Source organism: Castanea sativa, chromosome 4 (assembly GCF_040712315.1).
Source record: "Castanea sativa cultivar Marrone di Chiusa Pesio chromosome 4, ASM4071231v1".
Taxonomy (NCBI): Eukaryota; Viridiplantae; Streptophyta; class Magnoliopsida; order Fagales; family Fagaceae; genus Castanea; species Castanea sativa.
Window position 1 is genome coordinate 38,656,038 of NC_134016.1, and position 71,080 is coordinate 38,727,117.

Here is a 71,080-nt window from a genome sequence, read left to right on the forward strand (position 1 = left end):
ACTCCGGGAGTACACAATAATTTCCCCCTTGATACAATTAGTTGCTAACCTTATATAGAGAATACAAAGGAGATGAAAAAAAAACATTAAATGCTACCACCTAAGAGTGAATGAAAAAAAAAATGATTGAGAAGTCCATGTTTGTTGGCTTTATTCAGGTACAAATTTGTTTGTATTTATTTATTATTTTAATGTATCTTTCTAGGACTTAATTGTGTTAGGGGTAGATATACTTGAGCCTCATCAGTTATTTTGGAAAATTGCATTCTCAGTGATCTCGTGACCTCAGGTGACTTGCATAGCCCGTGAGACACACATGGTAGGATGTCGGGATTAGAGTGATGACTGGGCAAGTCGCAACCATCTTGCGAGTTGCACGATCTTTGTACTCTGCTCTTTGTACACTTTCTAGCCAGTATATATGTGCTAATACACACACTCATAGTTGGTATGTGTGCCAAGGGCTTCTAATAAGAGTCTTAGCAAATCGTAGTTGATTATATACGCATCCAAGAAAGGCCATTCTATGTAAGAAAAGAGAGAGCTTTTGGTTTTTAAGAAAAATCAACTCCACAATCTTTTTTTTCATCTCTCTCAATCTTCAATTGAGATATTGTATTCCGTCATCTCAACCTAACACATAGACCTTGTGATTTGAGTGAAAGTTCATGGAAACTTGAGAAGCCACATTCAAAATCCAATTCTTTATGGTGGTGTTTTCATTGGTGTTTCATTGGAGGTTCTTTGATAAGCTAGAAAGAGAAAGGACTCAAAGTAGTCAGTTGCTAATTGGAGCTTAGAGGGTTCAAGTACATATAGACTTGTGGGCTTAGACGGTTTATAATGTTCTTGTGTATTGCAAATATCTTGTTTAGTGGAGATTTCCAGTGGATGGTCAGGTGAGAGGTTTTTTCGCCCGGTGTTACGGATTTTCCTTTTCTTAAACACTTCTTGGTATTCTGTTTGATTTTCTTGCTCTTCCCTTATTTCCATTGTGCTTTATATTTGTTATGCGTTGTTTAGTATAGCTTTTGTTCAATGAAAATTGGTTAATCATTTATACTTGGACTAAAATCATTAGTTCAGTTTAAAAGGTGATTAAGCCATAAAAAGCATGGTTTAGGGTTCTAAATACTTGTTAGGGTTGTTATAGCATCTTTCAATGATAGTATTTCTTACACACAAATTGTTACACACCCCATTTTTGAATTGAAACTGTGACTTGAAGTCATGATTTTAAATCGGGAACCATGACTTCTAGCCATGGTTTTAATTTTAAAATAAATTGTGTAAAATTATGTGTAACAAATTGTGTGCAACAAGTATTGCGCGCGCGCGCACACACACATTCTACATTAGTTCTACACTAGTTCTACATTCACACGTTGAAGCCAAATTGCCAAATTGGTTGATATTCAAACCTTTCAACTCACCTATTAAAGAAGGAAAAGTTTCCTTCTGACCTAAAGAAATGAAACACTTCTTTATCTTGAACTCTTCTTTACCTATTGTCACAAATGCAAAACATTGAAATTTTTTACTTCCGGCCTATCACTCTAGAGTCAGTGGTAACTCTACATTATTAGACTAATGAGCTGCAAAAATGTCCGCTTCCATTACTTAAATTCACCAATAAAAAATATACTTGCAAAAAAGAAGAAATCAATATATAATCTTGTTGCTTCTTGTGCTTCATTATTGTCTAATAGTTTTTACATCAACTATTTGAAGTATCAATTCCTCAGAAGGCTAATTATATTGCAGATGCAAAACGGTTGATTGGTAGGAGATTCAGTGATCCCTTGGTTCAAAGTGATATCAACCTTTGGTCATTCAAGGTCATTGAAGGTCCGGGTGATAAGCCTATGGTTATGGTCAATTATAAGGGCGAAGAGAAGCACTTTGCCCCCGAGGAAATCTCATCTATGGTCCTAAAAAAGATGAGTGAGATAGCCGAATCCTACCTGGGCACAACTGTGAAGAATGCGGTTGTTACTGTCCCTGCCTACTTCAATGATTCCCAGCGTAAGGCTACAAAAGGATGCTGGGGGCATTGCAGGCCTAAATGTCCTGCGTATAATTAATGAACCAACTGCTGCAGCCATTGCTTATGGCCTAAACAAGATTGAAGATAGCATTGGCAAGAAGAATGTGTTGATATTTGATTTGGGTGGTGGTACTGCTGATGTCTCACTACTTACTATTGAGAAAGGTGTCTTTGAAGTGAAGGCCGTTGCTGGAGACACTCACCTTGGAGGTGAGGACTTTGATAACAGAATGATAAAGCACTATGTTGAAATATTTAAGAAGCAACATAAGGTGGACATTAGTGTAAACTCCAAAGCTCTTAGGAGGTTAAGAACTGAGTGTGAGAAAGCAAAGAGGGTTCTTTCTTCTGCAAGTGTGACTGACATTGAAGTCGATTCTTTATATAATGGTATTGATTTCTATTCAACTATTACTCGTGCCAAATTTACGGAACTCAATATAGATTTGTTTAGGAAGTCTATTGATATTGTGGAGAAGTGCTTGACTGATGCTAACATGGACAAGAGTTGTGTCCATGATGTCATTCTTACGGGTGGTTCTTCCAGAATTCCTAAGGTACAGCAGTTGTTGCAGGACTTCTTTGATGGGAAGAAGCTTTATAAGAGCATTAATCCAGATGAGGCTGTGGCTTATGGAGCCGCTGTTCAAGCTGCTATCTTGACTGGTATGGGTAATAGGAAACTTCAAGATGTTGTGCTCTTAGATGTCACCCCTTTGTCTCTTGGTATATTAATTAATTCTACGGGAGATATGTCTGTTTTGATTCCAAGGAATACTGCCATTCCTGCCACAACGGAGAGCAACTACGTCACTATATATGACAACCAAACTACTATGGCCATCTCAGTGTATGAGGGTGAGAGAGCAAGAGCTAAGGATAACAACTACTTGGGGGAATTTGTGCTTCGTGGTATTCCTCCAGTACCCAGGGGTGAAGCTTGGGTCAAAGTTTGCTTTGATATTGATGCCAATGGTATCTTGAATGTGTCTGCTGAGGAGATTTCCACTGGTTTGATGATGAAGATGACTATCACTAATGATAAGGCAAGACTGTCCAGTGAAGAGATCAACAGGATGGTTAGAGATGCAGAGGCGTACAAGGCTGAAGATGATGAACACAGGAAGAAGGTTAAGGCTAGGGAAGCTTTGGAGAACTATACCTACAACATGAGGAATACTATCAATAATGAGAAGATTGGTTCCAAGCTTGCCCCTGCAGCGAAGAAAAATATTCTAGATGCTATTGAACATACAATTCAATGGATAGATGACCCCCAGCTCGTGGATTCAGAACTGTATCATGACAAGCTAAAATGGCTCGAGAACATTTGCAATCCCATCAGGATTTTGTAAAGCAATAATAAGTTTGATGCTGGTTATGAAGTCTTGTGGCAACCTATCATTTCAAAATGGATGTAATGGTTCAAACTTCAAACTATGTTACCACTTTCCAGTGCTACTATTTTGAGTGTGACTACAAATTATTATTATTATTATTATTGGTTCTATTGTTTTCTTGTTAGTTATTTGGCCTTCTAAGGCAACAGTTGGAAATTTTCAAGACATGTCCACTGATATGGATTTAGCTTCAAGCCTTCAACACATAGCTTGGTTGTTAAATTCAGTTTCAGTACAGTCACGCCATTGAATTTGTAAGGTGTAAAGCGTGAACAGGTAAAAATAAAATGAACTGGGAACCAAATAAAACACCAACAATTTTTGGGCCTTGTTCAGTAAGTAAAATCAAGGCATAATAAAACCCAAACAGAGTACGTAAAATCTTCCTGAATCTTGCCGAACCAACCAAAGAAAATTACGTGGATTTCATCTAGCACCAATTTGGTCATTTTAGAGGTTTTGAGGTATTTTGTATATTTTAGTAAATTCTCATCAGTAAAATAAATTTTTTTAGTATGGGCAATTGTCTTCAACAAATTATTACATCCTCGCCAATAAGTAATGTAAAAAGGTAATGTGATTAAGGTGATGTGATATATTTTGTAATCACAGATTACGGTAATGTTGAAAAAAATATCAAATGAACCAAACACATTTATGTCACATTAGAATAATGTGCATCATATTAAGGATACATTATGGCGAACCAAACGCCCCCAAAGTTGGCATATGACAGGTACTTTAGTCATCTTCTATTTTCTTATCTACTTAATCTCTTTTTGTTTCATACACGATAGGGGACATGATGGCTAAATCCTTGGATGAACCTATGGTAAAATAAAACTTACGAAAACTTCGGATGTCATGGATGTTCTTGGGCTTGGGCTAATCTACTGCCTTGACTTTCTGTGGGCTGGCTAACACACTCTTTGAGGATATTAAGAAACCTAAGAAAACGAATATATTTGTAAAGAACATTTTGCAAGGTTTCTGATGAGGAGAAAAATTACCTCGTCTTAAAAAAGAAAAGCCAGCATCGTCCATCAAGCCAGCATCGTCCTTCAAGCTAGCTTCGTCATTCGGACGAATGACAATGGCACGCACTAAATGAATCCTCCATTAATGACAAGTGTGACATTTAATACACTAGACAGGCAAAAGCGTAACCGAATGACCAACCGGCAGAAGACCATTGATGATGATAAACGCCTCTACATTCAATGCTATTAAGACCGTCATTGATAAAAGAAGATGTTACACATTTATTACGCTCATTAATGATAAAGAGTAATGGACGAAGCAACGGTAGCGAATGAGCTGTACACACCAGACATGATTTTATAACGTATTAGCTGTTGAGCATAAATGTAGGAATTCATTGTCCATTAACGCAGCAAACAACTATAAAAGGAGAAAGCACCAAAAACCTAAGGTACGCCGAATTACACACAAATACTTTACGAAAATCACTCTCTAGTATGTTCTCTCTAAAATCCTTTTCCCTTACTGACCTAAGCATCGGAGACGGTTTGGCTAACGCCACACCGGTGTGTTACTCTTCCACCCAGTTCATTTTGCAGGTTTTCCTCCAACAGAGACAACCCTATTCACAGCAACGTCCATCCGCTACGACCAGGAGCTCAACTGTTGATTTTTTGCATCATCAGTTTCCATATAAGCTCTCCCTTCTAAGGGCGGTTCAAACTTAAGTAATAGGGGTCTTAAGTCTTGCTTCCTTGATTTGCTATAAGGAAGTTGTCAAACTATAGCACCTGGCTACCGGCAATACTTTTTCCTTAAAAGGCTTCAATACCCACGTCATCACTCTTGTAAAAGTACTAGAAGCATTGGAAAATCCAATCCGTATGACCATCCATTCCATTCATACAAACCATTTTTCGTCTTAAAGACAATCTTCCATTTATTACCTGGATGAATCCTAATTTGATAGTGATGGACCAATAAATGCCATTGTCCAGACGAACCCGTCAGATACCATCGTCCACACAAACCTAGCATGGACGATGAAAAAGAAGCCGTAAAGGAGCACTCAATATCCTGGACGGTTACAAATTAGCAAGAAGACCGTTAGGATACCCATCAAAGTCCACATTGAATGAGCCCAAAAGCGTTACAAAAGAGGCACTTATTTCACCATAAATGGAATACAATGGTTAGGAGAAAAGCAAGTATGTATATATATATATATATATATATATATATATATATATATATATATATATAGGCAATTCGTAACTGAACAAGGTACACAAAAAATACCGATCCTTTTACCACTCATCTTTGCTCTCACAACCAAGCCCTCTCTGTAAATTCCATTCACTGACTGCATCATCGGAAACTTCGTGATCAGCACCACACCAGTGACCACTCAGAGATGACTCTATTTTTAACCCTATAGGTACGAAGGCGAGCCAGTGCTAACATGTCTGGACGAACCTAATCGACTGACGATCTTGGTATCATCAGTTTGGCGCCGTCTGTGGGGACAACAATTTCGTACTTAGATTCGAAAGTGTAGTTTTGTTCAACTCTAAAGTCCAAATGGAGTCCAGCATGCCCCAAGATTTTGCAACACTAGCCTTGCAGATCCAGACACTCACAGCCAGCATAGAGGAGCTTACAAGAATCGAGAGATGAGATTACAACTTGAGCAAGAGGAGAATCGCTCTGGGACTAACCGAAATGACGATGAAGATAGCCATAGAAGGAACGATCACAAACGACCAAACACCCCTGAGGAAGCGAACTCAGATCTCCTCAGGGAAATGAGGAAAGAAATGGATGAGCTAAGAAGTGTAATAAGGGAGAAAACAAATTGAAACTTGGACGGAATGGTCAGGAGGACGGACTCGCCTTTCATAACAAAGGTCCTGGAATGCCCCATGCTCCCAAAGTTTCGTCTTCCACAACTCAAATCATTTGATGGTTTGAAAGATCCACAGGATCACATTACCACCTTAAAAACGACTTTGAGTCTGCAACAACCCCCTGACAAGATATTATGTCGTTCCTTCCCTACCACTCTCAAGGGAGCAGCATGAGTATGGTTTAGCAAACTAGCAACATCGTCCATTGACAACTTTGAGCAATTGGGAAATTCTTTTGTATGCCATTTCATCGGTGGACAACACCCAAAAAGGCCGGCAGACCACCTGATCACCATCAAGCAAGGGGAGAAGGAGACCCTGAGGTCATATGTGAAGCATTTCACCAGAGAAATCCTAGAAATAGATGAAGCAGACGACAAAGTGCAACTAACGACCTTCAAGGTCGAATTGAAATCTAGAGAGTTCGTGGTTGCACTCGTGAAAAGCCCTCCATAAACAATAGCAGAAATGATGTTGAAAGCCAAGAAATACATGAACGTCGAAGACGCCCTAGCAGCAGTAGGGGACTAGGAGAAGCCCAAAGAAAGAGAGAGAAAAAGAGAAAACTGGAAGGGACGTAAAAGAGAAAGGGGAGACTGCCAGGGTACTGAAGGAAATAAGCGGAGAGACGGAAAAAGCTCCTTGGCCGGTAAAATTTACCCCTTTGGTTTTGCCCGTTGACAAAATTTTAATGCAGATTAAAGATGATCATTACCTCAAGTGGCCAAATCCACTGCATTCATCACCCAATGTGCATGACAAGAAGAAATATTGCCGCTTTCATAAAGACCACGGTCATTACACTGAAGATTGCAAAGACCTGAAGGAGCAGATAGAGGAACTCATTCGAAAGGGGAAGCTACAAAAGTTTATGAAGAAGGGGGAATCTAGCATATCTAGAAATGATAACAAGGAGAAACACGAAGTTGTTCCCAGAGACGAGGACAACACATTCAACCATCCACCAAGCACTATAGCAGAGATAAAGATGATCACAGGAGGGTCATCCATGAGTGGATACTTTACATCCCTCAAGAAGTCGCAATAGAGATAGGTAAATAGTGTCCACAGGATACCACCCCTTAAGTAGAAAAGAAAGACGAATAGGGACATCCTATTTTCAGAAGAAGATGCTAGAGGAATGAAGTAGCCACATGATGACCCCTTGGTTATCATGCTCATGATAGAAGGATTTAACACCAGGAGGATTCTTATAGACAATAATAGCTCTACAGACATTATCTACCTCTCCGCCTTTCAGCAGTTGGAAGTAGACCCAGAAAGGTTACGACCTTTTGAGTCCCCCCTCGTTAGCTTCAGTGGAGACCGGGTATACTCTAAAGGTATAGTGGCACTGACGGTCACAGTGGGGTCTCACCCCCAACAGTTAACTCGTCAGCTTAACTTCCTGATAGTAGATTGCCTCTCCTTGTACAACGTGATAATTGGAAGGCCCTACACTCAACCACTAGAAGGTAGCAACGTCCACCTATTGCCTAAAGGTAAAATTTCCAATGGAGAATAGCGTGGGAGGTAAAGGGAGATCAAGTGTTGGCCAGGGAATGCTACCAAGTGGTGTTAGCTACAAAGGAGAACTATACATGGATGATTGAAGAGAAGGAGGAAGAGAAAGTGGAAGCCTTAGAAATTGTGGAATTGGTAGACGGAGAACCAAAGAAGACCATGAGGATAGGGACGACTTTGAGCGATCAGATGAAGAGAAGGCTAGTCCAATTCCTTGAAGGCAATTTGGATGTTTTTGCGTGGAGCCATGAGGACATGCTAGGCATAGCGACTGAGGTCATCCAATACCACCTAAATGTAGATCCGGAGAGGAAGCCCGCCCAGCAAAGACGACAAGTCTTTTCCTCTGAATGAAATAAAGCAATTATAGGAATGGCAATGGGTCGGGTTTCTTTATACCCGAACTCGACTGGCGGGTATGTACCCGTTACCCTAACTCGGCCAGTTTAATAAATGGGTTTTTTTTTGCACCCAAACCCAGCCTGTCGAGCCCCGGCCCAAAATCATACACCCAGAAATCAGAACACTCCCAAAATCACAAATCACAGAATATACATGTAATTGTCTTGGAAATGACAGCATTTTCTTGCCATCCAAACAGATGCCTATCTAACAAACCAATTTGTACAAAAAAATCCAACAAATCCCAGAAATTTTGCAAACCTAGAAATAAACTTAGCAAATCTAAAAATCTCAGCAACGAAACACCAAAAAAACCCAACAAATTTGGCTCACAAAAAAAAAAAAAAAAAAAACCCAAACCTAGATTTTGCTCACAAAAACACGAAAAGAACCTTCGAATTAGGCCCTCCAATTCCCCCAATCACATAAAACTTCCCATCCATGAACACACCAAAACACATCTTCCTCAGCTTCTTCATCGGCAGCAGAGTCTCCCAAGACTTCGTCTTCGAATTGTACAACTCCGCCGAATCCAATATGTTCAATCGCTTGATCACTTAAGGGAGTGCTTGAGGCAGGGCAGTGACAGTGCCGGCGGTGAGATTAAGTTGAGAGTGGGAGAGGAGAGTGGTGGCTAGTGAGTATGTTATGAAATGAGAGAGGATTAGTTTTAGGGTTTATAAGTGTGTGTGTGTGTGTATAGTAGGGTTTTTTTGTAATTTCCTTAACTTGTAATCGGGTTGGGTCGGGTCCGGGTTCGGGCCGGGTTTTACAAAAAACTCGGACCCGCTTCGGGATTTTTTTTTAAAACCTAAACCCGACCCTATTCTTAATCGAGCCTGGTAAAATTCAACCCATTAGGGCCGGGCCGGTACCCACGGGTTAGGCTGCAATTTCCATCTCTAAGCAATTATGGATAAGGTAAAAAAATTGCTGGCAGCCAATTTTATCCGTGAAGTCTACTACTTGGATTGGCTGGCCAGCGTTGTCCTAGTGAAGAAAGCAAATTGGAAATGGAGGATGTGCCTGGACTTCACAAACCTGAATAAGGCCTGCCAAAAAGATAGCTTCCCCCTGCCAAGAATAGATCAGCTTGTGGACTCCATGATAGGACACAGGCTCCTCACATGCATGGACGTATTCTTAGGTTACAGCCAAATCAAGATGTCAAAAGAAGACCGGAGAAGACTGCCTTCATCACTAGCCAAGGGCTTTACTACTACAAGGTAATGCCCTTTGGACCGAAAAACACAAGAGCAACCTACCAGAGGTTAGTTAACAAAATGTTTAGTAAACAGATCAGGAGAAACATGGAGGTATACGTGGATGATATGCTCGTTAAGAGCAAGGAGGAAGCCGCACACCTGGATGACCTTGAGAAGACCTTCACTACCCTTAAACAGTACCAAATGAAGTTGAATCCTAGCAAGTGCGCCTTCGGGTTTGCATGAAGAAAGTTCTTAGGGCTCATGGTGTCCTAGAAGGGAATTGAAGCTAACCTAGAAAAAGTGCGAGCTATATTAGAGATGACATCGCCAAGAACGGTGTAGGAAGTTCAAAAATTAACTGGAAGGATTGTAGCCCTTAACAGGTTCGTTTCTAAAGCAACGAACAAGTGCCTACCCTTCTTCAAGACCTTGAAGCAAGCTTTCACTTGGACGGAGGAGTGTGAAAGGCCTTCTAGGAACTGAAGTGTTACCTACGCAACCCACCACTCCTAAGCCCGTCAAAGAAAGGAGAAGACCTGTTTCTATACTTAGCAGTGTCAGCCACTGCCGTAAGTGTAGCTCTGATTCGAAAGGAGAATAAAGTGCAGCTCTTGGTTTACTATGTCAGCTAAGCATTCCAGGGAGCTGAGGCAAAATATCCGCGGATTGAAAAAATCTCCTTTGCCTTAATTGTCGCCTCTCGTAAACTACATCCCTACTTCAAGGCAAACCCTATTTTGGTGATGACGGACTAGCCCATAAGGATATCAATGAACAAGCCTGAAGCTGCAGGAAGAATGATACAGTGGGCAGTTGAACTTAGCTAATTCAACATTGAATACCACCCCAGGACAACGATCAAGGCACAGGCTTTGGCAGACTTCGTCACAGAGTTCACAATTCCTGACAAAGAAGAAGTCCAAGACGACTTAGAAAGCTAGACAATATAAACTGATGGGTCGTCAACCTAAAAAAGAGGGGGAATAGGGGTCATCATCACTACCCCATAAGGGAATGTCCTTAGGTATGGGGTGCAACTTTAATTCCCCACCACCAACAATGAAGCAGAATATGAGGCCATACTGATAGGGCTTAGAGTCGAGAAAGCGTTGGGTGCCAGAAACCTACTCCTTCAAAGTGATTCCAAATTGGTGATCGGACAGATAAAGGGTGAATACAAAGCAAAGGAGGACAGGATGCAGGAATACCTTAGGTTGACGGAGCACTTGGCTCAAGAATTTGATCGGGTAGACTTCACGCAGGTCCCCAAGAACCAAAACTTGAAAGGAGACGAAGTAGCAAGGCAAGCATTGTCAAAAGATGGATCAATGCCCCCAGACTTAAGAGTAGAAGTCCAAAAGTATCCCAGCATTGAAGAATTCCACACTCTTGGGGTTCAAAGCCAAAACGGCTGGACGGCTCTAATCCTATCTTTTCTTAGAGACGAACGACTCCTAACAGACATTGATGAAGCCAGGAATATCAGAAAGAGAGCAGCAAGGTTCACGATCTTGAATGACGCCTTGTATAAAATAGGGTTCTCTATGCCCTACCTAAAGTGTGTTGAAGAAGACGAAGCTAAGTACATTCTCGAGGAAGTCCATGAAGGAATATGCGGCGACCACACAAGCCCGAGATCCTTGGTAAGCAAGATCATCAGAACAGGTTACTTCTGGCCTACCATGTAAAAGGACGTGAGGAAGTTCATTGAACGGTGCGATAAGTGCTAGAGATTCGGAAATATCCAGCACGTCCTAGGAGAAAAGATGACGACCATAACTTCCTTGTAGCCATTCACTCAATGGGGGATAGACATCGTAGGTCCACTTCCTCAAGGTAAGAGACAAGTAAAGTTTTTGTTAGTTGCCATTGACTACTTTACAAAATGGGTTGAAGCGAAAGCACTACCAACTATAACGGAGGCAAAGATCCAGAATTTTATATGGAGAAACATAGTGTGCAGGTTCGGGATACTTAGAACAATAATATCAGACAATGGATGCCAGTTCTACAGCCAAGACTTCAGAAACTTTTGCTCAGGACAAGGGATCAATAACCAGTTGCCATCTCTAGGACATCCACAGGCGAACGGACAGACGGAAGTGACAAACAGAACTTTGTTAAAGATCATCAAAGTTCAATTGGAAAAGGCAAAATGTGCATGGCCTGAAGAACTACCCAATGTCTTGTGGGCATACCGAACTACCGTGAGGACCCTGACAGGAGAGACGCCCTTCAGGCTTACCTATGGCACCAAGGCAGTGATACCAATCGAAGTAGGAGTCACCAGCATGAGAAGAGAGGCCTTCCATGAAAAAGGTAATGATGATCAATTGAAAGTCAACCTGAACTGCCTAGACGAAGTAAGAGAGGAAGCATCCTAGAAGATGGTGAGATATCAGCAGAAGATGATCGAGTATTACAACAAGAGAGTAAAGCTCAGAAGACTTAATATAGGAGACATTGTCCTACGCAAAGTCACACCGGCGACAAAGGATCCAACCCAAGGGAAGATTGGACTAACCTGGGAAGGACCCTACAAGGTCATCCATTACTCGAGACAAGGCAACTACCACCTAGAGTTAATGGACAGAAAGAAGTTACCGTGGCTGTGGAACATTGAGCATTTGAAAAATATCATCAATAGAAGTAAAATACCATTGTTTTCACGAAAGTAACATCTTCATTTGAAATAAAGCAATAAAAGTACTATTCAGCAAACATTCCAACGGATTGTGTGCAAGTACAAAGAATCTAAAAATGGCTAAGTGATAAAATTCCTTAAATGGATGTAAATCACTAACGAAACCAAGTGATAAAAATCCTTAAATAGACATAAATCACTCAAAAATGGCTAAGTGATAAAATTCCTTAAATGAATGTAAATCACTGATGAAGCCAAGTGATACAAATCCTTAAATGGATGAAAATCACTTAAGAACGACTAAGTGATAAAATTCCTTAAATGGATGTAAATCACTGACAAAGCTAAGCGATAACAATCCTTAAATGGATGAAAATCACTTAAAAAGGGCTAAGTGTTAAAATTTCTTAAATGAATGTAAATCACTGACGAAGCCAAGTGATTACATTCCTTAAATAAACATAGATCACTAACAAAGCCAAGTAAAATGGAAGTAAAATCAAACAAAAAAAAAAACAATTTGCTAAAACATTGACAAGTTCAAGTTTCTCCGCCAACAAAGGCCACCAAGTGACGACCATGGATAAAAGCTGAACAACCAATGAAGGTAAGGAAAAACAATTGAAAGCATAAACATATGATCATCAACAAGAACAGCTCACAGGTAGTATTTAAAACCCAAAAACTTGATGGGTATAAAGATTGTTTCAAGGACAATATGTAAAGCCCAAAAACGCATTGGGCACCCTTAAAAAAAAAAAAGGATTGCAAAAGATGATCTTTTGATAAGCAGGAAAACAACTAAGCGACAGCCTCATCACCACCAGCCGTGTTAGTAGGAGTGTTCTTAGGGGCATTCTCTTCGGCATTAGCGGCAAACTGGGAAGCCTCGTCCACCTCCATCTCTTTATCGACCTCCTTGAGATCCAAACCCCCCAAGTCCACACCAGAAGGGTGCTTGATGAGATACCGTCGAAGGAGTTCAAAACCCTTGTAATACCAACTAAAAAGAACAGTGTTGTACTCCTCAGTTTGTTGAAAAGCTTCAACAGCCTTGGCAGCAACGGTTTTGACCTTCTGGTTCACAGCTTGGAGTTGCTCGTCCTTCTCCACAGTTAGCTGCCTCTCAGCCCTCAAGTCGTCGACCAAAGCCTTAGCCTTCTCCTTGTTGGTATTAGCTTTATCCATGGCAAAGATGAGATCCCTCCTCAGTTTAGCATTTTTAGCCTTTAGAGACTCCACTTTGGACCCCGCTGACACTACCTTCACCTCATGGCTCAAATACTTAGACGTAATGTGGATCGTCTCTCCCAGCACCTAAAAATGAGATTATGTAAAACACGAAATCTTCACACACCAAATCGAAAAAGAAAAATGAGTGATACATGTACATCACCTGGACTATCTTGTGGATATGACGACCCACGATCTTGTTGGAGAGCATGCCCAAAAACACCTTAAGGTCCTCAGCGGTAAAAACTTCCTACGCCCTTTTCAAGGCAAGACTTGCATCATCCCAAATGCTAGACCATCAGAAACCCACTTTCTCCTTACCCTTGTTCGCAACACGTTGCCTTTTTGGACAGGGGGTAATTTCCTCCATCGAGGTAGAAGGAGAAGTGGCCCTCCTGGTTTCAGGGACGGAGGTAATAGGGGTGATCGAAGTTCCCTTCTCAACCACTCGTACCACTTTCTTCCCCAAGCTCGAGAGGGGCTCATTCTTCCTAGCCCGCATCTTAGTGTACAACTCTTGATTGAATTCGGTCGTCATCTTTGCGAAAAGATGACAAATTAAAAAAAAAAAAAAAAAAGGGAGAAGACTCATTCTTTTCTTCAATCTCGATGGCACGCAAGACAAAGGAAGAAGGCTTAGGACCAAGGCAGTGATGAGCTAACGTCCTCGGGTTAACAAGGTCATCAAAATCGTCTATCATCTTCGCATATTCAATAGCAGCCTGGATGCGTGCTTTGTACATGCTCTTCAGCTTGGGGCGCTTCTTAATTGAAAAACACAATAAGCAAAAATCAACGACGGGGTAAAAAGAGGAAGCAAAAGAACTAGCAAAAGATTAATTAGAAGGATGGTGCACCTAGACTCAGGGCCCTTCAACGACGAAGCAACCGAGGGACTTCACCCTAAAAATCGTCAGAAAGAGTCTCCCATCCGACCCCAAACACAAAAAAGAACCTTGATTTCCAATATCGGAAGGACGATGGAAGATCAGTAATGATCCTAGCCTTCCTGACCCAAGGCATAAGTTTGTAGTATCCGTACTCCTTTGACTCCTTCAAAAGATATAGGTAAACAAAATCATCCAACCTAATCATGTTCCCCTCAGTGACGACCATCCATATTTCCATACAGCTAACCACTATTCTCCACGAGTCCGGCATAAGTTGGCCAGGAGCAATATTGAAATGATTTAGGAGCTCCATGATGAAGTGGTGGACTAGAAACCTAAGGCCGCACTAGAAAGTAGCCTCATAAAAGCACACTTTCCCAGGTGAAAAATGATAAGCCCTTTCCTCTTTAGGGGGAAGACGAATCCTAACCCCCTCGGGAAATTGGAACCTGTCCCTGAACCTAAAGAGAGTATCAGCGTCCAGAGCGCACCCCTCTCTGAGGGCATGGAAAGTCCTAACCTCCCTTCGGCCAGAAGCAGAGGTATCCACCTCCGCCCTAACAGGGTTGCCACTAGACAACAACCTAGTCTCCAGTTCACTAGACCTTACTTCAGACATGACTCTCCGGTCACCTACCAACTCCTCAAACCAATTTACATACTGATGCAATAAAGGGAACATATCGGCCAACATCAAACCCAAATCGTTGCCCCTAAATACGAACCCTTCAATTAGGGGACAATGGGTATGGAAAGAACCTAAGGACGCCCCTCAACGCACAAAGAGAAACGAAACAGAAGGATATAGTTGCCTAATTTCAGAATTCTCAAGCATGGAAGCTAGAGAAAAGAGAAGGAACAGACTTCTATCTCTAAACAAAACGAGAAAAGGCAAGAGAATGTTGCTATAAAAAGAAAAAAGAAAAGGAGAGAAAATCGTACCTCAAAAACTTCAAAGCTCAAAAATTCAAGCTCAGAAAAAGGGAAACACCAAAAATTGAAAAGCTTAGAAAAAAATGAAAAAATGGCAAGAAGTGAGAAGGTGGAGAAGAAAGAGAAGAGCTCTATAAAAAAATCTGAGCCCAAAAAACTGAAAACCAACAGGAAACCAAAAGCCCCTTAAACCTGATGATGCAAAGAAGATCAGTAGGCTGGATGCTTCGGACTTGAAAGGACTACTGGTTCTCTCTGCGGCCTGAAAAAAGAAAGAAAAGCGAATCAAAGGTGACCGGGGCTGCCGGCCAAAAACCCTCCGATGGCAAAGTTAGTTTTTCTCTCTATGTTATCTGAGTTCCAACTTTTTTGGAGTAAAAAATGAACATACCTTGGCCTTGTCTGAAACAGCCTTTATATAGTGTTCTTATAGGCGGTTATCAAAGTTGGAACTTCTCCTGGATTCAAGGAGAGGTAGAAATCAAACGTAACTTGCATAACCGTTTAGAAGTTATGCTTTTGTCTCCACAACGGATAGTTGACAGTTATGCGTGGGATAAGGAATTACCGCATTATATTCGGAGATTTTTCTAAGTATGATACTCTCGTCCCAGAATTCCTTAGTCGAGTATGTTTTGGCACATGTGCAGAGGCTGCCTCGTCTAACAGTCACTCCTTCAGGACGAGGTTATCCGCGCTTTGGACGAGTGTCTATTTTCTGGTGGTGCCTACCTCGTCCAGAGCTCTTCCTATCTGGACGAGGTAGCTGCAAGTAGGTTACGAAGGGTGTTTACAATTCTAAACGGGACATGGACGACCTTTATGGACGACTTGGAGATAGGCAAAATCAGTACCCCATCAGTTGCCCCCTGTTTAAGGGTCATCCAAAGCTCTTCGGTTTTTGGACACGCTTCAACATATTATCCCACGTGCTTCAAGGTAGAGGGTGGGGCTTCAATGGCCACCAAATTGTGCCACGTGTCATCACTTACTTGGTTAACCGTCATGTCGATTTGAGTTTTTGAGGAAGTTGCCACGTGGTTCTCCCTGATTGGATATTTCGTTTCAGGCCTTACTTTTCAACGCCTATAAATAGTGGATTTCCTCCCATACCCTCTCCATTTTTCAAATTTCCTTATTTGACATCTCTCGTCCGTTGCCTCGTCTAAGAGTATTCCAACGTCCCTAGTTTCCGTCGTCTAGAGCTAGGTATTTTCTCTACGCTCGTCTTTAGGCTTCCCTTACATTTCCACAATGTCCGAGGTTTTTTTTTCGTCTAGCAATAGTGTTAATAGGGAGATAGATGAGTATCGCAACACAACTAGCTATAGTGGTTCTAGTAGTGATAGCAGTAGTAGCGGTGGTAATACTACGGATGAGTATGTTTCTGGGGTTCCTGGGGTCCCCTTAGAAGTTTTCCAGGAAGAGTTTAGGACGAGAGTGATGTCAGGGTCTAAGGCTGGCCCCTCTAGTGTGCCCTCGTCCACTAAGAAGGACGAGGTTGAGATTGTTTACAGCTGTGCTGTAAGGGTCCCGGCCAAGACGGACGAGAGAAAATTAGCATCTCTCCGAAGCTGGTACCAAATTCCAGACAAGCTAAATCCTAGATTGGCCGTCCGTGATGAGTGGTGTTGCCAACCTCATTTTGGCATTGGGGTTTACGAAGCCTATCTCCTAGGGGGTCTTAGGCTTCCTCTCAATGCTTTTGCTAGGGAGTTACTTCCTAGGTTAGGTATAGGTTTATGTCAGCTAAATCCTAATGCATGGAGACTAGTTGTTTCTATGCAAGTTTTGTGGAGAGAGGTTTTCGAAGGGGATTGTCCTCTTACCGTGGATGAATTCCTTTTTTGCTATAAACCCTCTAAAATTAGTCAATCTCGTGGCTTTTATCAATTCACGGCCAGGAGAAAAGACTGTAGGATAATAAAATCTTTGGTTACCTCAGATAGGAGTTGGAAGACGGAGTTCTTCTTCGTCTCAGGTTTTTGGGCAGGACGCCCTGTTGAGGTGAGTAGGGATTCATTTCCCCCATATACAGGGGAGTTAGGGAACCTTCGTCCTGAAGGTATGCTCACCACCACCGTAGCATCACCTTTATTACATATCTTTCTGGGCTAATCTCTTCGTCCTTGTTGCAGGTGTTAAAAGGCCATCGCTGAGCAAGTTCTATCTGGGACGCGTTCAGAAGGCTCGTCTTCACCTAGAGAGGGACTTCCATACCTTGGTCACTCTCCAGCGTCTTGCGACTTGGGGACTTGGCCCCGAGCCTTCTCCAGAAGCCTTAGCCCACGAAATTACAGTCCGTCGACGTGAGTTCTCGTCTTGCACTTCCTCTTTTTTTTTTACACTTATTACTATTATTTATTTTAGGGATGGCTACAATGAAGGAAAATAAAGGCAAGGGAGTCGCGGACGAGCGTCCTAAGCGAGACACCGAGACTAGGGCTCGTCCTGCTGCTGGCGACAAGAGGAGCCTATCAAAGGCCATCAATCTTGAAAACCTCCCAAGCCGGAGAGCCAAGCACAGGAGGTCGTCCAAGCCTGGGGTCGTCTCTCCTGCTGTCCCTGTTCCTCCACCTCAGTCGCCGTTCGTCCAGATTTTCGATGTGGAGTCGTCTGAGCCTGTTCACCCTCCTCCGTCCAAAACCAGCGTTCCTACCTCGTCCCAGCCTCCTGTTGACGTTGTGCCTAACCTTCTTGAGAGCGAAGGCTTGGCCTGGGAGAGGTTTCAACAAGCAGTGTCTGACGAGGATGTGGCTGCATGCTACAACATGTCCTTGAAAGATTTTGAACACTCAGGTGTCCACGATCTTTTCAAGGTAAGTGATATGTATTTATTCTCGTCTCTGGTTTTACTCATGATTGTTGACTTTGCTTAATACGAAAACTCTTATTTGTTTGTGCAGGCCATGTCCAAGTTTATAGCTGCGTCCAAGCAGGCTACTGAGCTGGACAGGACGAGGCTACTAATGGAGAGGAGGATCCAAGAGGTCAAAGACGATTGCAAGGACTGGGCTGAGACTGCTGCTAAGGCTAAGGACGAGGCCAAGGGTTTGCTCAACCTCGTCGAGGAGCTAAAGGCTGACATAGTGGGAAAAGACTCTCGTCTTGACCACTTTCAGAGGAAGATCGACGAGCTGAGCAACTCCCTTGTGGGGGCTAAGGACGAAGCTGTGGAGGAGTTTAAGGCTTCGAAGCAATTCACTGACCTTCTGGACGCCAACTATGCAGCTGGATTTGAAGATTTTCGCATGGAGGCGAAAGAAAAGTTTCCAGAAGTTGATTTCAGCCCCATCGTCCTTCAACTAGGAGGTGCTACCAGTTCTTTTCTTCAGACTAGCTCTGAAGATGTCAATGTTGAAGATGATGCCTCGACCAAGCCCGCTGAAGATGACCCTGATGCCTGATGCCTGTTATTTGAAGATTTTCATTATTTGTTCAAGTGTTTTCTTCCTGTCTCTTTTTTTTTTCTTTAAATGTATAAGTACATTTGTCTCGTCTGGAGTACTTTTGACGAGTTTATAAATAGTGCCTTTCAAGGCTTATTTCTTAAGGGTTTTTGGACGGTGGTCGTCCACCCTTTATTGTCTAATGAATGTTTATCTTCGCTTATCATTATTGTTGTTCCATGGACGAGTTTGTGTATTATTTTTTTATTCAATTGCCTTTTAAGCAATGTTCCCAAGTGTTGGGTGATTGTTTACATGATGCCCTTATGGACGACTAGCTTAGGACGATGATGATCATTTTGCCTGCTCTTTAGGCGATTACTAGTATTTTCGCGAGTTCACAATCGTCTTGACCATATGCTCATCGTTGGGATGTCATGTGTTAATGCCTACTTTCCTTCTTAGACGAGTAGGCCCTGGCTAAGGAAAGCTTGGACGAGCATGCCTTAGCATTTTTCTCTTTGCTTTATCCTTATTTAAAGGAAATCGTAGACGAGTTTGCCTTCGTCTAGAGATTTTACTTGTCTGAGGCTTTCGCCTCGTCCGTGGGTATTATCAGGGAAACTGGAATTCAAATACATAAGAAATCCAAACCATATTATTACATGAACATTGTTCACAAACTTGGCACATGCTTATAAGCTAGTGCCTTATTAAGATACTCAAGTACATAGCATCGTCTTTCATAAGCTAGTCTGTAAGTAGTGCAAAAGTTTAAGAACTAGTGCACTTTTATTCATAACACACCATAACAGTAGTAAAAGCAAAAGTAAATATAAGCAAACACGCAAATCACAACTGTAATTTTGCCACTGACTTCCCTCGTCCCTGCTCATCACTGATAGTACCTTCGCAGATGTTCCACGTTCCAAGGATGCTCTAACTTCCGCCCGTCCAGGGCTTCCAGGTAGTAGGACCCCTGCCTTTTGCGATTACCCCGTAGGGTCCTTCCCACCGGGTCCTGATTTTCCATGAGCTGGGTTCCTGGTTGCCAAGGAGACCCTTTTGAGGACAAGGTCCCCCACACCGAACCGTCTAGGTTTTACCATGGCATCATGCTATCTGGCCATGAGATTTTTATACCTTGCCGTCCTTTGCTCCGCATCCATTCTTACCTCATCAATAAGATCGAGGTCAAGGCGAAGTTGTTCCTCGTTGTCTTTCTCCTGGTACTCCATCACTCGGTGACTTGCCATATGGACCTTCGCTGGTATGACAGCTTCACTCCCATAGGCTAGTTTAAAAGGGGTCTCTCCTGTCGGAGTTCGTGCAGTCGTCCTATAGGCCCAAAGAACACCTGGTAGCTCGTCTGGCCATATCCCTTTTGCCCCCTCAAGCCGAGTCTTGATGATTTTCAGCAGGGATCGGTTTGCTACTTCTGCTTGCTCATTTGCCTGTGGATGGGAGGGTGAAGAATAGTGATTCTTGATCCCAAAATGATTGCAAAAGTCCTTGAAGGGTGCGTTGTCAAATTGATGTCCGTTGTCAGATACTAATACCCTGGGTACTCCGAACCTGCATAGGATATTCTTCCATACAAAATTTTTCACGTTCTACTGAGTGATTGCTACAAGAGGCTCGGCTTCTACCCACTTGGTAAAGTAATCTATTCCTACGACCAAAAACTTCATCTGCCGGATTCCTACGGGGAAAGGACCCAGGATATCCAGGCCCCACTGTGCGAAGGGCCATGGGGCCGTCATTGGGGTGCAGTATTCCCGACGGCCGTCTAGGCACATTGCTATAACGCCGGCATTGGTCACATACCTTGACATAGGCTTTAGCGTACGCACCGCATTGTTGGCCAATAGTAGCCGGCACGGACGATCTTATGGACAAGGGACCTTGCCCCTGAATGATTTCCACACGATCCTTCATGAACTTCCCTCAGAACATAGTTTGACTCGTCAGGAGCCAGGCATCTTAAGTAGGGTTGGAAAAAGCCTCGCTTGTACAACACCTCATTTATGAGGACATACTTGGCCGACCTGACCCTTAACTTTCTCGCTTCATCCTTGTCTTCTGGAAGCCTCCCATCTTTGAGGTAAATTATTATTGGACTCGTCCAATTCTCTCCTCCTCCTATCTGCTGTATGTCAGGGATGTCTATGCTCGGCATGTACTGGATGTCGCCGAACTCGTCTATGACTCCTGCCGAGGTGGCTTTCGCCAAGGCGTCTGCTTCTGCATTCTCCTCCCTGGGAAGTTGAATAAAGCTTATGGCTGAAAATTTCCGGGCAAGGCGTTTCACTTTGTTGAGGTACTTCTTCATTCGATCTTCCTTGACATCACACATCCCATTTACTTGGTTAATGACCAGTTGAGAGTCTCCTCTGATTGTTAACGACTCCGCCCCTAAGGACTTGGCCAATTCCAATCCCTTGAGTAAAGCCTCGTACTCAGCCTTGTTGTTGGTAGTTGGATACTGCAGATGGGTCGAATACTCCAGCTTGTCACCCTTAGGGGACTTCAGTACAATTCCAATCCCTCCTGCATACATTGTGGACGATCCGTCTACATTAACCACCCACATTTCATTTCCTTCGTCCTTGTTCAGGTCGTCCTGACTGGGGGTGAATTCTGCAATGAAATCTACCAACGCCTGCGCCTTTATCGTGCTCCTCGGGAGGTACCTGACATCAAAGTCGTTGAGCTCAACGGCCCACTGTACTAGCCGTCCCGCAGCTTCCAACTTACTCATCGCCTTTTTTATGGGATGGTCAGTTAGGATGTTGATGACGTGTGCCTGAAAATAATGTCTCAACTTCCTGGAAGCCGTGATTAATGCGAAGGCTAGTTTCTCCATCATCGGATATCGTCCTTCTGCCCCTCTCATCGCGTGGCTTGTGTAATAGACCGGCTTCTGGACTTTCCCCTCCTCTCTGACTAACGTTGAGCTTACTGCGTGTAGGGATACTGCCAAGTACAAGTACAACTCTTCCCTAGGTACAGACGGACTCAACAGTGGTGCCGTCATTAGATACATCTTCAAGTCCTGGAAGGCCTTTTGACACTCGTCCGTCCATTCAAAAGCCTTCCTAAGGACTTTAAAGAATGGTAAACATTTGTCAGTAGCTTTCGATATAAACCTGTTGAGGGCGGCGACTCGTCCAGTAAGAGACTGGACTTCCTTGATATTTTTCGGTGGTTCCATGTTCAGTATCGCCTGGATTTTATCCGGATTCGCCTCAATTCCCCTGTGCGATACCATAAATCCCAAGAACTTACCCGATGAAACCCCGAAAGCACACTTGCTCGGATTTAATTTCATGTGGTACCGTCGCAACGTATCAAAAGTCTCTTGAAGGTCGTCCAGATGTTTATCCTCGTCCTGGCTCTTCACCAGCATGTCGTCCACATAAACCTCCACATTTCGCCCGATTTGAGGACGGAACATATGGTTAACCAGCCTTTGGTAGGTCGCCCTCGCGTTCTTCAAACCGAAGGGCATTACCTCGTAGCAATACAACCCTTGGCTCGTGACGAATGAGGTCTTCTCCTGATCCGCTTCATTCATCTGAATCTGGTTATACCCTGAGAAAGCGTCCATGAAGCTAAGTATCTTGTGACTTGCCGTCGAGTCCACTAACTGGTCAATGCGCGGCAATGGGTAGCTATCCTTGGGGCAAGCTTTGTTTAGATCAGTGAAGTCCACGCACATCCGCCACTTGCCATTGGCTTTCTTGACCATGACTACGTTCGCCAACCAGTCTGGGTAATGAACTTCTCGAATGAACTTCGCGGCGACCAACTTCTGCACCTCTTCCTTAATGGCATTGTCTCGCTCGGGAGCAAAAACTCTTCTCTTCTTACGCACCGGTTTCGAATAGGGACACACGTTCAAGCTATGGGTAATGACGCTCGGATCAATGCCAGGGATGTCCTCATGACTTCATGCAAAGACATCGAGGTTTTTCTTCAGAAACCGAATCAAAGCGTACTTTGCCCCCTCTTCCATGCTCGCCCCAACTCTAGTAGACTTCTCGGGCTGGTTATCGTCCAAAGGGGCGTCCTCTAATGCTTCAGTGGGCTCGGCCACGACCCTTCTTCCGTCTATGCTCATTGCCTGCATGTGCTCATCCATGGCCAGCATAGCTAAGTAGCATTCTCTGGCGGCCAGTTGGTCTTCTTGTACCTGGCCTACTCCGTGCTCGGTTGGGAATTCGATGGACAGGTGGTAGGTAGAGGTTACCGCTTTTCAGCTATTCAGAGTTAGCCTTCCAATAATTGCATTATATGACGATGCACAATCAACAACGAGGAAATTTACCTCCTTGGTTATCTGCTGCGGATACGTTCCGACGACCACTGGCAACGTGATAGTGCCCACAGGTTGCACCTTCATTCCTCCGAATCCTACCAATAGCGAGTTCACTGGTCGAAGTTGATCTCGTCCTAGCCTCATTTGTTGGAATGCTGGGTAGTAGAGAATGTCTGCAGAGCTGTCATTGTCTATCAATACCCTCCTGGTTGTATAGTCAGAGATGAGTAGGGTGATCACTATTGCGTCATCATGTGGGTGGTGAACTCGTCCTGCCTCCTCATCCGTGAACGTAACAGCCTGTTGGTCTACCTCCCTCGTCCTAGGAAGTCGTCTAGACAGTTGGATGTTCTGCACCACCTTCAGGTATATCTTCCTTGACTTGGACGACTACGCCGTCGAGTTTCCTCCTACAATTACCCTTATCTCTCCTAGTAGGGGGCGTGATGATTCCTCCACCTTGGCCTTCATTTTCTCATCTCTCTGGTCTCGTCCAAGGAAGTTCCTCAATTTTCCCTGTCTAATGAGATTTTCTATCTGCTGCTTCAAGTCAAAGCACTCGTCCGTATCATGCCCATGGTCCCTGTGGAAACGGCAGTACTTGCTCCTATTGCGCTTGTTGGGGTCTCCCTTCATTTTGTCTGGCCACTTCAAGGACGGATCATCCTTGATTTGCATAAGAACCTGCTCTAGCGGCATAGTCAGGGGCGTGTATTGATGATTCCTCGCGGAGGAACTGGCCTTCTTACCATCCTTATCTTTCCTTTCGTCTGCCCGAGCTTTCTTTGGACGGGGCCCTTGATCCGAATAACGATGGTGACCTGCTTCTAAACGTTCTGCCCTTTTTTCTCTTCTTGGCTATGATAGCGTCCTCAGCATTCATAAAATTCTGGGCCGAATGGACGAGATCGGCCATGGTCTGCGGTTCCTGCTCGTAGAGCTTATGAATGAACAAGTCAAAATTGACCCCATTGTGGAAAGCGGCCAATAATAGCTTGTCATCCATCTCGTCCACCGTCAGGGCCTCCCTATTAAAACGGGTGATAAAGGATCGCAAACTCTCATTTTCCCCTTGTTCTATGGTCAGTAAGTTGGAGGAGGAACGCTTGTGACGCTGTCCTCTAATGAAGTTGTTGACAAACAACTTACTCAACTCTTCAAAGGATCCCACCGAGTTTGGGGGTATCTTACCGAAACACACTCGTGCCGGTCCCTTAAGTGTGGTGGGAAAAGCTCGGCACATAATCTCGTCAGGGACTCCTTGTAGGTGCATGGTCGTCTTGAAAGTTGCAATATGATCGCAAGGGTCGCGATTTCCATCATACGAATCCAAAGAAGGCATTTTGAACTTTGGAGGTAGGGGGTGACTGCTGATGGAAGCCGTGAAGGGGGAGTCCGTTCGATGAACCATATCATCCACTAGGTTCGCTCGCCTCTTGTTTTCCCTTATTTCATCCATGGCCTTTCTCATCTGGTCCATCTCTTTCTCCAAGTGCGGCACCCTTCTTGAAGCGGTACCCCTTGTTTGATCCTCGGACTCTACGTTTTCCCCTCCTCCTTCCTGACTTGGGGCCCTTCCCTCCATATGCCCTTCTTGACACTGCCTCCTGAGGTTGATCTCCCTATTCAACTCCTGGTTCTGACGTGTCAGCTCTGCCATAGCGGCAGCCATGGGTTGTATGTGCTGAATAGAAGGCGGTTGCATTACAGGTGCTGATCTGCGATCGCGAAGGGGATTGCTGGATGCATCCCTACTCTCTTAGTGGCTTGGGCTGGTAGCCCTTGATCTTGTTCGAACCATTCAGCCTTTTGTCTGGGATAGAACAACTTTTTACAACAAAACACGATTGAACCAAAAAGGACTGAGTAGTGTTTTTCCCACAGTCGGCGCCAATTGATGATGCAAAGAAGATCAGTAGGCTGGATGCTTCGGACTTGAAAGGACTACTGGTTCTCTCTGCGGCCTGAAAAAAGAAAGAAAAGCGAATCAAAGGTGACCGGGGCTGCCGGCCAAAAACCCTCCGATGGCAAAGTTAGTTTTTCTCTCTATGTTATCTGAGTTCCAACTTTTTTGGAGTAAAAAATGAACATACCTTGGCCTTGTCTGAAACAGCCTTTATATAGTGTTCTTATAGGCGGTTATCAAAGTTGGAACTTCTCCTGGATTCAAGGAGAGGTAGAAATCAAACGTAACTTGCATAACCGTTTAGAAGTTATGCTTTTGTCTCCACAACGGATACCTGACAGTTATGCGTGGGATAAAGAATTACCGCATTATATTTGGAGATTTTTCTAAGTATGATACTCTCGTCCCAGAATTCCTTAGTCGAGTATGTTTTGGCACATGCGCAGAAGCTGCCTCGTCTAACAGTCACTCCTTCAGGACGAGGTTATTCGCGCTTTGGACGAGTGTCTATTTTCTGGTGGTGCCTACCTCGTCCAGAGCTCTTCCTATCTGGACGAGGTAGCTGCAAGTAGGTTACGAAGGGTGTTTACAATTCTAAACGGGACACGGACGACCTTTATGGACGACTTGGAGATAGGCAAAATCAGTACCCCATCAAAACCAAACAAAGGCATCCACCACTAGGAGCACACCACGTGGCCACAACACGTATGGCGCCTTCACTACGCATTAAATACGAATAAAATGGAATCCTAAGGGTCACGTCTGAACAAAAAACCTTCCATATTCTTGTGGTTGGCATCACACGTAAGGATGACCACAGAATAGGGGGGCAGCTGATGGACCCAATAAATGCCATTGTCTAAACGAACTCATCAGATGCCATCGTCCACACAAACCCAGCATGGACGATGAAAGAGAAGCCATAAAGGAGCATTCAATATCTCAGACGATTACAAATCATCAAGAAGATTGTTGGAATGCCCATCAAAGTCCACATTGAATAAGCCCAAAAGCGTTACAAAAGAGGCACTTATTTCACCATATTTGGAATACAACGGCTAAGAGAAAAGCAGTTATATATATAGGCATTTCAAAATTGAACAAGGTACACAAAAAATACTGATCCTTTTACCACTCATCATTGCTCTCACAACCAAGTCCTCTCTGCAAATTTCATTCACTGACTTTATCATCGGAAACTTTGTGACTAACACCACAACGGTGACCACTCAGAGAGGAATCTATCCTTAACCCTGAAGGTATGAAGGCGAGCCAGTGCTGACTTATCTAGACAAACCTAATCGACTGACGATATTGGCATCATTAGATAGCATCCACTCTTCAACTCAAATTTTGAAAATATTTTTGCATTGGCCACCATATCTAGTGTGCGTTTCGCATTGCTTAAAAAACTAGTTTTTTTGCTATTTAGCTTATTTTTGCTACTATTCATAGGTCCCATTGTACTTTTTGGTACTATTTATAGGTCCCATTGTACTATTTCAACTACCTTTTAACTTCATTTACCGTACATTCAGTTTTAGCAAAAATTGTTCAGTTTCAGCTAAATAAGTTGTTCCTAAATAGACATCTATTATGTTATATATTATAGGGATTCAAAAACGATACTTCACAATGATCTTATTGATGGCATGACTATCAACACACATCCTCTAGGGACAAAATTTATAATGTATTAGATGTCACACATGGGTGGTAGTTGGTCTAGAAGATCATTAGGGAAAACATCTTGAAAGTCCTTGAGCACTGATTTGTATTTTTCTCAATTGGTCCTCATGAGCATCCAAATTAACCTCTTCGGCAACTAGAGCAACCATAATAAGCTCTTAATTTGCTACTTCTTCAAATACCTTTGATGATGTTCAAACCCTTCTCTTTGGCCAAGCCTTTCTTCTTGATCTTGTTAGTTGGTTTGGGTAATAGAGGATTGATCTTGAGCATGAATTCTAAGAACAATGGAGGATTCCAATAACACAAATTCTTTCTCATTTTCAAAAGGACAAGTGTCAATTCATTCTTAAAATTAATTATAGTATTTTCCTAAGGTCAACTCCTAAGTCCTAAGAAACCTAAAGATGATTATAAGTAATCAATTTTGAGACAAAAAAAAAAAAAATTCACAAAGATTTCAATAACTACCAAGGTGAAAAGCTGTTATAGATAGGTAAAAAAGTGATGTCGGTAGTGGGCCTGGATAATAAGCAGTAAAACTTTACCAACAAAACTATTGAGAAAAATGTTATATCTATAACATTACTCAATTAGAATACTACATATGCCTTCAAGGCAACAATATTGAACTGGTCACTATTATGAGCATTGTTATGGACATAATTTTCTTATTGATTATTTCAAGAGAACTAAAACCTCCAAATTAATAAATAGACTACTTCAAGGAAGTTCAGACTCCATGTTAGATTAGCTAACAATTTGGAACTCAGTAATTCATTACTACTCTTTATTCACTGTCAACATATGAATTTATACAAGACAAACTTTCAAATAGAGAAAGATAAATACTAACTTCATCAATCAATAAAACTAATCATAGCTCATCTTAATCCAAACTAATCTAACCATTCCTAATCCAAACTAATTTATTTGGATAAATAAAACATATCTATATCATCATTTTCCAATACTAATTAAATTAAACTAGACTCATAAGAGCATTACACACCAAACACCACTATTCAAGCCTCATGAGGCGTTCCAAATGTGTCAAAATTTTACAACATGCTACAGTATCATGATAACTTTGGCACAGTACGGAACAATATAGCATATGAGTTTATTATTATTTTTATTCAGCTCTCTCTCACTGACCAATATCTGCTCTCTCTCTCACTTCCTTGTTCAACCATTTCTTTGCTCTCTCTCCCTCTACTCCATGTCACTGCCTCCCTCTCCGACGAAACCCAGGCCGGAGTATCAAGTCAGGCCGATCTCTGTTTCTGTGGTTTTTTTTTTTTTTTTTTTTTAGTGATTTGATACCCGGTTTAGCAGTGGGTGGGTTAAGATGGTGATGGGCGGATCAGTGGTGGTGGGTGGGTCGGCTGGTGGTGGACAAATCGGTGATGGGCGAATTGGTGGCGGCGTCGATCTCTGTTCTAATTTGTTTTTGTTTTTCTGTTTTGGTGGTTGTGATTTGATGGTGGATTCGGCGGCGATTGTGGGTTGATTTTGGTGGTTGTGGTTTTTTTTTTTTCCTAATGATTGTGGCCGCAACAATTTTTTTGGTTGTTGTTGTTGTTGTTGTTGTTGTTGACGACAATGACGACGGGGGAGGAATTTAATATATTATTTTAATGTATTGTAAATATTATAGAATAAAACATCTGATAAATGAGATATTGTAAAATAATGTGGTAAAATAATAAAATAAGCTTTTGATGTGTCAAAATGACATTTTTTATAAGAGACCTGATAGTAATGCTCTAACATTCATCCCCTCTAAAATACCCTTGTCCTTAAGGGTCTTCAAAGGTCTTATTCTTCCTCTGCCACCAAGTACTTCTCATTAGTTTCTCACATTTCAATCTTTTGGATCTAATCGCCTTTCCTTTTTCGCATTCTTCAAGGTTTTGTAACTCTTTTGCTGTTCTAAGACCGTACTTGTCCACCATTTCAGACTTCTTTATTGCTTTTTAGTTCACGAACCTGCAATCCTTGCCAATATTTTGTAGGCCTCCATTGCCACTGAAACACGAAAAGAGTTTTGCTACCTTTGGAACGATAACACTGAAATCTTCGTCTCACCTCAGTTGCATGAGCTTTTTGCATGATTGCATTTTGGTTACCTTCAATCCGTTGCATCTCTTAGATTATTAATCAGCCGTCCTAAAGTTAAGGAAACTATGTTACTGACTTCACCTTCCAAAATCTCAATACCATGTTTTTCTATAACAAGCTTTGATACCAATTATTATGGACACAATTTTTTTAGTCGGTCCCTTCTAGGGAACCAAAATCTTTAAATTGGTAAGTGAACTACTTTGAAGAAGTCTAGGTTCCATTGTAGACTAGCAAACAACTTGTAACTTAATTATTCATGATTTATTCATTGTCAACGTATAAATTCACTCAAGATAGACTTCCAAATAAATATATCTGTCAATAAAACTAATCATAACTCATCCTAATCCAAACCAATTTATTTGAATAAAATAAAGCATATTTCCTACCATTATTTATCCAATACTAATTAATTTAAATTAGATTCATAGTGCTCGCTTGACTTTTTCTGTCTTTGTCTATGGACATTTGTCTAGTGTATCCAAAAAACAGGGCAAAAACTTGTTTTACACTATGTTTCAGTGATTTATAACTGAAAAAATGATCAAAGTCACTTTTTTTTTTTTATTATTTAGGTAATTAAAGTCACATTTTCAAGTTATAAAAAGACATAAAACACACGTCGTAAAATCAAACACTGCCCAAAAAAAAATTACGCCCAAAAAGAGAGGGCTTATAGAGAATGATGGGAAACCACCCAATCAAAGGTTTATTACTTAGCACTATTCATAGATAGAAAATATAAATGGCATGAATAATGAATTTTTTTTATAGATAAACTGGATGCACGGAATAATTTCTCGAGAGAGAACATATCACAAATTCACAATATTTCCGGAGAAATAAGTCCAGAAAATTTTTATTTACAAGCAGTTTGTGGCTTAGCGTGGAAAGTTGATGCTATTTTCAGAATTACTTTCTAAAGTAGCACATACCAAGTGTTTGAATTGAGAACAAAACATGTGGGCACTCATATTTCTCGCTAAACCAGATTTATTATTTAGATATATATCAGTGGTCAGGATCACAGAATAAATACTGAGGTCACCCTGTAGTTTGTGCAAACTGTAAACAACACAAGAATTGAGATTCTACATATCTTATTGCAATAGCCCAAGTGATTGAGACTCCAGGTATATCACCATGCCCTCTGATCTTTTCCTCATCTTTGTATTTCTTCTGCTTCTTCAATCTACTCATGGTCTCTTTTGATGGCCAATACAGTGATACAGATTAATGATAGAAGGAAATAGTTAAGTGCTAAATGATTTAATGCTGAAACCATTGTAACACGATGATGTAGGCATGATATTTGAAATGAAGAGATGGCTTTAGCTAGAGTACATTTCTAACTACATAATATATATCAGCAACCCATTCCTCACTCAAGGCAAAACCTTTAATGTGTCTCTCTATCATGGTAAATCTACTCATGCCATCTTATAGCATATTGAAATGCATGTAGAAATAAGCAAAGATGAAATCCAATTTGGACCTTTTTTTTTTTTTTACTATTACCTTGTGCATGTGCAGTCCCCCATTCTACACACACCGTATATTTACAAAAAGGAATGTGGCCCCAACATGCTGGCAAGAAGTTTCAAACCCAGGATTTCATGGATATCATGAGGCCTTAGGAACCACTAAGCCAACCCTTTAGAATTCAATTTGGACCATGTTACATATTGAAAGGAGGCATTAAGCAAAAATGCCTGTCATCACCATGACTCAATGGTCACTTCAGTTCCTAGCTTCATTGCATTGTAGCTTTGACTTCTTTTATCAACATGTCAAATTTATATACCTGTTACAATGTACATAATCATTGGATGTAATAGTCAACCGATATTTTAATTGAGAAAACCAACATCACATAACATATTGAAGTTATATATAGTAGTGTTTTATTAAAAAAGAAAAAAGGAGTTATACTAATATTCTATAAAAGAAGGCTTATTAGTGTTAGTAGGCATTTAAAAGTTTTCCTTGATGCTCCTTACATTCTAAATCTCACCAATTTTATGTTTTCAGAGGGAATTCAGTAACCAAAAGCTGTAACATTCCTTATTTTAAACATGGGAGAGACAGAGGATTCCAAAAAACACGAAGACAAAGGCGAAGTTGAAAAGAAGGATAAGAAAGAAAAGGAAGAGAAACACGGTGATGATGATGTAAAAGAAGATAAGGGAGAGGAGAAAAAGAAGGACAAGGACAAGAAAAAGAAAGACAAGGATGGTAAGGAGGGCAAAGAAGGTGGAAAGGAGAACAAGGATGATGATGCAAAAGAAGAGAAGGGAGAGGAGAAAAAAAAGGATAAGGATAAGAAAAAGAAAGACAAGGATGGTAAGGAGGACAAAGAAGGTGGAAAGGAGAAGAAGAAAAAGAATCCTGAAGATAAGAAAGACCCTGCAAAACTGAAGCAAAAGCTTGAAAAGATTGATTCCAAAATGCAGGCACTGGTGGCTAAGAAAGAAGAAATTTTGAAACTGCTTAAAGAAGTTGAACAAGGTGGCCCAAATGCAAGTGAAGCATCCGGCCCCCCCATCACCTCCTCTTGAGGCTAGTCTATGTCCCTTATGTGAAAAGTGCAAATGCTTCATTAGGAATTTTTAGTCTAATTTTTGTGAAAATGACAGTGTATCTTCTGCATAGGCAGTTGGCATTTAATTAAGAATGCTTGACTAATTTATGTCAATGCAAAATAATTTCATAAATGTATTAATTAAATTAAATACTCAAATAACAAATGGGAAGAGAAAATAATTCATGTAGCAAGAATAACCTGTTGTGAAAATTGGCACTAAAGATTGGATTTTGATTTGATAACTTATGTAAGGAATGAAGCTTGGTCCGGAAGCAATGCATATAGTAAGAACATCAAGTTGCATTGATCACGGACCAAACTTTATTCCAGACATTATAATTATCACTCCTTGATGATAATAGAACTTGATAGAAATATATTACTGAACATTCAACAATGCCTTGTGCTTTTAAGCCAAAAACACTGAAGAAAGGCTCTGGCATGGTTATATCCACTGGCTAATAGATTCATCTTATATTATTTGAGCTCTAAGAGACATCATTGCACTCCACTAGGTTTTTGCTCCCCTGTAGAGGTGCAAAAATTACACCAGGTCTGTGCAAATCAATGTCAGAGAAGCGCATACGCATTGGCCAATCACAAATTAAATGGTAAACCACTAATGTCACTTTTGTTTAAAAAAAGATGATTAAGGTCATGGATATTGGTTTTCACATGTGGTTTAGTGATTTAGCCATTCATTGACGCGGAGACAAGCTAAGAGAAATCATTTCTAATGCTTCCTCCAAAGAGCTAAATTCCACAAGGTGTAAGGCCAATAATGGCAACCATCTTTGCAACAAGGATCAGATTGCTTCAGTTTCATGGCGTGCAATCAGAATTTCGCAATATGATTGTTTTCTTGAAGATAATTTAATGGACGCTGCCTTTAAAATTCAATTTGAAAAACTTGTTCTTACAAATTACTACCATAGAATAAACAAAACACCTTTAAAAAGAAATGGAGACATGGTATGATTTTTTATGCCATTATATATACTGGCTACTATTCTACTTCCTGTAAGTTGAGTGGTTGAAGTTATTGTCTCCATCATAATTAGCAACCATGTTTAGATGAGAGAAACCAATAGTCTCAAAAACTGATATTGGAGAAATTACTTCGACCATTTCAAAATATTGTGGTGGAGAATAGGCAAAGACTTGGGATGGAGTTCTTGTAGGTATGCACTTCATTGGCTCTAGATTCAGAGATGCAAAGGAGCTAGTCTTTCTTATTAATAGCCAGAAAATTCCAAAAAACTTAGTTCAAATTATTGTGGTTGAATGCAGAATTATACTCCAAGATATCCCTCCAAGTTCTGTGGTGCACAGCCTAACTTTTGTGTGGCTGTCCTGCAAAGAGAGAGGATGTGATCAAGAAATATACATTTAAGCAATATATTAACAACTGAATGTGAATCACCATAAAGTATCTTTCAATCTGAACAATTTGGTCAGACAATCTTTGATCAAACAGTAATCCCATGTACAATGAACATGTTTCCCTATGTGAAACATTTTGCCTTCAGTCCCGCATTCACACTACACAATAGATGGCCTTGCAGCAACAAAACTCCTCCGATTCCTGCTGTTTCCCACAAACTTGAAAAGCCCCAGAGCCCTATCCTACTCCAATTATATCATCTGTAATTAAAATCCTTTCCATGTAAAAGTGGAACCCATTCTCACCACGAGTGCCACAAAGTCAATATCTCTAAGATGTTCATGGATGTAATATAATAGTATGTACAAGCATTTGGACTTGTGACCAATGCCTTGGAGAGATTCTTCAGCACTAGACTCTCGTCATGTATCGCTTCCTAGTATAAAATGCTTTTTATCAATCAAAACATCCTTGATTTGAGACAAGCCCTATTTCATGATCAAGCGTTGACACATGAAAAAGTAATCCCATTGTCTCTTTCTAGACAGTCAATGTGGTCATTGAACATTTCAAGAGCGCCCTGCCATTTATACGAAGCACAAGAGTCAATACTTTGTAAGCGAAAGCCAGCATCCATGAAGTGGAGTCATGGTCATTGGAAATGACTTTCAGCTAAAAATCAGTGCTAGAACTTTGATGCAACATGTTATGGAATAGACATTGTAACCTCTTTTAATTCATGGCTACCAACAGAAACCTGTAATTTCAACAACTAATGTTGGAGAAGCTACTTCCACAATTACGAAAATTTAAAATGGATTTGAACTACAATGGAAATTAATGTTTGGGAGTTGGGACTTTGGGGCTTGGATTCCATTTTATGCTCTATCAATACACACCAATGAAAATTTTATGTGCCACTTTGGTGTTCTATTTTATACTCCACACTGCGATTATGATTTTTTTAATAATTCTCTCATTTGCTCTCCATTTATAAGTTTGTAGCCATCAATGTAGCTTCATCAATGTTACCTACTAAATAAAAGGCTTGTTCAGGAAGACCATTTAATTCTCTGGAAATGATCAATTAACACCTTCTAATGGTTTTTGATACCTTGTAACTCAATTGGCACTTCCTCATTCTTTTCTTTTTTCTTTTTTTTTCTTTTTTGATTATTTTATAAGGAAAAATAAAGTGACATGTGAATTGTGATAGATTGTAATTGGTGGTGGAGCATTAAGTGGAATATTCAGAATGGTATGACATTTTTTTTTCTTTTTTTTTTTTCCCCTTACAAAGCAACCATAGTTTAAAATGTGGATGAAAACAAAATCAAAAAGAATAGTTGGTGGAGCATATTTTTATTAATACCTATGCTGCAGGTCGTTTGGCACAAAAAGAAATGTGTACTAGGAGATGTTTCAAATTTGCAATTACGTATAAGCTAAAAAGATAGGCGACAAGGCATATCTGGTTGTTTAACGCCATACGGGTACAAACGCTTTACGTGAAGTATATGTCAAGCCAACTCTTGGAATTTTCATTCTAACATAATAGGAATTTTCAAGATCCACAAGTGGGGAAAAGTCAAAATATGAAAAATAATGTTCACATGTATATCAAAATAAATAAATAAATGTTCACATATGAATCAGCGAAAAAAAAAATTGTTATGCATGCTTCAAAACTTAAAAAAGTTATATATCTTTGCGTTTAGTTGTTTGTTTTATTTCTAATTTTTCAATTCCTTGTAAAATTTTAAAATCTAAACGATGGCAATGCAACTTTTAAATACTCTGAAAGTTATTAAAAAAGCAAAGTGAAACTACTAGGCAAGGTGATTGGAGTAGTTATTGATAAATGAACAAGGTGTTTGATGAAGCAGTATCTCGTTGATTTACTTGGATTCGTCCAGACGGCTCCTGAAAGTACTCTGACGAACCTGTGGGAGCAGGAATTTACTCAAGTGGTCACCGGTGTGGTGCCTGCCACAACGCCTCCGATGATAAAGTCAGTATCGAAGAAGATAATAATTGAAATACCAGAAAAAATGATTCAGGTGGTGATGTTGTTTTTTTTTATGTACCTTGTATTGGTGTTGTGAAGGTTTTATATACCCTTGGGGATTGTAGCCGTTGGAGTGTTAATGACTCCCTGATAACGTCTCTGGTGGAGTTATGGACTTTAATGCGTTCCCGTCGGTTCGTCCAGCTGGTCTTGTAACGGTTGGAGCTTTATTGGCAGCATTGAATGGCATTAATTCTTTTTGATGACGCGGATACTGGTCATGTTCGTCCGTGAAGGCAACTTCGTCTATAATTATCCTCGTCAGTTACGTATTCGTCAGTACCATCAGAGTTCATTTGTTTTTTTTTTTGTTTTTTTTGGTGCAATCCTGCAAGGTAATAGCTTATAATGTGCATTGATCTTGAATAACACCTAATCATCATATAGCTTGAGCCTATTCATATGGTTTTGATATTTGTTGTAATAGTATTAACTAAATATTGTGGACGTAGGATTTGTTGTGAAATGTTGTGAATCTAACACTTTTTTTACTATTTAGGCCATTGTAAAGTTGCACAAATTCAACATCAGTGCACAATATTGATGGATTCAAAGGAAACACCGGGCTTTCCCAAGTTAATTTCTATTAATAGTGCCACCTTGATTAAGGAAGAAAGGGCCAAGACTCAAGAAGTACAAGAATGCAACATACTGAGCTGATTCATGTGTGATTTAGTACTGATGTACCATTCACTGGAGAAATCACACAAAGGAGGATAACTGGTAAGATTCCCAGTTTCCCACTAATAAAGAAAAGAAAATGGATTACTCCTTCCTTTTCTTTTGTGCTAATGCTAAATTCCAAAATAGGTAATCACCTCCTTCTCAAAAAAAAAGTAGGCAATCAACTATTGAAGCCTAGAGGAATCATCACTAGTTACAAATTACCTGGAATTTCTGCCCATTTGATATGAACAGAACAGAACATTAATGGCAAATTAATTCCACCAATTATTCAAGAAAGGAATGAAATATTACCACAAAAATTGTAACTGTAATAATAATAACCCAAGTCCCAAAAAAGAGAAAAAAAAAACTGCCATGCATTATACTTAAGTGCGTGCCAAGGTTTTGAAAGGTTTGATGAAACTGAAAGGTTGAAACCATTGAACCTCAATGACTCTTGGTGCATTTCAACAACTTTGGTGGAGATTTGGAAACCTATACATGTATTTATTGGACTGAATCTGAAATTGTAGAGGAACCAAATCAAAAGCAACCTATTCTCTTTAGAGCTACAGCACAAGTTTCAGGTAAGAGTAAGACCTCATCCAGCTGTTTTTGTTCTTTCTTGCTGTTCTAAGTCCACTCTAAACTGCACCTGTCTCAAAGATCATTGTATAACTATAGGTCTAATAGGCCGCTAAATTTTCTTCAAACGGGTTCTTGGAAATTTCTCTAACTAATTCTTCTGCTTGTCAGTACAATAGGAAACTTCCTCTTTGGCTGCTTCTTTCCAGTTCCAATAAATCTTCATGCCAACCAATGCAAACAGCTAAATACAAAAATTTTGATCTCCAATTTTTTTTTTAAGGTTTAACAACAAACCAGCATGTACTACCCTGGTTTATACTTTGATATTGGCAGAAAGGCCAGAGGTTATCTCGTCTGTTTGGTTTCTCAATTATTGTTAGAATAATTTCTAATTAGAATCTGGGTTCTTTATTCTAATATAATCATATTGATTTGTTTACTTCTATACTAGATCTTCTATACAATGGATATGTTCAGCGACCACCAAAGGACCTTCACTTCCAACGCTTTGACTGCAATCTTGATCTCTCCTGTCAATGTAATTGTCTCTTCAATGGTTAAAGCTACTGTTTCTTTTTTCTTTTTTAATTTCTTCTCATGTAATTTTTTTCTGTTAAAGAAGATTTTTATCTTTGTGTTAAAGAATTCAATTTCTCGGTTAATTATATGCGTATTTATTTCTTAGACTTTAAGATTGGAAATTCGTAGTGTTGCATATAAAATAAACAATCTAATATGTAGAATTAGGTTCCTATTTGAATTTTTTGCCTTAAAAATTTCCAAACCTTAAAGGTTTGGATATTTGATATTATCAAAACTGATTTATAGAATTAAAATCGTGTTTTTAAGTCACGATTTTTGTGCAACGTGAATACTATTGAATTTTTTTTTTAGAGATATCCAAACTTTGAATGTTTGGATGTTTGATATCCAAACCAATATGTAAAATTGAAATCATGTTTCTAAAACACTATTTTTGTATCACGTGAATACTATTAAATTTTTGCCTTAAAAACATCCAAACTGATGTCTGATATCAGAACTAATACGTAGAATTGAAATCGTGTTTCTAAGACATGATCATAAGGGGGAAAAAAGCAACCTGATCACTTCAGTACACATTTGCCATGTTATGCCTGCTATGCTTAGAGTTCAAAAATATAACAACTAAATAGACAGATGTTGCTTTAATATCAATATCCATTTTCCGTATTTCTTATTTCTTATTTGCTATGCATGGTTCATGGTAGTAATTTCAGATTCTGAACATGATAAATGTGGGTTTCCAAAACTGGTATTGGAATGAATATAAATATTCGAAGACTCAAAGAATGATTTAACTATTGGATTGGGTAACATTAAATATCTTGATAATTATATAAGGTAATATACGTATACGGTTATACCATCACAAGGAAAATTTAAAGTTTTGTCAGGATTTCGTTCGTTGAGATAATAATACGCTTGAAGAGGTCAATCATATAATACATTGATCACTAGTTCCCAGAATCTAAAAATGGACTACTGGTGGCATCTGTTCTTTGGTTTGGATCAGTCTCATTGCAGTCAAGAAGAATGATGTTTTCCCCTTTTAATAAATGTTATGGTATTGTGGTGACTTAGTTGTCATGCTATTCATTTCTTCGTGCTCCTAATGAAGCTGTTGTTTGCTGGCCAACAATAAGACAATTTAACACACTGATTATAATTTTGAGCTCAATATATAATGTTAACTCTGAGCTAAGTTACTTAAGAATTTGAAGCAAACCCCATAAGCAAGAATAGTAGTTCTGATTATAATTTTGAGCTCAATCATTTGTTTGCAAATAGTTAGAAATTGATCTCAAGTTCAATATGATACTTAGCTTGAACTTTTGGTTTTCCATGACTCTTACAGTTAGAGATATTGTGCCTGGACTGAGGACCCTTTTTAAACTTTCCATTCCTGATTCTGCCAAGGTAAGAATCTTCTGTCACTTTCTTGCCATCTTAAATCTGAACACTTCTTATATCAATATTTCTTTTTCTATCTCTTTTACTTTCGATTTCCTTGTTGAGCCTGTGGCATGTGATACATTACAGGAGATCCATTCTTAGCCAACAGTGATTGTGGTAACAGGTGGAACTGCAATACTTGCAAAAGTATGTTGGGATATCAGGAGGTCTTGGATTGATAGCAGACCCTCTTACGGGAATTAGCCCCCTCATAAACTTTTCAGGCGTGTTGGGAAGTGATTTTCTCTCCCTTGGAACTGACGTTGCCTTTGACATATCAACAGGAACATTGAACAAACTCAATGCTGGTTTGAGCATCAGCAGTGACTTTCTTATTGCTTCCTTGACCTTGTGAGTATTCCCATGAAAATTTGGAGGAAGAAATTTTTAGAAAAAATAATAAATAAATAAAGAAAAGAAATTGTTGACTGACTGTTAAACCATCTTTGTTTCATTCTGCTAAAAAAAAGGACTTACTTTTAAGAAATTGTTAAGACCATTTTTCCACCACTCTATGATTCTAAAGTAATTTCAACTGACTATGAACCTGAAACTCAAATGGTTGATGCTCTATGCTCCCCTCACAATGCAGGCATGACAAGCTTGACTCTTGGAAAGCATCTTGTTACTACGTGATGAACCCCCTGACCAACACTGCCATTGGAGCTGAGCTGAAGCATACCCTTTCAGACAGTGACAGTGCCATCACAGTTGGCGGCCAGCATGCATTGTTTCCTTCTACATTGATGAAGGCTCGAATAAACACATATGGCAGGGCAGGTGCTCTTATTCAGCAAGAGTTTTGGGAAAAGGTTGCTCTAACTCTTGCTGGAGAGGTGGATTTTATGGACATAAATGAAACTCCTAAGATTGGCCTGTCTATTGCTTTCAGGCTTTAGAACAAGTTAGTGGAGAAAGCTTCTCTATTCACACAATGGAGAACAACTTCAGGAGCATATGGTTTTCATCAAATAATTTGTGCATGTCATAGAAGACAATGGTCATCTTCCTTCCATTCAAGTTCGTCCAGCATTCAGATAATATTAAGGCAAATACTTTGTAAGTAACAGGTACTGTCCAAGTAAAAACTAGGTAAAAATAAAGGAGAAGTCGTGGTACAATGGTATCACTTCCACACAGCATTTATTTGTGAAAGTGAGGATATATGTATACAGTTTTTCAGAAAATAGTAATACTTAAAATAAATGGAAATTACCACCTTTTGGCTGTTTTGAGTGCCTAAAATAAGATCAAGGATGAGATGTTCTGAAAAAAAGTTTTTACCTTTTAGATAAGAAGGGTCGAGGTACAAAACCCTGAAAGTTGAAACTTCTTAAGTTGCAGCACAAAAGGCTTTAAGCTAAGCAATGAACTGAAGCTGATGAGAATTTATGGTTGTGAGGAAGAAATATTTAACAGAAGCAATTGTAGCTGTGTCGTATTCAAGTTTGAAGAACTGTACATACTTGAGACATCTTTAAGTCTCCTATTTACAATAATTATCATAATTCACAAACAGACATGACAGTTGCATCAAGATAGATTACGTAACACGCTGAAAAACTTGCAGAGAAACATCAACGTGCATAGACCTAGTTTCAACACACAAAAGGGGAAAAAATGGAAAAGTAACCCTAATGTTGAACAGAACCCTGAAGAAGTCCATCACGAATTTGAGATGCTACATCACGAACAGCACCAGGTCCATGAGGGATGAACACAGCAGAGGATTTTGAGGCAGCACCAATTTCCTTCATTGTGTCAAAATACTGGGTAACAAGAACCATGTCCATGACATCCTTCGGCGTGGTCCCTGGCACATTAACAGAGAAGCCCAACACACTATCTCTCAATCCATCAACAATTGCTTGACGTTGGCGAGCAATACCCAGCCCAGACAAATACTTCGACTCAGCCTCACCCTCAGCTCGCTTAATTTGCAAGATTTTCTCAGCCTCCGCCTTCTCATTGGCTGCCACCCTCATTCTTGCAGCTGATAAAATATAACAATTAAAAATTTAAGCTTATATAATAAAGGGAAACTAAAATACCATCTTTCCTAAACGAGTAAACTGACTTGAAAGTATTGCAGAAGGCATTAACAACCAACCAGTCAGCAGAAGAGTTTAATAAAATATTTTTTATTTGCATGTGTGGTCAAAATCTTGGAAATTCATAAATCTGAGCACTCTTACTTCCAGGACACAGCATCTTCTATAATCATTACTGATTTTACAAAAGAATTTAGAATATAACATAGTTACTCTATGTAAGTTATGCTGATTCCATTTCTTGGTAGTCATGGACATGGGGATGCAAGAATGACAACTTGATAGTTTACCACTCTGGCAATCTTCCAGTCCAACAACTTAAATACGATGAGAAACGTATCAGGCAATGCTGAGATTTAGCATCTCAACATAAACACTCAGATTACAGCAAAAGCAACAATCCACACATCCAGAGCAATTGAAGAAATCAGAAGCAAATTAATACTTAAATCAAATTGGTAATATAATATACCTGCATTGATTTCATTCATTGCTCGCTTGACATGGTCGTCAGGTTCTATATCAACAATGAGTGTTTGTACAATTTCATACCCATAAGCAGACATAGCCTGTAAACAGAATGGTGTCACAAGTTAAGCATACACCCTTTGATATTATGATACCGTTAATGAATCAGATAGTCTACCTTTTCAAGTTCATCTTCTACAGCTTTGGCAATGTCATTTTTCTGTTCAAAAGCAGCATCCAAGGTGAGCTTTGGGACACTTGCTCTGATTACTAGTTTAACGGACAAGGCAACACCAATTAGTTGATAATAATTATGATAAAAATAATTAAACTATTGGAAAAGATGAAATATATTTGCAAAATTAATTAATTACAAATATACTCATATGTTTATATATGTAAGATATTATATTATGCAATAAATACAGGAGGGTATTTGGATTATACCATCAAACACATAGGCCTGGATTTGGCTTCTTGTGTTGCTGAGTTTGTAAAAGGCATCACTTGCCTTGTCTGCCAGGGCACGGTATTGAATAGAGGCAACGACATTGACAAATACATTGTCCTGGAGAAAAAACCATCACAAAATCTAATCACCCTGCATACTAGTGCCCAGGCACAGGTTACAGGTAACAATAGGCTTGCCAAAATAACGTTCACTAAATTTATCATTTTCTTAATTCAAATATGTACTTCCTCCCTTAACTGCTCTAAACTCATAACTTAAACAAAACATAAAAAATAAAAAAAGAAAGAAACAAAGGTTAAAAAAAAGGGGTACAAGAGATGCTTTGATAAAAATAATAATAATTTGATCTGCATTAAAACAGCATGTTTAATGGTTCTGGAAAGTTCACTATATTCTTTGGTGAAGCTCATAATGAAAAATTTTCTTTTACTTTTTTTTTAAGGCTGACAACTTAAAGGGAGAGTTTTTCTTTTCTTTTTTCAATGAGTATATGGAAGAGTTATAAGTAAAGAATAGATGATATCATCTGTTGCCTCAATATGAATGCACCAAGGCAATACAGATGGATATTTAATAGAAATAAATAAATAAGCTACAAGGCAAAATTTAAGAAGTCGAGACAAAATTGCCTTTGCCAAATGACAAATGCAACAAACAAGCATCTGATGACCACAAAGAGGTTTACTCATCTAAATACTTATAAAAATTTACAAACCTTTGTCTTTGTCTCACATCGCACATCCAATTGCTGTAACCGAAGAGTGAGATGACCAGAAAGCTGACTTCCAAGGCACCAAGGCAAGAAATGGCATCCTGGCTCAAGAACTTCCTCAAACTTGCCAAATTTCTCCTTGATAGCCACGGTGGATTGGTCAACTTGTACACAACAAAGCAGATTACCCATCTTCTGTATACTGTGTTATTATATCTGAAAAACAAAGTGCAAATAATCAGCAACTTGTTGGAAATAGAGAAAAAAAGGAACAAGAATAGCCATGACTTTTTCTTGCCATCTCATTATAACTAATGATTTCTAGTCATCATTTTTCATTGATATACTTTCAAAGGGGGAAAGAAAAAAGGCTATATGATTGATCAAGTTACCTTTTACTAATTTAGTGGTATCAAAATGAATTCTAAAGCTTGATACATAGTTACCAAGGCACCCAAAGAGATCAAAACATATAAGCACAAGAGTTATGATATTCTACCTAAAACTTTTTCTACAACAGACTAGTGTAGACAGCAAATTGCAACCTATACACCCATAAAAGTTCCTAAGATGAAGCTCAAAGCTATATTTGGGAAAGGGTTAAACTTGCTGCGCACGTTTATTTTACAAAGTTTTATACATACAAAAAACAACTGAAATTGTGATATCACTAAATTAGTAATAAACACTGCTCTTTGGAAAAACTGGAACAAAAAATGCTAAACCAATACTATGCTGTTCATAGAAATCTCATAAACCAATCAAAAAAAGATACAATTTACCATAAATTGATATCTAAACTTTTCCTTTGAGAATTTCATTGTTCCAAAATTGTTGAAGAATTTACTTTATGCAGAAATTAAACGAAAATTTACGCAAAAAGTATTTACAGAAAAAATAAAATAAAATTTGCAATGAGTACACATACATCAAGAACATTTCATCCTCATAAGAGATAATTTAGAGCTTAGGATTAAAAAGTTTCACAGGAAAAATACAGTAACCACAAATTTCATTTACCTAGAACAGAAGAGAGACAAGAAAGACTTACGATTCAATAGTCAAACAAAAAGGCAGGTCAAGAGAAGAAAATGAGTGTGAACTAGATAGGATGACAAGCCTACAACTCAAACAAACCAAACTATGATCACTTTATAGACCTCAACAAGATGGATTAAGAGACTTTTATAACAAAGGTGGGTTAACGGTTGACTTACGGCATTTGTTAATGACCCATTTTAGAAAAAATTTAATACACCGAAAATATAAAAAAAAGCTGTCAAAATTTTTTTTTTCTTTTCCATAAAAATTTATAAAAATGGTCTATTAACCAATGGCCTGACGTCCGTTAACTTCCCCCTCTGTAACAGTAGCCAAAATCCATGTAATTGTAATAATATTTTATAAACCAATTTTAGTAAGGCAACAACAGAAAACTATTTTTAAAAAAAGACTTTTTATAAACCCTTATACTTCTCTGACATCAACAGCCATTAAAATTAAATAGTCTGAGCTGTACCCAATGATGCCAGGAAGACTCTAAGATGCTTATCATAATCAGAATTGTTAAAATATAAAGTTACAAATTATCATATATCATATAAGCACTTAAACATAGTATAAAATTTTTGTTTGGATTAACAGCTAAAAACTGCTAGGATAAACCTCAGAAAACTCGCCAATCGTTATCTAAAACTTTTGCAGCATCACATATAGTCTCCATCGTGATACAACCTAGAAAAGTAGAACTATTATCAAAGGAAATTAAGAAACTTTGTACCATGAAAGGCATCTTTTGCCGTCCTAGAAAACAAAGATTCCTTTTTATAATAAAATCATTCAGTGTTAGTCCATAAATTGTGATGAAGCAATTACAACATGAACATAAAAAAACAGAAGACAACCTGTAAAAACAGAACACAAGAGTGTAACTTTGCTACTTTTAAAGGACAAAGAATAATATTTGTGAAGGAAAAGAAAGGGTCATAGAAACCCAGTTGAGATATTGAATTGCAATGAAAGAGAGAGACAAAATTCTCACCAGGATTTTTCTTTTCAAGTAGATGAAGAGTAAGAGCTGTGTTTTTATGGTACCATAGCACCCAGAAAGAGGTGTGCGTTTCTTGGTGTATACTCAAACTGTTGGTTCACAAATCCCAAGCCAGCGGCTTGCCCCACAAAGTGGCCCCAACGCATGTGGTCAACTGTCAGTCCTATCTTTGAGCTTCTATTCGTTCTTTCGGATAAGAATGGCTTCGGCTGTCGCTTTTGTCTTTTGTTCCTTTCTTCTTTTTTTTTGGGTAAACTCGAATTTCGTTTTTATCCCTCATTTTATATTTTAATTTGTTCCTCTAACTTTTTAATTGTCTTAATTTTATCTTTAATTTTTTAGTGTCATATTAATTTGGTCTTTGTCATTTTTTTAGATGAAAATTGCTGATATAACAAATGGTCAAAATAAAATTTTAATTTATTTTCATATCAATGAAAGTTAATTTTTTATTTTGGCTATTATATACGTCATCAATTTGCATCTAAAAGATAAAGATAGAGACTAAATTGACAAAATAGTGAAAAGTTAAAGACCAAATGGACAAAATTGAAAAGTTAAAAATCAAATTGAAATATAATATATAGGATAGGGACCAAAAATGTGGTTTACCCTTTCTTTCTTTTTTGTATAGAAATTTTTTTTTTTTTTTTTTTGGATAATCGGGTAGAAATTGTTCTATCTATTTAATTCTTGCATACTAGAATTACATAGGGACGTAGAAGAACATAAAATTAGTGAAAAATAGGAATTTATAAATATCCTTGAGACAAGATATGAGTGCAACGAACTCACATAACATATGACTAAATGGGACCCAAAAAAAAAACCAAATTATATACTATAAGCCTCGTCACATACGCTCTGCGTGTGTGATGAGGCTTTTTTTTTTTTTTTTTTTCTAGTATCATAATTTCTTTATTTAAATTTTGGATAAGTTTGATTTGAAAACATAAATTAGTAGGAGAGTATCTTATTTTGTAGGCATTTTAAGTAGAATTGAAGATATATTTTACCGGGTTGTCCATAAGTTTTTTCTTTATTAAATGTAAGATTTAGAGATATTTCTAAACCACATAAAAATTCAGTCTAAAAAGAGGAATCCTCTTATAAATAGTATAGATATATATAATAAAATTAAGTCCTAAAAAAAATAGTTGCGATACTTGACTAATGATTACTGTAAGGACCAAAAATCCAATCAGGTTTTAAAGCCCACTTAAAACTGGAAGTGGATCCAATCACCCAATGCCCAAAACAAAGAATTTGTAAAGAGGGAACAAAACAACAACGGACAGCTGTATCCCGAGGATACCATTCAACATAAAAGGAGTAAGAAAACACCCTTCCACAGGCTTGCCTGAGGAGGAATCTATTACATTCAATTATCACTATTCATTCAATTCTTAGAGTCCTCCTTTCCTTTCCTACACTAGCCTCTTTCATCCCTATCTATACTCCTTCCTCATTGCATCTCCAACGTCAACCTCCCACCTAATCCCTTTCTCACGTTGACACTTGTCAAATTGCTTGCAGAAGGTGGTGGAAAGAAACTGCCTAACTGTGATTCGCACTGTTCAGGTCACCTTTACATCAATGCAGCTGATAAAGCTGTTGTTCCTCATTCAATATGGTTAGGAGACTAGGTGTAAAACATTCAATACGAAATCCACAGGCTGTCTACCCCCAAACCAAATATTTTCTCTCTGTGCCATATATCACCAGTCTACTCTTTGTACTTTTCCATGCAACATTGTCCTCAAGTCCTCGGCCCTCATCCCAACTAAGATCTCTTTTGACCATTGATCTTCATCCTCAGTCCTCGACCCCCCACAATAGCCCCTTAAACCGTGTGCTATTGATTCAGAATTAAAAGCCAAGTTTTAACTTTGCAAATTAACTATCCACGTGCCATTTGTTTTCCCATGTGGTAACATATTTTCGTTTCCTATGACACGTTCCTGACGCTTCGGAATCTACGATCGGTCATTTATGATGTCAGGCGGCTCCTCATCTCCCCACGTTCTACAACTCGATCAGAATTGTACGGTTCTAATTTTCCCCTAGTTATGAGTGGGAAATTATCGCGCATTTTCGCCCCTATATAAACAAGACATGGGGCTGGCTGAGGTTTATTTTGAGCATTTTGAAGAAAATGAACCTCCCGAGGACCAATTTTAGCGTTCATTCAAAGGTGTGTTGGTTTTCTCGTTGATTCTTTTTTGTTTTTTATTCTTTTTTCTTTATTCTTTCCATAAGACTTAATGGGTAGATACACTAGGTTAGTAGATACCACTGAGGCAAGGGCAGTTTTTAAGGCCCAATATAGAATCCCTGATGGTGTTGAAATTCAACACTGTGAAGAGGGGGAATGGTTGGTCCTACCAAGGCCTCCCGAGTCTGTAGTAATTCCAATGATCGCTTTTATTGAAGGTGGGACGGAACTTTCCATGGGGAGGGTAACCCGGGACTACCTCTTAAATTAGATTAACTCCAACCCAATGTTCCCCCAACATCTTTAGGATTTTAGGGTGTGTAGATGCCATAAATCGTAAGATGGGGACTAACCTTACTTGGCACGACGTAAACTAGGTGTACAACTGCCAGAAAGGAGAGAAAACTAAATACTACATGAAGTGTAAGGTTCCTGCAGTTAGACTAATCTCCTGCCTACCTGACTCGAGCAAGGGCATGGACGAGGATTTCCTCATTGTCTCGGGGAACTGGTACGACAGATTACATTGCCCTATCCAAGAAGGGGAGCCAAGTAGGGTTCCCGATGACCGGAGCAAGACTCGGGATTTTTAGTTAACTTCATTTATGTAGTGATTTTGCACTTAATAATTTTTACTAACGATATTCACCCTTTGTGGCAGACGAATATCACACCGCTCCAACCAGACATTTGGTAAACTTCCAAGACCTAAACAGAATCCTCAGGTCGGAGATAGTTTTACATAAGGATGGACAGCTCAGGTCGGCACACATTATTCTCAACTACAAGCCCTCTACTAAGCGTTTTCAAAGCCCAAAAAAGGTTATTAGAGCCAAGGATCTGCGTTTGGCTTTAATTGACGTAGTCGTACTGGGTTTCCTGTTGACCAAGCCTCCTCAAGAGGGGACCCAAGACGTCCAGCTTCCAACGCCCTTAGCAACTAGACTTATCTATTCCCAAGAACCCCCATCCCTTCTGAGGACGAGAGAGGGAGACTACACCCGAGCCCATCCATCCTAAGGTGACAAAAAAAGACTTCGAAGTCTTTTATCGCGAAGACACTCCTGGTACTTCCGCAACTCACTCTTCGAGAGACATGGGTTTTCAAGAGAAAGAACCCGATCTCCTCACCCTGCTAAAAGCCCATGTTGGGGACTCTTCCCCAGCTCTAGTGGTACCACCTCGACCTACCACTCCATCCGTGATGCGCACCTCGCCTGTTGAGGTCGTAAATAAGAAAAGGAAACATGGTCAGGTCGGAAAGAGCCCCGAGGAAACCGAAGAAGGAGAGGCTGCCGAGCCACCCACTAAAGAAACTCGAGTAGGAAAAGGGCAGTAAAAGAAGTCTGCACACACTGGGACTTCTAAAGAGACGAGCGGAGACCAATCTAGGAAAGCTTCGATCTGGAGACCCATCTTCACCTTGAGCTCAGGTAATCTAGTGCTTGATGATGCCAACCTGAGGGACCCCAAGAAGAGTAGCTCAAGTTTGGTGGCAGAATGCTTGGAGAAGACGTTATGCTTGCCTAAGGATATGGCTGAATTGAGGTCTTTCTGGAAAAGAAATGTCTTCCTATCTTTGAAACAAGATCTAGCCAAGGTACTACATCATGTCTTTGTACTAGCATAAATGGTTTCATCTCTATGTGTGTGACACTTACATTGTTGTTCCTTTTACTATCTCTATTTTTGGTAGGCTGTCCAAGCTGCCTTTATGGTCGAGGAGTGGGTAGACCACTCCTTGGACATGGCAAGAAAGGCCGAAAATGGTCAGGAGGCTACAGTAAAGGCTCAAATTGAAGCAGGGCAAAAACTAAAAGACACCCTCACCCAGCTATCTGAGGTTGAGAAGGCTCATAGGAATGCAGAGTCCGCACTCAAGAGCTATGAGAAACAAGCGGTTGATGCATTAAAAGCCCAAAAGAAGGCCCAGAATAGACTGGCTCTTACAGTGGTAAAGCTGAAACAAACGTAGAAACTACTAGAGGCTAAAGACAAGGAGAAAGCTGAGGCTAAGCAAGCAGCATATGATGCTAGCATGAAGAAGATAGCCGAGAGTCTTACTGCCCAGTTTCGGGATGTTGCTCGTGCTTTCTGCTTGGAGGTGTGGGGCCATGCCTTAGATGCTGCGGGGGTATCTACTGAGTCAGAGCTTCGGGCTCAAGACAAAGTATTCTACCCTTCTGCATTACAACTGGCACCTATTCCTCCAAAGCATCCAACTAACTCTAGCTCCATTCTCCCTTCTTCCACAGTTCCCCCAGACTAAAGTCCTTCCTCCACTTCTGCCAAAGGCAAAGAAAAAGGAGAAGACGTGCTACCAGCAGATGATGTGGTAGTCGTGGAGACTAAAGAGGATGTAATTGAGGTAGTGCAATCTAAAAGGAAGAAAAGAGACAAAGAGCAAGAGAAAAAAGAAACTAAGGAAAAAGAGCCAGCTGCTTGAACCTTTAGCTAGAGGAACTTAAAGACATTTTGTAATGGGCCATTGAACTAGCGATTCTCTGTTTTTACGTTGTACCTATCCTTATTTTTAATAACAAAAACAAAACGTTGAAATCATTCTTCATTATTTATTATTATAGGTAGTTTTGTACACATTCTTTTCTTCTTGTTGATTTCATTTTCGTTATTTCACATGTTTTGTTCCCATCTTTCTTGCCTGGTAATCACTTCGTGGGGCTTTACCATACTACCACAACTTCACTATTACATTAACTTATAAAATTTAAGCAAACTAGTACATAACATTTACTTTAAACTGGTCTTGGAACCTGCAGAATATGCTTTTTAGTTACGCTTCAGAATTATGACCCCAGAAATTGAACTAAGACCAGATTGCGCCTTATTCCCAGAATATTTCTACAATATGTCAATTTTCCCTAGGCATGTGACCCGAGGAGCCGAACTATGCCTAGATTCAGTTTAACACTCAAAAGCTTATGTCATTATGTTAATTTTTCCCTAGGCTTGTGACCCGAGGAGCCGAGCAAGGCCTAGGTTCAATTTAACACTTAGAAACTTGTGCCATTATGTTAATTTTCCCTAGGCTTGTGACCCGAGGAGCCGAATAAGGCCTAGGTTCATTTTAACACTTAGAAACTTGTGCCATTGTGTTAATTTTTCCTAGGCTTGTGACCCGAGGAGTTGAACAAGGCCTAGGTTTAGTTTAACACTTAGAAACTTTTGCCATTATGTTAATTTTCCCTAGGCTTGTGACCCGAGGAGCCAAACAAAGCCTAGGTTCAGTTTAACACTTAGAAGCTTTTGCCATCATGTTAATTGCTTCAATACATCTACAAATGATAGTAAAGTAAGACATAATCGAAACATATACAACAGAAAAGATAATCCATTATTAATAATAGTAACGTCGTAGATTGTTTACATTCCAGGGACGAGGGATTACATTTTCATCCAAGTCTTCCAAGTAATAAGTCTCAATATCTACTACAGACGTGATCCTATATGGCCCTTCCCAGTTGGGACCTAGTTTGCCCCATGCAGGATTTCTTGCCGTCCCCACTACTTTTCTTAGTACAAGGTCTCCTGGAACTAACGACCTCAATTTCACTCCATTGTCATATGCTTGTTTGAGCTTTTGTTGGTAACTAGCCATTTTCACACTTGCTACCTCTCTTCTTTCCTCAACGGTATCAAGATTATCAAGGAGCATGTGATTATTTCCTTCAACACTATACTGATTAGACTTCAAGGTTGGAAATCCTGACTCTAGAGGGATTACCGCTTCTACCCCGTATTTCATTGAGAAGGGTGTCTCACCTGTCGATTTACAGGGGGTAGTGTATAGGTCCATAACACATAAGGCAACTCTTCTACCCATTTTCCTTTAGCATCATCTGGCCTCTTCTTCAATTCAGCCAGGATAACCTTGTTAGTGGCCTTAGCTTGACCATTTCCTTAAGGATAAGTCAGTGTCGAATACCTATTCCTTATTCCCAAATCCCCATAGTATCTTTTGAAGGCTTTACTATCAAATTGAAGGTCATTATCTGAGATCAAAGTATGTGGGACTCCAAACCAAGTAACAATATTCTTCCAAATGAATCTCTTTGCATCTACATCTCTGATGTTAGCTAGTGGTTCGACCTCTATTCATTTAGTAAAATAATATGTGCCAACGAGGAGCTATCTTCGATTACCAATCACTTGAGGAAAGGGTTTGACGATGTCCAAGCCCCACCAAGCAAATGGCCATAGGCTGGATAATGGATTTAAGACTTCCCCTGGTTGATGGATATTTGGTGCATACCTTTGACACTAGTCACATTTTTTTGTGTAATCTTAAGAGGTTTTTTGCATATTTGGCCACTAATATCCTTGGGTTAGAGCCTTATGAGCTAGGGACCTACCACCAGTATGACTTCTGCATATGCCTTCGTGTAATTCTTCTAATATGGGCTCAACTGCCTCAGGATGTACACACAAAAGATACGGACTCAAATAAGAGCGCTTGTATAACTTCTGCTCCTCAGATAGCCAATAATAGGGAGCATTCTTGTGTACCTTTTCTACCTCAGTCTTGTCCTCAAGCAATATACCTTGCTTTAAAAAGATCACAATAGGATCCATCCAACTCGGTCCCACCTGAAAACTGTGAACCCCAATTGCCGGTATGTTAGCGAGACTGAAGCTTATCATATCCTCTACCAACGCCACCTGCGAAAGCTTCGATCCTAAGGAAGTAGCAAGCATAGCCAATGAATCAGCGTGAGCATTCTGTCCTCTAGGGATTCGCTTCAATACAAAACTCTTAAACCTGTTTAAAGCACACTTCACCCTACTGAGGTACCCTTGCATCCTTTCATCCCTAGCTTCAAACTCTCCATTGACTTGTCCAACGACTAACCTGGACTCACAATATAATTCTACCACTTCTCCTCCCAACTGCCTGACCATTAGGGCTCCTGCTAAAAAAGCCTCATACTCGGCCTCATTGTTAGTGGCTACGAAACCTAACCGTAATGATTTTTCCATGATCAACCTCTTAGGTGTAATCAACACAATTCCAATTCTTGCTCCTTTTCGGTTAGACACTCCATCTGTATAAACCTCTCACAGGGGAGCATTGATGGGTAAGGCAGCCATCACTGTAAAGATTGCCTCTTCTTTCTTGAGGTTATCCTCGGTGAACTCCGCCACAAAATCTGCGAAAACCTGTCCTTTGATGGCTGTTTGGGGCATATATTTGACATCATAAGCTCCAAGTCATGTTCCCCATTTTGCCACTCGGCCTGTGTAATCTGATTTCCTTAGAAGAGCTTGTAAAGGGAGTTGGGTGAGCGCTACTACCGTGTGGGCCTGAAAATAATGTGGAAGCTTTCTCATGGCGTGTACAATAGTTAACACTGCCTTTTCCAAGGGTAGGTAACACATTTCAACATCTTGTAGAGATTTGTTAACGTAGTAAATAGGCTTTTGGATTCCATCATCATTCCATACGAGGACGAGGCTGACAGCATAATTTGTGACTGCTAGATAGGCGTACAACACCTTCTCCTTCTCAAGTTTAGAAAGTATGGGTGGACTAGCTAAATATTACTTTAGATCTTTGAAGGCCAAAGCACATTTCTCAGTCTATTGAAAGTCTTTCCATTTGTGAAGGAGCTAATAGAAAGGATGACACCTGTCCGCAGATCGAAAGATGAACCTATTTAATGTGGCCACCATACCAGTCAACCTCTGGACCTCCTTGGGATTCCGAGGAGGGTGTAAGCCAACGATGGCCTTAATCTGGTCAAGATTGACTTCGATTCCTCGATGCCCTATCAAATAATCAAGAAACTTCCTTGAATAGACCCCAAAAGAGCACTTGGAGGCATTTAGATGCAACTTATGCTCTCTTAAGAACTGAGAATGTTTCTTCTAAGTCTGCCAAATGATCTTCTACCCTCTTGCTCTTAATCACCATATCATTAATATAAGCTTCCATATTCCGCCCTAACTGTGACTCAAACATTCGAGTCACCATTCTCTGATAAGTGGATCCTACATTCTTGAGACCGAAAGGCATTACCCGATAATGATAATTGCCATTGGGGGCACGAAAAGCTGTCTTCTCCTAATTAGATAACGATAAGGGTATCTGATGATAACCCTGGAAGGCATCCAAGAAGCTCATCCGAAAATGTCCCACAGTAGCATCCACCAACTGATCAATTCTAAGAATGGGAAATGGATCATTTGGGCACACTTTGTTCAGATCAGTAAAGTCTACACAAACTCTCCACTACCCATTCTTCTTTTTAACTACCACAGTGTTGGCTAGCCATTTAGGATAAAAGATCTCTTTAATAGCTCTAGCTTGTTTTAGCTTGTTTACCTCTACCTTTACAACTTTGGCGTAGTCCCGAGACGCACGCTGAGGAGGCTGTTTGCGTGGCACAGCCTCGGGATTGATATTTAACTGATGACAAATAAACTCAGGATCAACCCCCGGGACGTCATATGTCATCCAAGCAAAAATATCAATGTTGGGCTCCAAAAACTTTACCAAATTTATTTTCTCCAAAGCAGGCAAATGGGACCCCACCTGGAAATATCTTTCCTGATCTTCCTCTATTAACACCCTCTCTAGGTCCTCAGATGAATCTCCACATGTCTTGGCATCATGTCCCTGTGCAGGGCTTTTTAATTGCTATAGAGTTTTCAGACCTGCCCCTATCTCTAGACTCTCAGTCGACCTAATGATCGCAGATACTAAACACTGCCTGACCACTGCCTAACTGCCAAGTAACACTCCTACTCGTCTACAAGTGGGATATTTGACCTTTACATGCAAAGTCGATGAGACCACACCCATGGCATAAAGCCATGCCCTAGCCAAGATGGTCGTGTAAGGTGAATAGGTCTTTACAACTATGAAGTTAACTTGCACTTCCTCGTTCTCAACCTATACGGGCAATCTAATCATTCCTTGAGGAATCACCGGTTTTCCATCAAAGCCCACCAACGGTGAATCGTACCTTTCAAGGTCCTCAGCTCTCAAATTGAACCCATTAAACAAATCAGGATACATAATTTCCGCTCCACTTCCCTCATCAACTAGGACTCATTTCACATCATACCCCCCGATCTGAACAGTAACTACCAAAGCATCATCATGCAGTTGGCATGTTCCCTCCTTGTCCTCCTTAGAGAAACCCAGGGTAAGAATAACCAACAACTTAACCCTCTTAGCAATTTGATTACCAGTCTCCACGACCTCATCTCCAAGGCCTCCTCGCACAGACATGACCCTGGAAGATGTCCCAAGTTCTCCCCTCGGCTTTTCTAAAATTACATTAATGGTGCCCAACGCCGGTCGAGGAGTATTGCCCCGGTGCGATTCAACCCCAAAATGCTCAAATTGTCCTCCCAGTTGACATAAGAAATGGTTGAGCTTCCCCGCCCTTGCCAGCTGGCTCAAATGATCACGTAAAGTTGTACATTCCTCCGTGGTATGTTCCTTATCCTGATGATAGTGGCAATGAAGGCTTTGGTTTCTTAGGGATGCATCTCCACTCATCTTATTGGGCCACCTAAAATAAGGCTCATTTTGTATTTTCTCCAATATCTGATACACCAGCTCTTTGAACAATGAATTAATCAAATGAGTCCCTGCCGGCAGTGAATGACCTGGGAGCTCTCTCCTGGGGCAATTGCCTTGATAACCCCCTCCCCGTGGATCCCTTCTCTCTAGGAACATTTTTGTTTCTCCCTTACCCTAAATCTGATCCTCCTCAACTCGTTTATACTTATCTATGCGATCCATGAGTTGGCGCATATTTAAGGTAGTTTTCATTGTCAACAACTTTCTTAGATCATGCTCAGTTGGGAGCCCCACCTTAAAGGTCCTCACGGCGACATCCTCAACATCACCATCAATCTCATTATAGGTTTCCCAGTACCTATTTGAATAAGTTCTAAGAGTCTCTCCCTCCCTCATTGTCATAGATAATAACGAATCTAAAGGCTTAGGGACCCTGCTGCACATTATGAACCAAGCCTCGAATGCTCTTGTCAACTCCTCAAAAGATCCTAAAGATCCCTCCTCTAAAGCATCAAACCAGCGCATGGTTACTAGCCCAAGGCTAGAAGGAAAAACTTTACACATCAAAACTTCATTACTCGAATGAACTACTATCTTCTAGTTAAAATGGCTAACATGCTCCATAGGATCAATTCTGCTGATATAGACGGTAAACGTGGGTTGAGAGAAACGATGGGGAAGTTTTGCCTTGTTAATCCTCCTTACGAAAGGTGATTTAGAAATTTTTCTTAAGGCCTTACTCATAGCATCATTCCTCGTGCCTTGATGCGACCATCCCCCTATTCGTTTACCCCTTCCTTTCTTAAACTTATCCAAAGAAGTAGCAACAGAGTGGGATTCGCTAGGTGAAGTTTTGGACCTATGATGATCATCCTAACCCTTTCCATCTTCCGAGCTATCACTAGATGAGGAATGAGAACTCCTTCTATTAGTCCGCCTTCGTTTCAGCTTCCTATGCAAATGATCTATTTTTGGTAGCATCTTCTGCAACGCTAGATCATGAGAAACATGATCCCTAGTGTGTGACTGACTTCTCTTTGCACGATCATTGTGATACGACTCCACTACCACACTTGGGGTGCGATGTCTATCACCTCCCCGCTACATGCTTACAGATTGGTTCTCCCTCTGTGAACCAATTGACTCTTCCCTATCCTGGCTTGCACCAGCCATCTCTCCTCAAGACAGAACCACCCGCCTTATTGTCCCTACAGACGACGCCAATTGTAAGGACCAAAAATCCAATCAGGTATTAAAGCCTACTTAAAACTGGAAGTGGATCCAATCACCTAAGGCCTAAAACAAAGAATTTGTAGAGAGGAAACAAAACAACAACGGACAGTTGTGTCCCGAGGATACCATTCAACATAAAAGGAGTAAGAAAACACCTTTCCACAGGCTTGCCCGATGAGGAATCTATTACATTCAATTATCACTATTAATTCAATTCTCAGAGTCCTCCTTTCCTTTCCTACACTAGCCTCTTTCATCCCTATCTATACTCCTTCCTCCTTGCATCTCCAACGTCAATCTCTCACATAACCTCTTTCTCACGTTGACACTTGTCTGATTGCTTATAAAAGGTGGTGGAAAGAAATTGTCTAGCTGTGATTCGCACTGTTCAGGTCACATTTACATGAATGCAGCTGATAAAGCTATTGTTCCTCATTTAATGCAGCTAGAAAACTAGGTGCAAAGCATTCATTGCAGAGTCATAGGCTGTCTACACCTAAACCAGATATTTTCTCTCTCTGCCATATATCACCAGTCTATTCTTTGTACTTTTCCATGCAACCTTGTCATCGAGCCCTCGGCCCTCATCCCAACTAAGATCTCTTTCGACTCTTGATCTTCATCCTCGGTCCTCGACCCCCCACAATTACAACCTTTTGCCTCCAAGAACTATCCTTTATTTTGGATAAATGAGTGTAAGAGTATAAGTGGTGGTGGTGCCAAAAATTTAGCAATTTGACACCACAAAAAACCGCTTTATCTATTTTAACTAATTATTTCACAACTCCCTCCACATCAATACTCTTATTTTTCATATCAAAGTTAAGCACTATTTATTTATTTATTTATTTATTATTTTTTCTCTTTCTTCATCTCTATCTCTGTCTTCTCACTATCTTCAAACCTAACCCACTCACGACATCACCACCAGCCACAATCCACCATCACAAATTTAGCTACCATCAACCAGTGGCAGCGCCACATACAAGTCAAGGTGGTCTTAGGACCACCCTGAACTGAAATTTTTTTATATATAATAAAAAAATTATTTATCTACCCTTAAAAAAAATTAGGAACACCCTCAAAAAAAATTTTATGCCAATAAATTTAAATTTTGGTGGATTATTTGTTACATTTTGGCCGGTACCAGTTTTTAGAAGAAAAAAAGAAAAATTCCTAAATTGACAAACTTGTCAGTACAGCATGTCATTACCTGCATTGAACGCCTAAAAAACAAATCCAGCTATTACAAATGTCGCCCCTTCTTCTTCTTCTTCTTCTTCTTCTTCCTTTTCTTCTTCTTTGCTTCGTCTCAGACTTTCTGCTAGTCTGCCTCTTCTTTCTTTTTTTACTCTAGTTTTTACTTTGTCAAGTTTTTTCTTTAGTTTGCCTTTTAGACTTTTAACTTGCTGACCCTACTCACGTGACAAAGCTTTGGAAATGACAAAACTCAAAAAGCTGACAAAAGATTTTGATATACATATTTTTTAGACTTATTTTTTGAGTCTTGCCTCTTCCCAATATGATATACATATATACACTCTTATTGTACTATTTTTTGTTGTTGTTTTTCATTATTTAATTACATATTTATGTTTTGATATTCTAAAACAGTAATTGTTATGTAATAACTAAATGATTTGAGTGTCAAAAAAGAAAAACTAAATGATTTGTTTTATTTGAGGTTTACTTATTTGGATCAATAATTTTATGTTGTATGAGAAAATATAAATATATATTATTTTTAATTTTTTTAGAAACCCTGAAACACCCTAAAATGGTACATCGAAATAGATCGGTACCGAAATATTCCATTCCACTAAACAAATCGAAATAGGGTCCAAAACAGTATTTATAACATTGCTTTCAAGCAAAAAGAAAAAACTAAAAAAAAATTCAAACTAAAATCTAAAAAAAAAAAATTGTAACAGAGAATCTGAAGAAAAAAAAAAAATTGTAATAGAGAAAGCCCACCTAGGAACACCCTACAAAACATTCTTGGAGCCGCCACTGCCATCAACCACCGATCTACCACCATAAGCCCAGCCACAATCCACCAAAAAGCTCATTAACCAGAAAATAAAATCAAAACAATATCCATTAACCTCAAAATCAAAACCCATTCATAAAAACAAAAACCCATCAATAGAAAACCACCGATCAATCCATGAAACTACTGCGAGATGAGACGATGAGCAAATGGGCAAGGGGAGACGACAATAAGCAATGGCGGCGACTACGTGGGGAGGGGTTGGGCAGGGGCTTGGGTCGGCAAGAGTGAGGAACTGAAGAGAGAGTGAGGAAGAGAGAGAGAAAAAAAAGGGAGTGGGTGAGATTGAACTGAAGAGAGACGGCCAATGGGAAGAAAAAGGAAACTAAAAATATATATATATATATATATATATATATATATATATATATTATTTAGTTGGAGGGAGCAATAAAATATAATATATTGGTTTAGCATTTGAGCTACAGTCTACAGTGCACAGCTATAGATGGTTGTGCATTGTAGTTCAAGAGCTAAAAATTTTAGATTTGACTCCACCAATACAGTCTCAATTTTGTAGTTTGTGGCACTAAAAATAGCAATTTAGCTTTTTACGACACCAATACTAATACTAATTTTTAACTTGCAAACTTATAGCCTGGCATTACAAGTAGTGACCCAAATTACTAACTACTAAGCTATAAATTACAAAAGCATGTTTTATCTTTAAAAAAATAAAAAATAAAAACACTTCAGGATTATAGATAAAGCCGAGGTACCAAACAAAAACCCTAGTACAGGTAATAAATGTTCTTTTTTTTTTCTTTTCCTTTTTATGTTTCAAATCAGTCCTTTATGTTGTAAATATTAAACTATCCAAAAAAAATATTATAGGTTATTCTTTAAAAAAAAAATCTCAATTTTTTTTTAGAGTCCATTTGGTTGGAAGGGTAAAAAAGTAGGAGGATAGAAAATATGGAAGAGATATAAAAGTAGGAGGATAGAAAAGATTTAATTTTCTCTCATACGTGTTTTTTTTTTTTTTTTTTTGAGATGATGGAAAAGAGGAGAAATAGAAAACTCATTTATTTGGTTGAGAATATAAATGAGATGATAGAAAATAAAGTTGTTATAGGTTTACAATTATGTCCCTATTAATAAAACAAAAAAGTAACACATTTTTTTATTAAAGAAATTTTGTATAGACAATTCAAGATTAAAAAAAGAAAAAGAAAAGAGAGCACAAGCTAAAGGATCCAAATTTTTTTTTTTTTAAAAAAAAATTGAATGAGAAGTACAAAAAAGAAGAAGAAAAAAACTGAAATAGATGGATCATGAATATAAAAATATAATTAAAAAAGACAAAAATCAAAAGAAAAATAAATAAAAGAAGGGCCAAAGAAGAAAAACTAAAATAGATGGATCAGGTCATGGTTTTTTTGTCCTGTGTTGTTCATTTGCCTTTTCCCCTCCAGTTATCTCTTCAATTTGAGGAAAAACATTTTGGTGGGCATAAAGAGAAAACACCCAACCCTACCAATTTTCCTTCCATTAATCCACCTAACCAAATACCCTAATAAATTCCTTTCCTCTTCCCTTTTCTCTCCTATTTTTTCCATCCCCTCTAAGTTTTCTTTTGAGAGGAAACTTAAAAGAATATAAATGAGAGGATACAAGAGTGGGCCTATATACATTACAAGAACTGACCCAAGCTACTAAATGTTATAAACTACAAAATTATAAAGTCTTATTCATAACAAAAATTTCATCCCACATAACAAGATGCTCAATTTTTGAAGAGAAATTTCCAAAAGCTAAGGGCATGTTTGGTTCACTAGTTAGTCATATCTCAATTCTCATATCTAATTTTTATATCTCAAAACTCTAATTTATATCTCATATATTAACTCCCAAATTTTCTTTTAACTCACTCCCATTGTGTTTGGCTCAAAACTTGGCTTTTGTTTTAGCAACTTTTAATTTAAAATGGTAGATCGCACTAGTTTGATTGGTTCAGAACAGCTACAGTACTCTTGCCTTAAAAACCTGCGAACTCCTCTCTTTCCCACACTCCTCTTTCATTCCTCTTTCCCACACTCCTAAGAATAAAGAAAAAATAAGGAAAGAAGCTTGACCAATGCTTCTCCTCGCGACATAAACCAAACCCACAACAACCCACATGAACTGAAGAAGAGGAAGCCATTGAAACCCACAAAAACCTATTGAGTATTTCGCCCCAAACCCAAAGATTGACGTCCTTTCTCTCTCCCTAGACCGGTAGTCATTTCTCTCTTTGTTGTAGTGTGGATTTCCTCAAGTGGGTTCTCTCTTCCCCTTCTCTCTCTCTCTCTCTCTCTCTCTCTCTCTCTCTCTCTCTCTCTCGTGGTTTCTTTCATTTAAGAGTTTGGTGGGTTTCTTACTTTTGGGTTTTGTGTGTTTTGAGAGAAGAAATTTGTGAGTTTATGTGTGGATGAACACGGTTGTGGATTTGTATTTTTTGGGTTTGATTAGTACATGTGTTTATGGGTTTGATCTGTACACATGTATTTATGGGTTTGATCTGTACACATGCATTTATGGGTTTGCAATTTGTTGTGATATGTAATATTTGGGTGAATCCAATAAGCAAAAAAGGGACAAGTACCATGAAAGTGTGAGAGTGATGAGAAGAAAGAAAAAAGAGCAAAGAAGAAAGACAAGCATGAAGTGAAGAAGAAAGAAAGAAAGAAAAAAGAAGAAAGAATGAGACGTGAACTAAAGAAGAAAGAAAGTAAAAAAGAATGAGAAAAGAAAGAATAGAAAAAGAGCATTGTCTATCATTTGAGTGTGATAAGGCCTTTCGATAAATCTCATTATTTTTGTGTATTTACTAAAATGCCATTGAACTTATAACTTTAAATTTGAAAACACAAATTCTCATCACTCTAACTCAAAATATTGAATTAGAGTGATGAGAATTCAACCAAACAAAAATTGCACCTGTGGGACCCACGATTTCTGGGTGATGAGTGATGAAAACTAAGTAAACCAAAAATGGCCTAACAAACTAGTAAGATTCTCAATCCTCATCAGTCATAAACAAGATTATTCTCAATTTCTTAAGAGGCAAATTCAAAAGGGTAGAGAGTAGAGCATTAGTATTGGGTGTGCTAAAACACCCAAAATTTATTTTAGCACATCAAAGAGCAAAATAATCCCGTCATCTGGTGTGCCATTTGCCATTTGCCTTTTTTTTTTTTTTTTTCGCATTAGTAAATAACTATAGCAATAGTACTTTTTTTCCCTTCAACCCCCTCTCTCTCTCTCTCTCTCCAACCCAAACCACTCTCCTCTCTTTGATTCTCTCACTCTTTTATGGTCTCTCTCCTCTCACATGTTGTAGCATGCAAATCTAGGTCACTAATGGTAGTGGTTCTAGTGGAGGCAAAGATGGTGGATTGACATTGTTGCAAATGACTTTTAGCTTGCAATTTTAGGTGGCAGTGGTGGTGGGTTTGTTGGAGTTGTGTTTTTTAAAATAGAAAAAATTATGATAGGAGTTACATCAATAACTCCTCATATTTGAAAATATCAAAATCATCGTATTTGAACAACTTGTGACCTAAACTCAATCCAAACATAATTCTATTTATAAAAATAAAATTAGATTAAATTATACCCTTATAATACTTTGTTTTTTGACACAAAATTTTAACAAACACTTGGAATGAAATGAGGAAAAATACATTAAATAAAGAATGATGTGATCAAGAGAGTAATGTAGTTTAGAGTATTGTCTACTCTCTTTGATCATGTGAATTAGGGATTCCCAACCCCCCCCCCCCCACACCTTTCTCTCTTATTGTAACTATCGTTTTATTAAAAAGAAAAAATGATGATGTTATCTCACTAAATTGATTCACCAATTAGAGTGTTCAATGTGTGTAGTTAGCGTGTTCAATAGATAACAGTGTGATATCATTTGATTTTAAAAATTGAGAGTATTTAGAATCCACTATCTAATTACACACTTGTTTATTACAAGGAAGAATTCTCTAAGGATGATTTTTTTTTTCTTGTGAGAAGAACTCTAAGGATGATTTTAAGAACTACTAAACCAACCCATTGACTCTACGATATCATTTGATTGATTTGATAAAATGTATATACTATAAAATGTTTAAGTATAATCTTTCAAAAATCACGGACTTAAAATTTAATTAGGCTGAATCCTAAGAGTTAAATTATAATTTTAACAATAGGTAACCATTATCTACAATTTCACTAATTAATAAGTCTAGGATAAAGCTATCAGAGTTTTGATTGGTGGATATCATACGACTACAGATTACAGAAGCAGCATTTCATCTCTCCGTCCACCATCCCACGTGGCAGTTATCTTCACCAAGAGAATTCTCAATCACAGAGAGATCATCAGCTGAGAGCTCTGAGAACCTTCACTGAAACTCTGTATCACTCTGATCCCAATGGCGGTCACTTCACCATTTTCAGCTTCGGTTTATCTTCGAGGACACCAATCCAACTCACACCACTTCCTCTCCTCTAAATCTCCCTCTGCTCCTGTAGTTCCAGCCAGAAAATCACTCACAGTCGTTGCTATGGCACCCAAAAAGAAGGTACTACTTTGATAATTGATTCATGTATGTCGTAATTTTATAGTTCTGTGCTCTTAGATTGACATATGCGACATTCCCTTTGCTTGGTTTGCTAAGAAAACATCATAAAGTAGAAGAAAACATTAATTGGGTCCTTCCTGTTCAACTCCAAGATTTGTTGTATCCATTATTTTCTACCTGTTTCTTGACAACCAAACATATATAACACTTGGGTTCTTTTCTATTCTTGGCATCCAAACACAGAGTTATCTCAACTCATGATTGTAATGATAATGATAGTCCAAAAATAATATGACAGGTGAACAAGTACGATGATAATTGGAAGAAAGAGTGGTTTGGACAAGGGATATTCTACGAAGGGTCAGAGGAAGTGGAAGTGGATGTGTTCAAGAAGCTAGAAAAGCGAAAAGTACTGAGCAATGTTGAGAAATCTGGCTTGCTCTCCAAGGCTGAGGAATTGGGATTGACTCTCTCATCCATAGAGAAGTTGGGTGTTTTCTCCAAGGCTGAGGAGCTTGGCTTGCTAAGCTTGCTAGAAAAGGCTGCGAGCTTCTCTCCCTCGGCTCTAGCCTCGGCGGCGCTGCCAATATTAGTGGCGGCGGTGGCGGTCATCGTGTTGATTCCGGATGACTCGGTGGGGCTGGTGGTGGTGCAGGCTGTGTTGGCCGGAGCTCTTGGGGTTGGGGCTACAGGCTTGATTGTTGGGTCTGTTGTATTGGATGGTTTACAAGAAGCTGATTGATTTTTTTTGAGGTTTCTTTTTGTTTACTTGTTTTTATTTTAATTTTTAGAAGAGGGAAAATAATTTGGCAATAAATGTGTAAGTTATGATTTCCTTATATCTTCTAAGATTTGCCAACTTTAGGGATGCAGATATTCACTAGATTAGTGAATTAAAGATTAGATAAATGTAAGGAGGGTTTTATTTAGCCTAAATATAAGTAATTACTTTTTTGAACAAGCTTATAATATATTATATAATTAGAGTACCACTATAAAAGAGTTTAATCTTTGTAGTAGGAGCTTGGGGTTAATAAGGACTGAAACTCTAACACACAACCAATATGAAATAAGCATCCCTATTTTCGTGTTCGTGTGTTTTAATAAGTATTATTGTTTCCTAAAAAAAAATTATAGTGATATTTATTTTACATTGGTTGTGTGTGTTAGAGTTTCGGTCTCTATAACCCTAGGCTACTACTATAAAAGTTAGGCTCTTTTATAGTAATACTCTGGTTATATAATATATATTATAAACCTTTTTATAAAAAAATTATATACTACTTTCGTGTTCGTGTATTCTAATAAATAATATATTACTTTCACAAATTATTATAACAATTTACAACATTTTACAAATTATTGATATGACTAATTCTAGCTAGTCCTCATCTTAACCCACCACAAATATCAATTTTTCACTGATCAATAACTATTCACAATATCAACGACTTGAAAAAAGAATATACTGTAAAATAATTGATATGACTAATTCTAACTAGTTCTCATCTTAACCCACCACAAATATTATTTTTTCACTGATCAATAACTTTTATTGATCAATAACCATTCACAATATCAACGACTTGAAAAAAGAATATATTGTAAAATAATTGATATGGCTAATTCTAACTAGTTCTCATCTTAATTCACCACAAATATTATTTTTTCACTTACCAATAATCATTCACAATATCAACGATTTGTAAAAAATATTGTAAAATAATTTGTATCTCTGTCATTTTCCTAAGTGATTATGTCATGTTTTAATAATCAAAAGAGGGGGGGAAAAAAAGTCATGTTTCTTCTAGTTGCATTCAAAGTTATTAAGAGTGAGGGCATGGAATTGGTTGGTTTTAGTTTATGGTACAAACTATTTTATAAAATTTTTACAAATTATTGATATGACCAATTCTAACTAGTTCTTATTTAAACTCACCACAAATATCACTTACCAATACCCACTCATAATATCAACAATTTGTAAAAAATATTGTAATATAATTTGTATTTTTAGCATTTTCCTAAGTAATTATGTCATGTTTTAATTATCAAAGGAGGAAAAAAAGAAGAAGAAGGTATGTTTCTTCTGGTAGCATTGAAAGTTATTATGAGTGAGGGCATGGGATTGGTTGGGTTTGGTTCAATATTGAATATCGCAATGCAAAAAGATAAAGCTATTTTAGATTTTTAGTAACCCAAAATAAAAGGTGAGAAGTGCAATCCTTAAATGAGAGAAACCTGGAAGAAGAAGAAAGCAAGGAAAGTGGAGATGCGGGGTATCGATCCCCGTACCTCTCGCATGCTAAGCGAGCGCTCTACCATCTGAGCTACATCCCCATTTGCTATAGGCGTGACAAAATAAAAATCTAGACTAAGGAAAACCCAACACTGGTACAGAAACTTCAACGTCAACCTCTTCTTTATATCACCAGTACTAGCATTCTCTTCGTCAGTCTACCAAAAATTCCAATTTTCAATGGCACTGACATGTCCTGATGTACATCCAACCATTGATATAAGCCTAGACTTGGTTCTTGCCTGTGCTGTGGCCTATTCTTGGTTGCTGAGAATAATACAAAAGCAGTTCAAATAAATGACACTCGCCAATACATTGTCTTTTTTAATCATCCCAATTCTCTTGAAGTAACCAAAGTATTCTTTTAAGGCATTTCTTGTTATTTACCTTGTGGGGTAGTGCTAGTACACTCTTATATTTTGCCGAATTGCTTATTTTCCTGATTTTTTGCTTAGAAAAAGTTAAGAGGATGATGAAAGTAGATATTACATTGAGTTTGTCATAACTTTTTGACATAACTTAGGAACGAGAAGACAATACTCATTCTTCACTTGTGTTCAACTTATTCAAGGAAAATAAAATAAGTACTAAATAAACTATTTGGCTTTGTTGGGGTGAGTTGTTGATCTTTACAAGATCTAGAATAGCATCTCACTTGTTGGAGTCGGCTCATATCTGTTTCTTGGTCATGAGTTTTTGTGGATCTAATAATATGTTGGGGATGTGTGGCCCAGTTGTACGGTACGATAAAATCAAGATATTTTGAATACTTGTGGATTCTAAATCCTATCTTATTTTACCATCTCAAAAAGCTACTTTATCAATTATATAATACCATTTTACAATACACCCAACATCCCAAATCTCTATTATTTTACCTTTTTATTAAAATAATATTTCTACACAATAAAATAATATATCCCACAACACCACCACCGCCTGCACTACACACACCTAAAACCACCAGCAACCCATATTCTACCGTCAACACCAAAAAAAAAAAAAAAAAAAAAAACACAGCAACCCACCGCCACCCAGCACCACCAAAAACGACACAACCCACAACCACCGTGACCCACACAGACCCACTACCAAAAAAAAAAAAAAAACAGACCCACGGTAAGCAGACCCATTGCAAGCAAAACCCAAACCCATGGCGGCAAACCCACGGTGAGCAAATCCCAGATTTACGCCGGCAAACCACGTCGAAAACCCATCACGCCGTCCACCAAAAAACCCAAAACACGACCCGAATCGCAACCCACCATAAAAAATGAACCAATCTCAGCCATACCCACCTCTTCTATAGGCATCAGTCACAACAGGAAAAAAAAAATCACATAACCCAAAACCCGGAACTCGAAAACCCAGAACACAAAACACGAGAGAGGATCGCAACCCACCAAAAAAAATGAACCAATCTCAGCCATACCCACCTCTTCTATAAGCATCGGACGCAACAGGAAAAAAAAAAAACCAAAACCCGGAACTCCCAAACCCAGAACAGAAAACACGAGAGAGGAGAAGGATGATGCCTGATGGTGTCTCTGATGTGGTTTTGTTTAGGTTTGATCATTGATGTGTGAATTTGGATTTGTGAGGAGGATGGTGTTTGGGTCTAAAGAGAAGAGATAGCAGATGAGAAAGAGAGAAGGAAGAGAGAGAAAAGAAAGAGAAATAATGAGAGAAGAGAGAGAAATTTCGGGTTAAAAAGGGGAGAGAGAGAGAGAATTAAAAAATTATTATTTTTTATACCATTCAGCTACAGTACCATCTCACAAATAAGATGGTACTGTAGCACTATGGCAAAAAAATTTGGCCTTTGGCATTTGGACCCTACCGTTGTTGGGCATATTGTGGGCCTGAATGCCAAATGTATCTTACATTTGGCATTTGAAAGGCCCACTATGAATGCTCTAATAAGGTTATGCTATATATAAATGTTATTATAACCCTAATTTCTGGTATAGTGGGTTACTAGTAGCTGGCTCTCTTGGAAGTAAGCACACAATTAAACCACATAAAATTTTTTTGTTGATTTTTGTCTTCTAATCTTTGCTTAAACTGATTGTTCACAACATAATTAACTCTAACATGAATTTTTATATTCTGGAAATTGATAGTTCTCCCGGCCATTACTTCATTAGAAAATCCACAAATAACAAAGCAGTATGGTAGTTGATCTGGAAAAAAAAAAAAAAAAAAATTTATTCAGCTCTCTGGATAGTAGTGCCAATTAGAATCTGTTTGTTAGCCTGTAATTGATTGAGAGTATAGAAGAAGCAAATCCTCAACTTATCGACGAGTTTAAGCATCATTAACTCGTAGCAATAGAACTGCTTATACTAGGCCCACACAGAATTGAGCTCATAGCTATTGATTCTTCTTATCTGGTGGATTTGTATGTGGACCTTATTATCTGGTCTTATGCTTCAGATAATGAGGTATGCACCTATTGGTGTTTGTGTGTTGAACACTGGAACTAGATATTGAAAGACTGATTCCTTGCCTGTTGGTCTTTATGGCGAAATTCTACCCTCTTACCTTATGAAGTAATGTCTAGTTAAAGAGGGAAAACCAAGTTAGTCTGATGGTTTTAGAAGTGCAAAAGTGGATGACGTGAACTAGGTTTTTGACTTTAAAATGCAGCTATGGTTTTCATCTATTTCACCATTTTCACTAATACAACAATAACATTCTATATTTGAAATTCCTCTTAAATTAGCTTCATTAAAGGATTGTACAACTGTTGTTTTTGAGATTAACATGTTGAAGATGAGTTTCAAGTCAAACCAAAGTGGAAAACATTAAGACAGCTACATGAATGTTCAAAATAGAATTACATATGCAACTCTAATAATATTAGTTTATATTAGTACAACATTCCATTGGGGATGAAGAATAAAACCCCAAGAATCATAATACTAGAAGTAACTAAGTTCCCTCTCTGCACCTGGGAAGGAAGACCAGATCACAAGAAATAAAGCTCACTGGATAATTAGACCTTTAATGACTCGTGCAATTAAATTTTGCTTCAGTTATCAGATCCCATTGATCTATACTTGTAGCGACTGGCCCAGAAGAGGTACTGCAGGAAATTTAATCCACTTAGTATACACATCAGCCAGTAAAACCTCTCAAGGTGATAATGATTCAAGTTGCTGCCAAGGAGCCATGGTGTGTGTCCATAGGCACTGGTGACATGATTGATTATGGATACAAGCACTGAGCTGAGGTAATATCCCATAGCCAGTGAGGCCCAGGAGAGAGATGTGGCTAAGGATCTCATCCTTGATGGTGCCTCGGTGAAGAAAAACTCCATCATGCCAGCCAAAGTGAAAAGGTCAGCTGATCCAAGGAACAAGTACTGCAAAGCCACCCAAAAAAATGTTAAAGGTAGAGGTTTTGCAGAATTTAGTAGCCCCAGTTTGGCTGCCACCTTTTTTCGCTTTGTTTCTACCAAAGCTGCCACTGCCATGGCTATGATGGAGAGGAATAGCCCTGTCCCTATTCTTTGCAAATGTGTTATCCCCATTTCAGTTTTGGTTATTTTTCTGGCAAGTGGAATGATTACATGGTTATAGGCCGGAGCAAGGATCATGATAAAGAGAACAGGGAAGACAGGGAGAGAAGCTGGTGGGATCTTTAAGGAGCCAAGCTTTGTATTCATTGTAGCAGCTTGTTGGACTGAAAAGGTAGAGAGCTGAGCAAGACAGCAGTTTAGCATTATGGTAGACATGAAGATTGGGATTATCCTTAATACTACCTTGACGTCTTCTACTTGCTTGACTGTGCATTCTAGCATTGGGGGGGCATTCTGGTTGATTGCTGCTTCGTTAAGGAAGTTGAGACTTTCTGTTGGTTCTTGACTCGGCACCTTTTCTTTTCCACGACTGTCTTCTTGGTCACCAGTTTCTGTTTTGTCACCAGTTTCTGTTATATAGGTTGGGCCTGAGGTTATGGTCATGACAGCTTTGCCAGAATTTTTAGATTTGCATGTGTCGTAAATTGATGCAGCAAGAACCTGTTGGACAAAAATGAAAAGAGTTAATCTTTTGTCAGCTCCAGCTCTACAAATTTGTAGTGCATTATACTTCAATTGTTCTAAACTCTACCTTGAACATTGTTGTGATGGGACTTCCTGAAGGAATTTTAGTCCTGTAAGTGGGAGAACCTAGGAGGAACACTGGAATGGACATCAGTATTGTTGCAGTAGAAATCCCAAAACCCCACTGCCAGCCTTTATTGTCCTCAATCCACACTACAAAAGTAACTGCAATTAGAGCTCCACAAGAGAGGCAGAACACGTAGTAGTTAAAGTACGATGACCTCTGTTTCCTTCCTTGTGTGGTGGTCTCATCAAACTGCTCAGCTCCATGTGGTGGAAGAGAACCTTTTATTCCTCCAACACCTAGAGCCACTAGATATAGGCCAGCAAATAACATCACTGCTTGTGCACCATGAACTCCCTGGCATGGACTATTAGCGTTCACTAAGATGCATGGTGGTGGTTTCAAGGATGCAACATGAGCTTGAATTGTCAGTATCAGCAGACCCTGTTTCATTGGTCAGAGTTTGTTAATAAGACATGTAAATGTGGAATACTATTGCAGGATCTTTTGGAGTAAATAATTGTTTTTCTATCATCCAATTCTCAAAGTCTATAGGGTGGACTAACCAGGGTGTGACACCAACAGTCATCAAATTTGGTTTAATATAAGTTAATATAAATTTGTTTCAAAGAACCAAATTGCCTAAAGTTAGACGGAGCCGATTTCTATTTGGTACTTGAATTTCTCTATTGCCAAATTGGATTTTCTTTTTGTCGGCCAAATTGGATGGTTAAGTTCATTAATTATGCTTGACTTTTTTCAACTGATCAAATGGTATGACAACAGTCTATTGTCCTCTTGTAGTGGGCTGTATTTCCTAAATGGTAGATTGATTTCTTTCCACCAATTGAAACTTCTCAAAGAACCAATGGCTGCAATGGCAGAACACCTATGGGGTCAAGCCAGGTCACAACTGAATGAGATTTGACACTATGGGAAAACATCTTTTTTTTTTTTTTTGGAAATGTAACTCTCTAATGTTATTGTTGACTGTCTTTATGTTATATTTCCCTATTACTGACATTCATATTTCAATTAAGTTATTGATGTTATTTGACGTAGATAGTAGGGACATTAACAGGTGGGTCTAGATTTTTCCCTTTTATTTTCCATCATCATCTTTGCCATACCATTGGCACATGCATGGTTGAGTCATTGTGTGGTTCATCCTGCTGTAAAATACCATTTAGATATTCAAAAATGTGAGTCCTACCACCTATGCTTCATGCCCTACTTAACAGTGTTGTCAAGACTCAAGAGGGACCTGACAGAGCCAACTTGGTGTTCTCTTGCCTAACTCATGGAGCTAATCAGTGACAACCACCACACAACTTGAAAACAGAACTCCTATATATCATTATTTTGCTATTTTACATACCTGTTAGAAGCTATGAAGGTTTTGTTGGAAACTCACCATAAATTCTATTGCAGCACTAGTCAAATAGATGCGATAAGTAGTGACAAATGCATCTGCCAAATAGCCACCAAGGAGAGCAAGGAGAAAGGCTGTTCCCATGAAATTGGTAACGTTGTTGGCAGAACTGGATGGAGAAAAATGCATGAATTTTGACATGTAGAGCACAAGATTGCTTGCATTGGCAAGGTATGCTAGGTTCTCCAATATCTCCACAACTAAGGGTTGCATTACAACAAAATTACACACAATAAGTGTTATTTGCCTTGACCTCTACTTTATTAATCAATTTACATTTATATGCTACTGCAAAGAAAGTTGTTTTTCTTAACATAATATTTAGGATGTTTTATTTCTCACAACTTAAGGTTTTCTCCCGTTTCTAAAAACCGATTTATAATATTATAGTAGCAAGCATTTGAAAGACATGAAAAAATAAGTTCAGTGACAAAAAAAAAATAATAATAATTCACAACTTTTTTACAACCATCAAATTAACATGTTATGATTAGTGTTTAATAAAAGTGGTGTTATTGTAGCCTATGTGAAAATAATGTTTCATGAACCACAACTTGCCACCTTGTGTAATTAAAAAGTTGTGAAATTTTTGTGTCCATAACCTTTGCTCAAATGAAAAATGCGCTTAGTTCTATCTAAGCTTTACTAACCCAAGACAAAGGAAGCAGCGAGCATGCCACCATGACGACCTTTTAAAGCAGGCCTTTGCCTCCAATCCACATAGCCTTGCCATGTGTTTAAGTGAGCTTCATCCTACAGTGAAAGGCCAAATGAAAGTAGAAAACAAACCAATAAATTAAGCAAGGAAACTAAGATATAATATAAGAATGAAAAATAAGAAATTATGAATGGGAACTCCACCATTTCTTTTCTTAATACTAAGGATCCTAGTGATAGAAGACTTCAAATATTTATTTTTCTTTCCTTCAGACAGGAGAAAGGAAGGGAGGTGGGGGGGTTGGTTGGGGCCTGAATGTTGGTAGAAAGCTTGTTTGAGAACTTTTTTGTGAGATTGGGAGTGAGAAATGGATTCTTATTTATAGACTGAAAAAGTGATGGTCCAACCAAGAAGAAAGGTCTAGAATCTAGATGCCATGAAAGTGACAATTCATTTGTCAAACCCCTTTTAACTGTGGATTGTTTAGTGTTGACATTTAATTTCTACCCGACACATAATGAAAGAGAGAGAGAGGTTATTATCCAGGATCTCTTTGTTATAACAAGCTATATCTGAGATGAACCAAAGTAAAATAGGGAATTATCAATTAAGTTGTCCTATGAGTATGAGTTTTGATGTTCTCATTTGTACTAATCGACTTCTAATATCTTATTGTTGCTTTTGAATCAGACTGAAGATTTAATAACATATTGAAGAGTTTGAAGTTTAATACACTAGTACTTATCAAAAATAAAAGGGTGAGTGTACAAATGTAAACATCTGATTTTTCTGAAGTGCAGATATTACTGGCTAGTTGGAAACCAAATGTGGTGTAAGATGATTGCCTGTAGACCCGAATAGACCTTCACTTGTCGACACATTTAAAAGTATCAGGGAGTTCATGTCACTAGAATCAAATTTTAAAAGCAAGTGGACTGCATGATTAAATGGGGGTCATAATAGAATAATGAACTTGAAGGCATGGGGATGAGGATTCTAGCCTTTTCAGACATGCCCCACTGGCTACACTCGCATTCATTTCCTAGTCACTCACACTACTAGTGGTGAGAACAATGTGTTAACATTAATCTAAAAAGATCAGTGCTTTGTGTGCTTGAACCATTTCTTGCATTATCCTAACCTGACCTTTTCCTAACATTGAAAACATCATGCTTATTTTCCTAACATTGAAAACATCATGCTCATATATAATAGTCATTGCTTCTGTGAAAGCAAGGGCATTAGATCTTTTATGACTTGTAACAATTTATGTGACATTTGTGTTATGTTCTGGTATAGCACTCAACTTGGATTGAATTTGCTTGGTACTA

General features: G+C 39.0%; 6 protein-coding genes, 1 non-coding gene and 1 pseudogene across 9 annotated transcripts; 4 read left to right on the forward strand and 4 right to left on the reverse strand.

Annotated features, from left to right (window-relative positions):
• The window catches only part of LOC142632850 (heat shock cognate 70 kDa protein-like), a 12,077-nt pseudogene extending 8,598 nt beyond the window's left edge, over positions 1-3,479 (forward strand).
• A 24,990-nt stretch (positions 3,480-28,469) lies between these two features.
• Positions 28,470-31,259, forward strand: LOC142632320 (uncharacterized). The gene is made up of 2 exons (XM_075806758.1): positions 28,470-29,737; positions 30,636-31,259. Exon 2 carries the CDS (start codon positions 30,680-30,682, stop codon positions 31,160-31,162), a length of 483 nt encoding a protein of 160 aa, XP_075662873.1. The 5' UTR covers positions 28,470-29,737; positions 30,636-30,679; the 3' UTR covers positions 31,163-31,259.
• A 4,865-nt stretch (positions 31,260-36,124) lies between these two features.
• LOC142631254 (mitochondrial outer membrane protein porin of 36 kDa-like) lies at positions 36,125-39,206 on the forward strand. Its single transcript, XM_075805384.1, has 5 exons — positions 36,125-36,238; positions 36,346-36,432; positions 37,792-37,853; positions 38,014-38,240; positions 38,482-39,206. Exons 1-5 carry the CDS (start codon positions 36,193-36,195, stop codon positions 38,786-38,788), a joined length of 729 nt encoding a protein of 242 aa, XP_075661499.1. The 5' UTR covers positions 36,125-36,192; the 3' UTR covers positions 38,789-39,206.
• A 94-nt stretch (positions 39,207-39,300) lies between these two features.
• On the reverse strand, positions 39,301-43,790 carry LOC142631253 (hypersensitive-induced response protein 1). 3 transcript variants are annotated; one of them, XM_075805381.1, is made up of 7 exons: positions 43,634-43,735; positions 42,644-42,712; positions 41,596-41,808; positions 40,856-40,976; positions 40,587-40,678; positions 40,413-40,509; positions 39,301-39,882 (listed from the first exon to the last, which is right to left on the reverse strand). In XM_075805381.1, the coding sequence occupies exons 3-7, from the start codon at positions 41,782-41,784 to the stop codon at positions 39,524-39,526; spliced, it is 858 nt and encodes a 285-aa protein (XP_075661496.1). In that variant the 5' UTR covers positions 41,785-41,808; positions 42,644-42,712; positions 43,634-43,735; the 3' UTR covers positions 39,301-39,523. The 3 variants fall into 3 exon arrangements, with proteins under 3 accessions (XP_075661496.1, XP_075661495.1, XP_075661497.1); XM_075805380.1 differs by lacking the exon at positions 42,644-42,712 and having other exon boundaries at positions 43,634-43,790; XM_075805382.1 differs by lacking the exons at positions 42,644-42,712; positions 43,634-43,735 and adding an exon at positions 43,497-43,516.
• A 5,425-nt stretch (positions 43,791-49,215) lies between these two features.
• LOC142632851 (uncharacterized) lies at positions 49,216-50,855 on the reverse strand. The gene is made up of 2 exons (XM_075807174.1): positions 50,231-50,855; positions 49,216-49,640 (listed from the first exon to the last, which is right to left on the reverse strand). Exons 1-2 carry the CDS (start codon positions 50,853-50,855, stop codon positions 49,216-49,218), a joined length of 1,050 nt encoding a protein of 349 aa, XP_075663289.1.
• Positions 50,856-60,927: 10,072 nt separating this feature from the next.
• On the forward strand, positions 60,928-62,089 carry LOC142630293 (uncharacterized). Its single transcript, XM_075804273.1, has 2 exons — positions 60,928-61,248; positions 61,547-62,089. The coding sequence occupies exons 1-2, from the start codon at positions 61,099-61,101 to the stop codon at positions 61,988-61,990; spliced, it is 594 nt and encodes a 197-aa protein (XP_075660388.1). The 5' UTR covers positions 60,928-61,098; the 3' UTR covers positions 61,991-62,089.
• Positions 62,090-63,515: 1,426 nt separating this feature from the next.
• Positions 63,516-63,588, reverse strand: TRNAA-AGC (transfer RNA alanine (anticodon AGC)). The gene has a single exon. It is a non-coding gene; the product is annotated as a tRNA-Ala (tRNA).
• Positions 63,589-66,327: 2,739 nt separating this feature from the next.
• LOC142630917 (protein NRT1/ PTR FAMILY 4.6-like) lies at positions 66,328-70,099 on the reverse strand. The gene is made up of 5 exons (XM_075804979.1): positions 69,953-70,099; positions 69,742-69,844; positions 69,074-69,291; positions 67,663-68,103; positions 66,328-67,571 (listed from the first exon to the last, which is right to left on the reverse strand). Exons 1-5 carry the CDS (start codon positions 69,953-69,955, stop codon positions 66,582-66,584), a joined length of 1,755 nt encoding a protein of 584 aa, XP_075661094.1. The 5' UTR covers positions 69,956-70,099; the 3' UTR covers positions 66,328-66,581.
• Positions 70,100-71,080: the final 981 nt, after the last annotated feature.

Bases quoted from the DNA above. Each gene is read 5' to 3' on its own strand.
- LOC142632320 (XM_075806758.1), top strand. From the start codon at position 30,680: ATGGGAGAGACAGAGGATTCCAAAAAACACGAAGACAAAGGCGAAGTT.
- LOC142631254 (XM_075805384.1), top strand. From the start codon at position 36,193: ATGTACTACCCTGGTTTATACTTTGATATTGGCAGAAAGGCCAGAG. The intron at 36,239-36,345 runs GTTATCTCGTCT...CTTCTATACTAG, and splicing joins TATTGGCAGAAAGGCCAGAG to ATCTTCTATACAATGGATAT. The intron at 37,854-38,013 runs GTAAGAATCTTC...TTGTGGTAACAG, and splicing joins CCATTCCTGATTCTGCCAAG to GTGGAACTGCAATACTTGCA.
- LOC142630293 (XM_075804273.1), top strand. From the start codon at position 61,099: ATGGCGGTCACTTCACCATTTTCAGCTTCGGTTTATCTTCGAGGACAC. The intron at 61,249-61,546 runs GTACTACTTTGA...ATAATATGACAG, and splicing joins CTATGGCACCCAAAAAGAAG to GTGAACAAGTACGATGATAA.
- LOC142631253 (XM_075805380.1), bottom strand. From the start codon at position 41,784: ATGGGTAATCTGCTTTGTTGTGTACAAGTTGACCAATCCACCGTGGCT. The intron at 40,977-41,595 runs GTTTGTAAATTT...TTTTTTCTCCAG, and splicing joins GATGTGAGACAAAGACAAAG to GACAATGTATTTGTCAATGT. The intron at 40,510-40,586 runs GTAGACTATCTG...TTCTGTTTACAG, and splicing joins TAGAAGATGAACTTGAAAAG to GCTATGTCTGCTTATGGGTA.
- LOC142632851 (XM_075807174.1), bottom strand. From the start codon at position 50,855: ATGGAAAAATCATTACGGTTAGGTTTCGTAGCCACTAACAATGAGGCC. The intron at 49,641-50,230 runs GTAGGTCCCTAG...GTAAATCGACAG, and splicing joins ATGCAGAAGTCATACTGGTG to GTGAGACACCCTTCTCAATG.
- LOC142630917 (XM_075804979.1), bottom strand. The intron at 69,292-69,741 runs GTTAGTAAAGCT...TGCAACCCTTAG, and splicing joins CGCTGCTTCCTTTGTCTTGG to TTGTGGAGATATTGGAGAAC. The intron at 67,572-67,662 runs GTAGAGTTTAGA...TTTGTCCAACAG, and splicing joins CCATCACAACAATGTTCAAG to GTTCTTGCTGCATCAATTTA.